We start from the raw sequence: 70,365 nt of genomic DNA, 5'->3' as shown, positions 1-70,365 counted from the left end.
TCAATCGTGAATTTTAAATTGCATATGATGGCAAGGACGAAAGGTAAATGGAAATCGACGTATGGATTGGGTTATTTTGAAAAGTATAACTCGTACGTAGAAGAAGTGATATGTTGCTTTACAAATCAAATCATGTCCTGGAGTGAAAATAATGATTAGTTCTCTTCACCTTATTTTCATTAAACTGAACTTTTCTTTACTTTATTAAAATCATTTTTTGCTAGCTTAAATGAATTTAATTTTATATTTTTTATTTTCTATTATATTTCTTCTTTAAAGTTACTAATTTATACTGATTAAAAATTATTTTGCTGAACTGAAATTTTTTTTATTGAGCTGAGTTTATTTTTACCAAACTGGAATTTTTTTTACTGATAAAATCGGGCCTAAATCCTCTAATTATATACGAAATGCTAAATAACCTAATGATCATTGTTAAAAATATAAAATGTATAATTGTACATTTATCTCATATTTTAGGCTGGCAGAGATAATCATCATCCTCCTAAATTCTACTTTGAATCATTCATATAATGGTTAGATATCATGATGAATCATAAAATAAATATAATACTAGGGAATGAATAATTTAGAGATAAACAAATTTAATGATTATCCTATGTAGTTTTAATAGTATTTGATCCGGCAATTCACCACTATCAATTATGAACTATAGTAATTGTGACAAAGACAATAGATTGTGAGAGTACCTTTTGAAGTACACAAGTAAAATTGTCTCTTCATGCTTAAATCAAGCTCATGAAAACTTCAACAATCAAATCCCAATTCATATAAGTATAAGATCTTCAGTGTGTGGTTCCTACAGGCGTGGGTACCTTGCATGGTACAGACGTTTCAAGGAAAGAACATATTATATAAATGTAGAGAACATATAGTTATAGTGAAATGAACATAATATTAAAATGTACTGAACATATGCCTAAGGTAAAAAGAACATATTTGCACCAAAAAAAAGTGAAAAGAACATATGTACATGTTCTTTGATTATCAGTGTAATGTACTTTTATTTATGATATAATGTTCATTATTTATTGTGAATTGTTCTTTAAATTTTGTCTTAAAATTATGATGGGTATATACAAGTAATGTTCATTAAATAGTAATATCATGTTCTTTATTAATATTACATATGTTCTTTAGATATAAAAAAAACATAAAATTGAATGTTCTTTACAAAACTGCTATATGTTCTTTACAAAATTACTATATGTTCTTTACAAAATAGCTACATGTTCTTTCCGCATTTTTTTGTCTGTACCTAGCAAGGTACAGGCTGCTGCACCTTAAAATTTTCATAAGATCTTAATTAATTTGACTCGTATATGGTAAGTTGGCGTATACATAGTTTTCTAGATTAATTAAAATTAAAATGGGGATAAAATGCATGTGTTTTAACTAATATAAAAAGGGGTAAACTTGTAAAGTGACTTATATCGATTGACCAGGCCATCTTTCTTTTTCTACTTTGTAAATTTTTGTTACCAAGGGCCAACAAGGGTTTTAATTTGATTCTTTTGAACATATAGCTCAAGCCAAGTGATGATCAATTCAATCACTCTTTAATAGAAATTGCGCGTTTTTTCTTATGTTTCACGTTTTGTGCTTTACTCTTTATTTATTTATTATTATTTTTGTATTTTTTAAGGTAAGGAGAATTTTCTTACAAGGAGGTCGGTCCTTCAACCACTAAGTCAACCTTGATTTTTACTCTATATTTAATTTGATAGTTAAAATTTATAGTAGTATTTAATCATACTAGCGTAGATTATACTAATTTATACTCCGTAGTAGAATTTAATCATACTAGCGTAGATTGTGCCCATGAGCATGCATGGATAACGAATAAAAAAGACAATCGTTAAATTTAATTCTCAGAATTATAAATTAAAAATAAGTAACAATACACATCATTGTTACAATTTGTACTTTGTATATAGCAAGAAGTTTCTAGACCCATATTTGTCCACGTGTCTCCAAATGTGCACCATGAAGGAAAATGCTGAAGTTTCTTTCAAGAAAAATAGAAAAAGAGACAAAAATTATATATATAATAGAAATAACTCCTCGAAAGAAAGGGTTCGCTCTCTCGAAAGATAGAAGTTTCCTCCGTCTCGAACGCCGGTTCTCCGTTTTGTTTGAACGCTTTCCTCCGGCATCATGGCTGATGAATTGGCGTTGAAATGTTCTTCTCTTAGACTAGAAGAGGAGGATGGGGATCTGATTGATGTAGGGAATGTTGAAGGTGAGGATCCTCTCGATAATATTGACCTGTTACTTATAGGACGATTATGTACCGAAAGACCGTATAATACTGAAGCTTTCAAGAGAACGATGTTGAAGGTTTCATTGGAGGGATAAGGAGAAGGTGTTGAATGGTCGACCGTGGTGCTGGGAAAACCATCTGCTTTTGTTGAAGGAGGTCGAAGGAAACGAACAACCGGATCAAGTTCAACTGAATTTTTTCTCCGTTCTGGGTAATAGTTATGAATTTACCATTTAATTGTCGATCGAATGCATATATTAAAGCTTTGACTGCAAATTTGGGAGAACTTATGGAAATTGAAGATGCTTGATAGATACAGAAGGGTAAGGGTGTTGATTGACATTAGGAAACCATTAAGAAGATACCAGTGGATGAAGGATAAAAGGGGTGAGCAGGTGAAAATTGAATTTAAATATGAACGTCTTCCATACTTCTGTTTTGCTTGTGGTACTATTGATTGTGTGGCCTTGTATGATGAGGAGAAGGCAACACGTCTAGGGTGGGGGTATGTTTCTAAAAGCATCCCCAAGAAAGGGTCTATTGAAGAATGCTGAAGAAATTGCTCACATTAAGTCTAGCGGAAGACAATTGTTTATTACTGTTTGGGTCCAATTTAGTCAAAATTGGGCCTGAGCACTAAATGATCCAATTAAAAGCCCAAGGTCAAGGTTCAACTCTCCAATTGCTCAAAAGTCAAAAGTCAGCCCACAAAGTAAGCCAATTGGGCTAAAGCCCAACCTCTCCAAGTATGATGAGGTATAAAAGCCCTCATATTAACACATTCAAGGGGAGATCAGATACATTATGACATATGATCATTGATATTCCAATTCGTATGCTCATTCTTGCATTCAGAAATATTCCACAAAAGCCTCAAGCTACAAACTCTCTTGCATAGTGTCTTCCTTTTACACATTATACTGACTTTAGCATCGGAGGGGCCTTCCTCGGAAACACCCCCGAGGCTAGTTTACGTGTGTTCACTGTGCAGGAAACCTTCGGCCCAACACAACTTGGATCGAGTCCAGTCTTCTCCATTTCAACGGACCTTCGGCAAGGTCCCATTGTTTTCAACCGAAACAATTTGGCGCCGTCTGTGGGGAAGACTTTCAAAAATCTTTAAGCCAAATTCCTAACCAAGATCATCTTGCAATTATCTTAGCAGCCATGGCTAAGAACCGCAAGAGCAAAAGCCTCCGTCAAGGAGCGGGCGAAAAGCCTAAAACCCCTACACCATCGCCCTCGCCGGACCGGAACTCTCCCAAGGGTGCCGGCTCGGGGGGAGGATCACACAAGGAGGATTCCCTATCTCCTATAATGCATGACTCTCAATATAGGCCGGACCACTCTCGGTCTAGCAGGGGTCAGTCTGATCATAGGACATATTCAGTGTCCCAAAGCCAACCATCGGCTGCGCGGCCTCATTACCACACTCGGCCGGGGACCCCTTTGACGGGGCCCAGTTCGGAAGAGGTGGCAAGAGCGCTGGCAGTACTCATGGAGGCAATGAGGGCACAGAATATGCCACCGCCTCGTGATCGAACTCCTCCGCATACCCGGCATCAGCGGAGGAAGTTAGACCATGACGGTGGGAAGCTTCCTTCCTTCCGGGAACTGGAAGAGTGGGAGGAGGATTCTTGGAAAAATGAAAAACAGAGGAAAAAGAACTCTCAATTATTTAAAGGATCCTCATCCTCAAGACCAGCAGCGCATAAGAGCAGCAGCTCAGCTTCTCGGCCAGAATCTACTCGCCGGGAACCTGAGACTGCTCGCAGAAGCGTCCTTGACCGACTCGGCGGCCAGGAACCGAGCGTGCGTAGTCGCCTCTCGTTCCCTGTAGCCGAGGCCCAGACTTCCCAGCCAGGGACGAAAACCACTCCTACCTCTCTAAGAGGGCGGAGCGCGGTCCCTTCGGCCAGGAACAAGGGCAAGGCCATTATGCTACCCGCTAGTTCACCATTCGAGCAATGGATACTGGAAGAGCGCGTACCCACGGTTAAAATACCGTCGCATATCACATATGACGGGACCACGGATCCGAAGGACCACGTGGCCTCGTATGAGACTCATATGCATCTTTGCCCCAGATCCGAGGCGACTTGGTGCAAATATTTCCCAACCACTCTCAAGGGGGTCGCGCAAGCGTGGATCTCCAAGGGAGTAAGGCAAGGCTCCATAACAGGTTGGGATGATCTGTCCTCCAAGTTCAGGAGCAAGTTTTCCACGGCAAACCGCCGAGAGAAGACTACCGCAGAGCTCATGAGTCTGCAACAGGGGGAAACCGAAAGCCTCCGAGACTACCTGACCCGTTTCAGTAACGAGTCATCAAGCGTCTCCCAGCTGGACCAGGGGCTAGCTGTTTTTGCAATGCAGAATGGCCTTCAGCCAGGAAAATTCCTAGACTTCATGGTCATGCATACCCCGCAGACCTTGGAGGAAGCTCTTAGTGCTTCGGATAAGTTCATGCGAGCCGAAGAATGGCATAAAGCAAAAACCCAACCTCAATCCGGGGGAGGGAAACAGAGGCAAATACCCTTGTCTGAAGGCCAAGGCCATAAGGCAAAGGGAAAATCAAAGGTTCCGGAGCCATCTCCGGCCAACGACCTAAAGAAGGGCAGGTTTGCCTCATACACAGGCAGATACGAGTCCTACACTCCGCTCTCTCTTCCACGCGCCAAAATTTACAGTGTGACGAAGGAGGAGCAGAGTTACCGAAAGCCGAGACCACTCCCAGAGTGGTATCAGCGAAAAAATAAAAATCAGTGGTGTGAGTTCCACGAGTCTTCGGGCCACAACACTGAGGAGTGTATCCAGCTGAAGGACCAGATAGAGGACATGGTCCGGAAGGGATACTTGAAAAAATACATCGCGGATCACCGCGAGAAAAAAGAATCCGAAAGGTTAGCAAAGGACCCTCGGCAGGACCTTGATTTCCCTCGGAAAAACAGTAAAAAACCGGAGGGGAAATTCCCTCCGATCAATGTTATCTCGGGAGGAATATACTCTCGGAGGGAGCACAAGCGTCACCTTAGAGCTTTGACTCACCAGGTGAACAACGCTGACATTCAATCTCCCCAGTCGCCGGTGCCGAACATGACGTTCACAGCCGCCGACTGCCGGGGGATTACGTTTCCTCACGAGGATCCGTTGGTGATCATCGCCACGGTGGCCAACCACGACGTCAGTAAGGTCCTTGTTGACGGTGGCAGCGGAGCAAACATTCTGTTCCGAAAGGCCTACAACCAAATTAAGCTGAAGCCCAAGCACCTTACGCCGGTACCCTATCCGGTATCCGGGTTCAATGGGGCTTCAACTTATCCAGATGGGAAGGTGACACTTCCTGTCACCATCGGTTGCGATGAGGCAGCCCGGAACGTCATGATTGAGTTTTTGGTCATCGACGCTCCTTCAGTGTACAACGTGATTTTGGGGAGACCCATAATTCACGAGATCCAAGGGGTCGTCTCAACTTATCATCAGCTGATGATTTACGTCTCAGACGCCGGCTTCCCCGAAAGGATACAGGGCAACCAAAAGGACGCCCGAAGGTGCAACTACCTCAAGCCATCCAATAGTCGCCCAGATGACGACAAGGATGAGGAGGAGAAAGAAAAAGAAAGAGAGCCAAGCGCAAAAAAGCCGAAAGGCCTAAGTGCTTCGGCCCAAGGATCCGTGCCCAGAGAAAAAGGTCCCGAAAGGGAAAAGGTTGACTCTTCATCTGAGCCGAAAGACTCAGAGAGCCAGCCGAAGAACACAAAGACTGGGACACCTGCTGACATTGGCAGCAGACCAGATTCTGAAGAGTCCAGTCCATCGGCAATGGACATGGACCAACAGACTGAAACAGCAGAGTTGGCCGAAGGAGATGCTGAGAAATGTGTAACAATCGGGATGGACCTTGATCCTAACACCCGTTGTGAACTTATTCAGCTCCTGCGGGATAACAGAGATGTGTTTGCTTTCTCGGCAGCTGATATGCCCGGGATAAGTTCAGACCTCATCTCCCATAACCGAAGGGTCCATGCAAGGCCTCTCAAAATTGGGGATCTTGTCCTTCGGAATGCTGCTGCAGTTCAGAAAGGCCGAATCCATGGGAAGCTCTCAGCTACATGGGAGGGACCTTATGAAATTTATGATGAGCTTCAGCCAGGGACATACCGACTTCGGCAGTTGGATGGAACTGAGTTGAAGAATCACTGGAATGCTGATGTACTGAAAAAATACCATGTGTAAACCCTTCGGGGCAGAACAATCTTTGTAAGTACATTTTGAACTAATGACAGGCCTTGGAGCCGCCATTTATATAAAATTTACAACTTTTTATCCTTTCAAAATTTTCTTTGTTCTATCTACTCTTTGAGGGTTTTTTATTCAGCCTCGTCTGAAGCCTTCGCCTTCGGGTAACTGGGTTTCAGATTGCTGACAAAACCTGTCTTTTTAAAGAACACCGGTCTTTCAGCTGAAGTCAAACTTCAGTAAGACTTGTTCTCCAAAGACATGAGTCCATGGACAATTCTGGGATATTGCCTTAACTGAGCCTTGTATCCCAGAGAGCCATTATCCGAAACATTGCCTTAAGTTGGCCCTGTGTTTCGGGTATCCATTTTTCAAAGATAGACAGAAAATCAAGGATAACAGCAACAGTTGAAAATTTTTAAATCAGCCTCGTCTGAAACCTTCGCCTTCGGGTAACTGGGTTTCAGATGGCTTACAAAACTCAGTCTTTTTAAAGAACACTGGTCTTTCAGCTGAAGTCAAACTTCAGTAAGACTTGTTCTCCAAAGACATGAGTCCATGGACAATTCTGGGATATTGCCTTAACTGAGCCTTGTATCCCAGAGAGCCATTATCCGAAACATTGCCTTAAGTTGGCCCTGTGTTTCGGGTATCCATTTTTCAAAGATAGACAGAAAATCAAGGATAACAGCCTTTTTAAATCAGCCTCGTCTGAAACCTTCGCCTTCGGGTAACTGGGTTTCAGATGGCTTACAAAACTCAGTCTTTTTAAAGAACACTGGTCTTTCAGCTGAAATCAAACATCAGTAAGACCTGTTCTCCAAAGACATGAGTCCATGGACAATCCTGGGATATTGCCTTAACTGAGCCTTGTATCCCAGAGAGCCATTATCCGAAACATTGCCTTAAGTTGGCCCTGTGTTTCGGATATGCGTCTTCTTTAAGAACGCTGGTCTTTCAGCTGAAGTCAAATTTCAGTAAGACTTGTTCTAAAGAGGTTAGTCCCAGAAAGCTAATATCCCAAGCATTGCCTTCAGTTGGCCCTGTGTTTCGGATATCCAACTTTCAGACAGTCAATCTTCAGTAAGACTTGTATCCCAGAAGCATTGCCTTCAGTTGGCCCTGTGTTTCGGATATCCATTTTGAAGAAGTTCAGAAATTGCTTATTCAACTAAAGTCATACTTCAATTTCTGTGGGGGCAAGAAGCACGCAGTGCAGCTATGTTCGGCAGAGTTGAAGAAAAGAAACAGTAAAGCATTCAAAAATAAAGCAACTGAAGAAAAAAAATTGAGCTACAAGTTCAATAATTCAGTATCGGCAGCCGCCCACAAGCGGAAAATAACAGCTGCCGAAATACGTACATAAGCAAAAAAATAAAACTGCTGTACGACAAGGCAAGCTGAAGCAAAAAACAAGGCAAAAAACTCAGAAAGCGGCAAGTCTAAAGTTAAGCACATGATGAACCGCAAGATTCTGAAGACGACTGCCCGAGTTCCTATGCTTCAGCCGGCGGATCAGACTGATCAGCGTTGAGTCCCATGGTGGCCTCAGCCCCAGCAGCAGAAGAGGCGGGCTTTGCACTTTGCCGAGCCTCCCTTTCCCTCTGCTCAGCTTCCAACTCCAGTCTTTCAGCTTCCTCTTCGGCTTCCTCAGCCTTAAGAATTTCAGCTTCAGCTGGAGTTGCAAACTTCATGTGAGGGTCTTCGGGATTCTGGACCCACTCAGCACATTTAGACCAGTCCAGCTTCGGCTCAGCATGAAGGCAGACTCTTCGGCATACTCGGAATCCGTTTCTGAAACCCATCTCATATTCCTCTTGGGTATAAACACGGACCTTGAGTAAAGCCTCAGCATCAGCCAGCTTCTTCTGGGTCTCCTCCAAGTCTTCCTTGGATTTCTTCAGCTCATCAGCGACTTTGGAGGAGGAACCCTTCAGCTCATTCAGCTCTTGCTGAATTTGGAAAGCCTTTGTCTGAGCTTGGGCCACTTCAACTTTCTGGATCAGCAGTTGATCCTCAGCCTCTTGGAATTTAGCTCTTTGGGCTTCAGCAGCAGCAGCAGCCTCTGAGAGTTGGACGTCTTTGGCCAGGAGCAACTCTTCAGCAGCCATTCGGCTGGCTTCAAGAGCCTCTAGACGCTGCTGCACTTCAGCTTGTGCAGCAGTTCCTTCTTGAATTCGGCTCTCAACGGCAGCCTTGAATTTGGAGACGTCCACTCCCATATGCTCCTGGAGGAATTTTTCCCCTTCCATCAGTGGGGGAAAAACCTCCATCTCCATAGCATCGCAGAAGGTTTTCAGAGCTTCGGCAGCTTTTTTACCGTACTCCTCAACCTCCTGCTGCTTCTCTTCAGCTGCTGCTTGCTTCAGCTTAGCAAGCTTAACTTCCTCTTCAGCCACCTTCCTTTCGTGCACAGCAGCGTCTACCCTATCTTGTAGGGTATCTATCAGCTCTACAGTGAGAGTCTGATTGTGCACGAACTGAAAACAGGAAGACAAAAAAAATATAAGTAAAAAAAAAAAAAAAAAAAAAAAAAAAAAGAAGAAAAGAAAAAAGTTGTCTGAAAGCTCACCGAGGTTTTCAGCAAAGCCTCGTCTTCTTCAGCTGCTCTAGCTGCAGCTTCGGCTTCAGCAGCTCTGGAGGACCCTTCTCCTCCTTCGCAAGCCTCAAGTACCCGTGCAACCTCTTCGGCTGTGCGGGCAGCTTCAGCTTCTTCGTTCAGCAGCTGAAACCAAGGGTCTCTCTTCTTCCACCAAGGCTTCTGCCTCTGATACAGAGCAACAGCCTCAATCTGGAAGTGGGAAGAATCCAGATGAACTTCCCTATGCCTCGGCTCAGTGATAGACGGGGCCCGTTCAGTTACAACTCGCTCTCGGTTAACACCAAGACGAGCGTAGTTAATACCAACGTTGGTCTCGTCCCGCTCTGAAAAAAGGAAAGGGAAAAAGTTTAGCTCAGATATGTCGGCACAGCATAAAAAAAGCAAAGCGAGAGAAGAAAAAGAGGTAGTTAAAAAGCCTCGGCCCCAGCCGAAGAAGCTTACCATCCTTAAACTTTCGGCTGAGGCCAACAGCTGCTAGCATGTTCTCTTGGAAAACGTAATGCGTATCGGGGAGCCAAGTCTCCGGGATATGCTGCATTCGACCACTTCCCCCCGGGTTCGGCAGCTTGCCGAAGATATGTTGCTGATCCAGGTTCGGATCCGCCCCGTTATCTGCGGGGGGACCTAGACTTCCCATTTCGGGATCAGGCTCAGCTAAGTACCGGGGAGCGCTGAAGACGCAAGGGTGGCCCGGATCTGTGGGTGCCCTAACCCAAATCCATTGACCTCTCCAGTCCTTGTCTGAAGAGTCATTTGGCCACATGGTCAAGTATTGGGGCCGGGACTCAATCCGATACCACCCAGAACCATGGCTTCCGTGCCCACTTTGAATATTTGGCACTAGCCGATGGAGCTTTCTGAAGCAGTGCAGGTTCGGCACGTACTTGAAGAACTTGCAGACCCATAAGTATGTCATCACCCTTCGGATGCTGGTGGGGGTTAGCTGACATAGGGAAATGTTGTAATGGATCAGCAAGTCTCGGACGAAAACGTCCAAAGGGAACCTCAGCCCATACTGAAGCTGTCTCGTGTACACCCCCACATACCCCGGGGGTGGACGATGGATTCTATCGGATGCTGAGGGCATTCGGCACCAATATCCATCAGCTTCAAAAATGCCGTAATGCAACTCAATTTGCTCAGCAAATCGATATTGATCGGCGTTCTCTACCCACCATGAGTAGGGGCGGTTCTTTATCATGGCCGAAGCGACTTCGGCATTCTCCCACTCTGAAAACCCAGGGAGGATATCCCAAAGGACAGCGGGAATTTCATCGTCCCGTCCAGAAGCACTCGGCTCATCCGTTCTTTGAGGAGGAGCCGAGGAAAGGGGAGTCGCCCTAATCCCTTCAGCAGGGTCAGACTCCGGCCTTTGACCATTCCAGGTCCCAATCCTATTCCTAGGATCGGGAATCGGCCTTGCTCTTCTTGGAGCACGGGCTCTACCTCTAACTCCTCTTGCCATGGATTATTTCGAAGAGAAAAGTCGAAAGAAAAGGGGAAGGAGTTCGAATTCGAAGAAAAATAAACTGAAATCAAAGGAATTTACCTTAATCTGAAGCGAAAGTTGCCGATTTACGAGTTCGTAGTGGCAAGTCTCAGTTTCTAAGCTCAATGCTCGGGGGAATTTGCGAAGTTTTGATGCGGGTTCTTGGTTTCTCTCTCGAAGAATTCTGGGTTTGTGTTGGTGAATAAGTGAGGAGAATGACGCGCCTCTGTTTATATCTCCAGGTACGGGATACGAAGAGTCTGTGCTTTAATTTCTCTTAAGTACCCACTAAGTAACCATTAAACACATGTCTTGTGATTAAACTGCCCATTATCCGTCCAACTTCCGCAAATCATTAACCGTTGTTATCTCATTAATTACGGTTTAAATTCAAATTTTTGGATCAATTAAATCATTTACTTCCCTCCTTTTCTGAGTTAAATCAAACCCGACCCGTCATTCTTCCAAATCGGGTCTGGGGGGCAAGTTGTTTGGGTCCAATTTAGTCAAAATTGGGCCTGAGCACTAAATGATCCAATTAAAAGCCCAAGGTCAAGGTTCAACTCTCCAATTGCTCAAAAGTCAAAAGTCAGCCCACAAAGTAAGCCAATTGGGCTAAAGCCCAACCTCTCCAAGTATGATGAGGTATAAAAGCCCTCATATTAACACATTCAAGGGGAGATCAGATACATTATGACATATGATCATTGATATTCCAATTCGTATGCTCATTCTTGCATTCAGAAATATTCCACAAAAGCCTCAAGCTACAAACTCTCTTGCATAGTGTCTTCCTTTTACACATTATACTGACTTTAGCATCGGAGGGGCCTTCCTCGGAAACACCCCCGAGGCTAGTTTACGTGTGTTCACTGTGCAGGAAACCTTCGGCCCAACACAACTTGGATCGAGTCCAGTCTTCTCCATTTCAACGGACCTTCGGCAAGGTCCCATTGTTTTCAACCGAAACAATTACCAAGGACAATGATGCTAACTTGGTACAAACAAACTCTAGCATTAATGTTGAAAAAGGGGATTCCCATGATAATCAGAAGCAAAGGATCAAAGTGAGGATAATATTGCAAGGGAGATGCAAGCTGTACCCATGCCACATTGTGCAACGAGGACGTTAATTGAGACACCCTTGGTCTTTTCTTGTGGTATCTCTACTACCAAGACTCAACCCAGAAAGGCTAAAAAATTTGCAAAGAAACAGATGGTGGGTCAAGCTGACATGGAGACTGATGAGGGCTTTGAAGTAGGGAATATGGAAAAACGGAAGAGTGGGGATAGTAGGGATGTTATGGTGGAGCTAGGTGAGGAGGGGGAGACTAAGAAGGTAAAATTTTGTGATGATGTTTCGGGTGTTTTGCAAAACTCCCAAGTAGCGGTGATTCGTAATGACCAACACCGCGAAGAGCAATGAAAATATTCAGCTGGAACTGTAACGGGCTTGGCAACCCGTTAACAGTTAAAGCTCTCTAAGACTGGTGTTGGAGAGATAGGCCGAGTATTGTTTTCATTTCGGAGACAAAAATTAATGCGCAGAGACTTGAGTTAATTAGGAATAGGTGTGGTTATACTAATGGTTTGTGTTTGAGTAGTAACGGGAGGTCGGGTGGTATGGGGTTTTGGTGGAAGGATGTTGAGGTGAGTATGTGTTCTTATTCGAACCACCATTTTGAGGCGAATGTGTGCGATAGAGAAGGAAGTCCGAGTTGGAAGGCTGTAGGGGTGTATGGGTGGCCCGTAATAAATTTCGTACTTGGGATCTTTTGAGGGAGATGAAAAATAGTAGTAACATTCCTATCTTGAGCTTTGGTGACTTTAATGAAATCCTCAACATGACTGAAAAGAGGGGTGGTGTAATGCGGGGGGAGAGACAAATGGATGCCTTTAGGGAGATAATGGATGAATGCGGGTTTCGTGGCCTGGGCTATAAAGGTAGTTGTTTTACTTGGCAGCGTGGACTATCTATGGAGACTTTGGTGCAGGAAAGGCTCGATAGGTTTATAGCTATGGACAGTTGGTGCTCTTTGTTCCCACGGTTCGAGGTCATCCACTTCCCCATATGCCATTCTGACCATGCCGCAATCCTTTTAAAATGTGGGGATGAGTTTGATCGAGAAAGAAAGGAGAAAATTTTCAGGTTCGAGAAGTTATGGCTTTCGAATGAGGAGTGTGCAAAGGTGGTTTTGGAGTGCTGGGCTACGGGGGTGGGTGAGCCTATGCATGCTAGGATTGCCAATGTAGTAGGAGGGCTGTCTACCTGGGCGGCTAGGACATTTGGTGTGTTTAAGAAGAAAATAAAAAATGCAGAAGGGCGCCTAAAGGAGATACAGGGAGGAAGACTTGATGCGGTGCTGCTTGAGCAGTGTAATGCAATCAGACAGGAAATTGATGAGCTCCGCAGGATGGAAGAATCGTATTGGTATGCTAGAGCAAGAACAAACGAGCTAAGAGATGGTGACAAAAATACGAAGTACTTTCATCACAAGGCAAGTCAAAGAAAGAAGCGTAATGCCATTATGGGTTTATTTGATGAAAATGGCGATTGGCAAATTCGAAGGCTGACCTCGATTCTATTATTGCCAATTATTTTGATGGGCTATTTGCTACTGACCATCCAAGTAATTTTGATGAAGCTTTAGGTGGCATTGAACCTATTGTCACGGAGGAGATGCGTAGAGAACTGGAGACCGAACCTACAAAGGAGGAAATTCATGAAGCTTTATTTCAAATGCATCCGACTAAAGCTCCGGGGCCGGGTGGGATGCATGCATTATTTTTCCAGAAATTTTGGGGTACTCTTGGAGGGGATATAATAAATTATGTGAAGTCATGGTGGCGTGGTCTTGTGGACTTGAAAGAGGTGAACCGTACTTGTATTGTCTTGATCCCAAAATGTGATAAGCCAAAGCGGATGATGGAGTTTAGACCTATTAGCTTGTGCAACGTGTTGTACAAAATTATTTCAAAAACTTTGGCAAATAAAATGAAGACAATGCTTGGATCAATTATCTCGGAAAATCAGAGTGCTTTTGTTCCCAATAGACTTATTATAGATAACGCTCTTATTGCTTTCGAGATTTTTCATGGGATGAAGAGGAAAGGGGAAGGGAAAGATGGTACGATAGCGCTTAAACTGGATATGAGTAAAGCCTATGATAGGGTTGAGTGGGTTTTTCTGGAAAAGGTAATGCAAAAATTGGGGTTTCCGCAAAGTTGGATTGGTCGGATTATGCACTGTTTGAACAGTGCGTCTTTCTCCTTTAAGTACAATGGTGGAATTTCGGGATCGTTGATCCCATCTAGAGGGTTTCGGCAAGGTGATCCAATTTCCCCTTATTTATTCTTAATTTGTGCAGAAGCTTTTTCTTCACTTATTTCGAAAGCTGCTAGGGATAAGATGATTCATGGGGCACGTGTGTGTCGAGGTGCCCCTAGGATATCTCATTTATTTTTTGCCGATGATAGTATACTGTTTGCAAAGGCTACATTGCAAGAATGCTCTAAAATTGCTGAAATTATCAGTATATATGAAAGAGCTTCCGGTAAGAAAGTGAATTTAAGCAAGACTGAAGTAGCTTTTAGCAAATGTGTTACTATGGACAGAAGGGAGGCGATCGTGGAGACTCTTGGGGTGAATGTGGTTGATAGGCACGAGAAGTATCTGGGGTTACCGACTATTCATTGGGAGATCAAAAAAAGCTATTTTTGCAGGGTTGAAAGCTCGAATTTGGAAGAAGTTGCAGGGTTGGAAGGAAAAACTGTTATCTCGTCCGGGTAAAGAAGTTCTTATCAAAGCGGTGGCTCAAGCAATTCCTACATATATGATGAGTATCTTCCGTATTCCCGATGGATTGATTGATGAGATTCATGCTATTCTAGCTCGTTTTTGGTGGGGGTCGACAAATACGGGACGTAAGATGCATTGGCAAAAATGGGAATATCTCTGCCTTCCAAAATCTATGGGAGGTATGGGTTTTCGTGATTTGCGATGTTTTAACCAAGCAATGTTAGCTAAGCAAGGGTGGAGGCTTAGTAGCAATACGAACTCACTGTTGCATTGTGTTTTAAAAGCGAGGTACTACAAGAATTCGGATTTCATGTAGGCATCCTTGGGATACGATCCGAGTTATAGTTGGAGGAGTATATGGGGTTCGAAGGCTATATTGCTTGATGGCATGAAGTGGAGAGTTGGAAACGGGTCTTCAATTCGTGTATGGGATGATGCGTGGTTGATTGGCGAAGGTACTCATCTGGTTCCTAACCCCCTTCCGAGCAGGACATGAATTTAAAAGTCAGTGACCTGATTGATTATGATAAAGGTTGCTGGAATATGGAGATGGTCGATGCTACTTTTAGTGAGAATGATAAGAGGGTTGTCCTTGACATCCCCCTATCGAATTCCTGGCCGTGTGATGGTGTTTATACGGTTAAAAGTGGCTATTGGCTTGGAAGACTTGGCTGTTTGAGAGCGTGGGAATTGTTTCACGGCACTAGTGACAAGTACTGTTGGAGTGTGGTCTGGAAAATTAATGGACCTCCTAAATTGAGCCATTTCCTATGGCGTGCGAGTAAGGGACAGATGGCGTTGATGGAGGTGCTTCACAAAAGACATATGCGAGACGATATGATTTGTACAATCTGTGGCGCCCCTGAAGAGACAATTCTGCATTCCTTTTTCCACTGTAAGTATGCAAGGGATATTTGGGCTAGTAGTGATTTTGTTGAGCTCTTGAGTGATGCCCCTGTTACCTCTTTTGCTGATGTATTGGTCTGGTTCTCGAAGAAAATTAACAAGGACAAGCTTAGAGAGTTTGCTGCTCTTACGTGGGCATCTTGGTACTGCAGGAATTTACACATTTTCGAGAGTAATGATGATATCAACCCTGTAATGATTGCTGCTGGATTTGTGAAATTATGTTCTGATTTTTGCTCGTACCAAACTCGGGTAGGGGAAGTGGTGAGGAGTGAACAGATTTTATCTGCTGCTAGGTGGATGTACCCTCCTACGGGGGTGGTAAAAATAAATGTGGACGCTCACATTTCTGGCCATTCTTTCGTGCAGCTGGGAGTTGTTATTCGGTTGATAAGGGTGGCTTGCTGGTTGCTGCGGTGAAGAGAGTGGAAGCCAACTGGGCTCCGGATCTAGCAGAGGCAGGAGCAGCAAAGTACGGGTGGAGCTGGCTTTGAGGTTGGGCTATAGTAGGATCATTCTTGAGTGTGATGCTAGCAATACCGTTCGAGCTATAAATCAGAAACATGAGGGGGCTGCTCCTATTTTCCTATTCTATGAGGACATTATTCGATTGAGTGGTAGCTTCCTTTATTTCTTTTGTAATCATGTGAAGAGAGCGGGTAATGTGGTTGCTCATACCGTGGCTAGATGGGATACTAACACGTATGAGGAACGAATTTGTATGAACTCTTTCCCCAAAAACCTCCATGTTTTGGCAGAACTTGATTTAATATAATTTTGCCGATCGGCTTTCCTCAAAAAAAAAAAAAAAAAAATAGAAAAAGAGACATTCTGAAATTGAAAGCAAATTTATAATGCTTAGTTTTTTTATTATTTATATTTTGGGAGCGTATAACGTATAAGTATGGAGGGAAAGATAACATAGATTCGTAGGAGTATATATTATAAAGTCATTTATACCAAGTCTTTTAATTCTTTTAGTTTAATGAACAATCATTGACATGTAAACAATAAAATAGGCATATAAGATTAAGTAAAAAAAATAATGAATGCATGTTTTAGGAAAGAATCAACCAATAACTAAGAAAATGGGTGAAAGACACCTATGCTAATGAATGACTAATTAAAATGAGTACTACTATAATTTTTATAAATTACTCCAATTAGCTAGCTAGCTAGCTAGTAGCAGGCTTTACCTTAATAATTAATAATTTCTCTCTCCTATGTATTCACTAAATTGAGGATTCGGCCTAGACTAACTTGGCATTTGGTAGTTGACCTAATTAAGCTTATTTAAAGAGTTAATTTAAATTCTATACATAAAATCTACGCATTTTCTCCTGAGATATGTTGCCCCTTTGAATAAATAAAGTAAAATTATAGTAAGAAGTTTGAAATAATCTTGAATTGGGTTTCATAATAAGAAGGGTGTCCGAGTTATAAAAACATGTGCATGTGTGGTTTCACATGCCAACTTGAATGGGTCGTCTAGCCGTCTTCGTCCGTCCAGCCGATCGGATATGTTTTTATCCAATTGCTTGCTTGAGTCTTCAACTAGCTAACCTTATTTCGGAAGATTGTGACTTGTGTGAGTTTGATCATTTTACGTTGTCCTTCTCGATCTCGATCCCCGGCCTAATGGTCTTGTGGCCCTTGTGGGTTGTGTCGGTTGTACCTTATAACCTCATTTCTCGAGCATGGTCAAGGCTTACTAAATTATATCTTGTGTCGTGTTGAGTTGTGTCTCTAACAATATTTATTTTGGCTCATAGTTTGAGCATGTCAGGTTGTGATCAAACAAATTATTGAATTTAATGCGCGTTCCATTTAATTACTGAGTTTGCCCCCTTAAATCTATATACTACCTCCGCTAATGCAACAAATGAGTATTATTTGTGAGACATAATAAATATTGATTTGTTACACATAATAATTAATTGTGGTAGTATAACAAAACAATTTAATTACTACAGTACATATTAAAGGTTAACTTTTCATATGGATATGTTTACATAACCTTGAATTCACTTGTATGAAACAAATTAAAAGGGAGTATCTACTAGTTGTCCATGGAAGAGTTATCCATAAAGGAGTGTGAATAAAGATAATAATTCCATTTAGAGCTAATGGACAAATAAGAAATTCAATATCAAGATATTTCTTTGACATGTATTATTTGCCTTGGTGAATTTAAATACAGAGTAGCTTTAAGTGTTTTGAAAAGGGAAAAAAATACGAAGTATATGACATGTACATCTTCAAAAATGAGGTAGTCAGAAGAATGATGATTGGCTGGCAACATTCGTACCAGATTTTACTTATTAAAACTAGACAATATTCCTATCAAGTAGCCCATTTGAATGATAATTTGCAATCATCTCATAACAATGCATTTTCATGTATAGGACGATGACCAATCATATTTCACTAACACTAGTACACTACACTTAAGGGTATGTTCACACTTTGAAATGAGATGAATTGAACATATTAGAGCTGATCGAACTCAACTGAACTGAATTGAGGTAAAATGAATATATTATGAGAGAAGGAAATTAGGAACTGAACTGAACTAAAATTAAGCTGAATTGAACGGGCCCACAACAAAAATTTATAACAATAATAAAAGTTATACATACAACATTTAAGCCAGGAGAAAAATATATCAAGTGTCGTCCAAGTCATCATATCTACATAATATCATAAACGTTAATTAAATATTTCAATTGCCCAAATAATCAATTAAATTAAAAAGCATGAATTCTAAAATTAATTAGATAAGTGAATTATTGAAGATCTAATGAAATGGAGGAAATTATTTGCATTTGCTTATTAACAGCTTATTTGCATTTATGTTCAAGCAAGCTTCGGAATTTAAAAGCCAGAATTATAGTAATAATTGTTTAATGTGGATTGGAGACCAGTTCAAACTATATAAATCATATAGAAAAATAATTTTTATGCATGATGATCTTTACTTAATTAAATAATTTCAATCAATCACATTGTGTACATTAAATATTTGTGTGATGTATCGTGGTGTACCTATAAGTCCATGGATAGCAACCCAATGCAATTTTTTTTATAACCCTTAAATTATAAGGATTTTAACCCATATTTAATAAACCCTTAAATTAAAAGGATATAATTAAAGAAGTGTATACATTTTACACATACTGTATGATACATGCATGCATGCAATGTTATCACAAGAGTACAATTTTAACTGTATAAGACATGCTTTACTTTATGGAACGAAGATATTTTGTTTTTGTAGTTATCCTAGTTAGAGTTATTTATTCATTACATCACCCAAAAGTTAGCTATACCCCAACAATTTTAGCTCAAGAGCGTCTTATAAAACTTAATTAAGCTCAATTTATGTATTTTAAAAGGCGAGGGTTCAACATAGATATTGACTCGATCCAAAGGAATAATAGATATTGTACATAATAACTTAAATATTATAATCTTAATTCTAAATATAATTTTATTTTGGAAAATTTGTTAGAAAGGTACTTATATATTCACTTTTTTGTGAAAAAGGACCTTATATGTTCAAAGTGGTGAAAAAAGGTCTTATAAGTCACTTTTGTTGTGAGGAGGGAACTTGACATCGGAGTATGGCCATTAATTTTACTTTTCTGGTGTTGACCATCACTCACATGGCACGTGATGTTTTAAAAAGACCCTTTCGTTCATTTTTTCCCCCAAGTTTTCACATTTTCTCTCTTACTATCCCCAAATTTTCTCTCAAAATCCCTTCTCTTTCCTTAAAATCAAGAGAAAAAAAGAAGGAAAATACATTTTTAAATCATCACGTGCATATTGCATGATGGTCAATGCCGGAAAAGTGAAGTCGGTGGTCATATTCCGATGTCAAGGTCCCTCCTCACAACAAAAGTAACTTATAGACCTTTTTCACCACTTTGAGCATATAAGGCCCTTTTTCACAAAAAGGTAAACATATAAGTACCTTTTAGACAAATTTTCCTTTTATTTTTGTAAAATTATTCACAATATCTCAAGTCAATTTATTTTTAGTATTTACGGAGTACATAATAAGGGTATATAAGAAACTCAAAAGATCGAAAAATATTTGGCACCTATAAATTAAATAAATCTTAGAGATCTAGCTTAATCTCCTTTGTTATTAGGTTACACCATCAGAGCTAAAAATATTTCTCATTTACAAAAACCAAATTAAATCTCAACCCTTATCGAAGTATACAACAAAAGAGTTACATAGACCAAACATCTAAAACGAACATAGATCCAAACAAAACACCTACCTAATACTATTGAATGCATTGCACCAAATAGGAAAAACAAAAATAAAGTAATTTTCTAACCTTTTTTGTTTTTTTTTTTTATTTGATGTTACATTTGTTAATCATCCAATTGACATCAAACACTTAAGTACTTAACCACCATAATAGAATATATAGGCATAAGTCATACATCGTATGTCTACTTAAGTTAGTGTGGTAATTCAATCATGATTGTTAGTGGACCAACTAAACCAAAAGCTTAAGCTGATGGTTGAGGCCCAGGAATATGTTTTATACTCTATCACTCCCCCTCACATGAAAGCTGATGGTTGAATGTGGATGCAACACAGGCCCACTCATACTTGGTGCGAATTAATTCCACTTTGAAGGAGGGGCGGATGAGATTCGAACCCGTGACCTTTGTGTCACGCTGGCTCCGATACCATGTTAAAGGACCAACTCAACCAAAAGCTTAAGCTGATGGTTGAAGCCCAGGAATATGTTTTATACACTATCAATGATGAAACATTTGTATTAGAAAAAACTATAATTAGCTCAATAATATAATATAAATAGTACATGTGCAAATATAAAATAAAAATATATTTATGTGATAATGAAATCACTAAGATCTCTTCCCATGTGAGATAATAATCATGGTTTTTTTTTTTTTTTTTTTTCATACTCCTATTTCAAGCATTTTCTCCAAAAGTACACACAACACACCATAGTTTGATAGCTATACATTCATGCATGATTCAATATTTATTGAATATTTATTGATTGGAACATGTTATAGATAAAGACATTTCTTATATTTATTTGGGAAATTTTCTTTCTTTTAAATTTTTTCCTTGATATTGAGTGTTGTGTAAGGGTTTCTAATCAAGTGCATCGATTTAAAATAAAAGCATGTCCTTTTCTCCTACATAAATTGATAGCCTACAAATTTTATATATTGTCCTTTAATAAATCTTTGGTATTGGGGTTGGTCCATCCACCAATTAGTGCTAAGGATTGACATATGATATAAGATATCATATAATATAACATTCTTTTACTTAAAAAGAAGATTAATCCTATTGACTTTTACTTTCAATATATAAGGCTACTGGCTTATAAGTTCTTTATTCCTGTAATTGAAATTATTTACATAGTAAAATAATATTATTATAAGTTCTTTATTCCTGTAATTGAAATTATTTGTGAATTGTGATAAGTTTTATGCGCTTACAACGTATCTACTTACAAGATAGAGGAGGGTAGCTAATTCAATATGCACTTGTAAAATAATTTTATTATATTGCTTTTACAATATACTTGTATTTCATTGGTTATTATATTAAAATACATTAATGACTAGTCATATCTTTACATCCATCTTTGGTTTAAGCCACACAAAAGTTAATACAATTGTCAACTCTATACTAATGTACTCCCCCATTTTCCTAATTTTTGTTTGATTTTCATTTAGAACTATTTTTCTAAATTATATATACTCAGTTTTTCATTAATTATTTCTTATATGTCGACCTATTATTCATATTATATCATTTTTTCATCACATTTTGTATGGCCCAAATATATTTAATAATTCTCTTAATTACGTACTCTCTATCTCTCTCTTCATAAAACAAAAATATTTTGGTCCTGACCCCTTATGAGTTCAATATCCTTGGTTTTGTTGTTATAAACCTAAAATAATTGAGTAGACTGAACTCAAAAAAACGGAGACATAGAGTACGTACTATGTTTCTATTTGCATGAATAAACTTTTTCACAATAAGTGATTATCTGATATAATTAGAATACGATTCCATATTTTGAGTGTCAACCTAAAACTCTTTGTCTCTACCAAATCAAATAATTGAAGTAAGCATAAATGAAAAAAAAAAATATTCCTTTGGTAATTATATTAGGAAGAATTATGATATTGGTCCATTATGTCCATACTATATATCATAGGATAGGTCCAAAGCAATGGATCAAGCAACGGATCCCCACAGTTGGTATATCCTCGTGCCCTTTTTTTCATAATTGCTTTCATCGTTTACTTCATGCGAGACAATGTCCACCATTTGCTTTTTTTAACTCAATAAAATCCGAAGCATACCTTGAATTACATTATTTAATTGTCATTATTTATCAATCATTTTCCTGTTAAATTTTATATTGTAATCATAACACCAAAAATTATGATTGTATCAACGAATGAAGTAGTCTAAGCAAGAAATTAGCACGAAAATAATATTAAATTACTCGTAACATTTTTAAGAATATAATATTGTACAATTGTCAACATATAATTGTTTATAATAATTTAGGATCAGCCGATCAGCAGTCCCAATAGATACGAGAAGCAAACACAACGTTGATAAAAAACTTAATTATGATATATTCGGAGTATCATTCATGGACTAATTCTAATAAAATTTCATATAATATAGATTAAGACATTCTTTAGTGTCTTTTAAATGACAATAAAATTATCACGTATTGCTTGATTTAAAAGAGGTTCATACAACTTATACAAGCTCAACAACATATTAAAAGTTAGTTGAAGTTGAAATATAAGTGACTTTTAATTTGCTCCAATATTAATACTTTTTTAAAAATTATATTATCAACCTTAAATTCTCAACTAATTTGGTTGAACCAATTAGTTGATTGCTGATCGATAACAACTTCCATCAATGAAAGGAATGATTTTTTTTGGATAAAAGATCAATTGATGATAGAAAGATAAATAAAAGAATATAGATCACAATTAGGGATAAATTCTATCTGAAATTAGCTTAGGGAGGGATAATATCAATTGTAGTTATCTTTGTTGATTGAAAAAAAAAACACACACAAACACAGCTTGTTGCTTATTTAACATAGTCCAAAACGTTTGCCATGTACATCAACTATAAAATCAATGAAAGATTTACATACTTGTTTTCCTAATATTAGTAATATACATCAACTTTATAATACTTGTACGTAAATTATCAAGAAAATGGTAGTTCATTCAAGGTTCAATTATAAGTGGGAAATATTCTATGAACTCCAAAGAATTACCTCATACGTTCATACTTGGTGTATCATCACTTGTACTTATTGTATACTATAAACATATTTTGACCTTGATACGTGGAATATAAATCCCTCAAAAATTTAAATCTGCATCTTATTTGTGCATTATATGTACATTTCAATGATTTCGTGGATGTTCAACATAGCATGTTTTAATTAAGCTATTCCTTGTTAAAAAAAAAAAAATAAAATAAAAAAATTAAGCTATTCAAAATTTCCCACACCACCGTCCCTTACCATGACTAGTTTAAGCCTTTAAGGTAATTATAACAAAGGCTTAAAATTAAATCCAAGAACGAAGGATCTTTATAACAAAAAATGACATAGTAAGCCTGAAAAGGCATTGCACACCCAAAATACCATGCACCTTTCTTACATTCATCAAGCACTACTTCACTTTTTAGAAGTTTAACTAGCTAAAATGATAGATTACATTACATGCTAACTAGGTATGGGGAGCCCTTGGTATTAGGGACCGCGACATAATTTCTTTTTTATTTTTTATTTTTTATTTTTTATTTTTTATTTTTATTGTTATTATTACTCGTATTATTATCTAACTTTTCTCGTGGACTAATTATTTTGATCTAACTTTTTTTATTCTTTTGAAAATAGTTTACGCCATATCATTTTTACACAAATATGTAAGCACCGATAACATTCTATCCTAATTTTCAAATTGTTTTTGTCTCTAGTAAGTTGACATCCATTCACTAAGATACTTCTTGTTAAGATTTTCACAAGCTCTCCTACTATTCCCACTTCCAATCTTTTTTATTTATAAAAATTCCCACCATACAATTTACATTCCAACTCAGCATACAACTAGAGACAAAATATTGGCAAAAGAAAATCACAATAAAATCATTATTTACAAATTATAGAAAATAATTTTTTTAGAAGGAATGAAATTCCTATATACCATAATGCACAGCTGGCAGTCCACTTAATCAACGGCCAAAATTTCATGCCAGCATAGATGCTGATGTAGATTTATTTTATTCTTTTTCATATATTCCGTATAATTTTATTTTTGGTAACCTTATTTTTTTTAATTTATTTTTATTTCCTCAACTTCAATGATTGGACCCCCCTTTTTCTTCCTCAATAAAAACCCAAACATCCCCCATAATTATCTCCCCCTCCTCTTCTACCTCCCTCTTTCTCTCTCTAGTTTCTCTCTCTAAAAATTCTCCAAACACCCTACTTTGTAAGTGGAGAAATTTGTGGTGGAGGAAATTAATCTCCAATTTCAAGCAAAAAAAAATAATAATAAAAATTACATCTTTATTTATTTAAAGAAAAAAATTGGTAAAATTTATGTGACTCTGTTTTATGATTTCTCTCTCCAATCATCCCCAAGAAAGTAATCTACTGAATTGATTGAAATTGAAGAGAGATCTCAATTCTCTGACAGATTTCCAGAAAAAAATTTAAATAAAGATCAAAACTTTATTCCAAAAAACTATTGTTTTTATAATGTTTTCAAAGTTTGAGTTTTTTTTATGTGATGAAGAGAAAGTTGAAGGAGAGTGGGAGAAAGAAAGATAGCTCATTTTAATCCATTTTCCCCCTTTTTTACACACTTTTCACGCCAAACCCAAAAAATTCCGCCACTTTTTTTTTCAGAAATTCTAACAACTTTGACAAATTTGATCAACTTTTTCTCGTGCAGGTAAATTGCTCTGTCTTTTTCTCAATTTCTGTTTTGCTAGTAGAATATAATAATCGAACAAAAAATGTAAACCCATTTTCAAATGTATTAAAAATTTCATTAATTTTTTTTTTTTTTTTTTTTTTTTTTTTTTTTTTTTTAATTTGGAATGTAATCAAAATTTGCTGTCATTTGAAGGAAATCCTCTGTTTTACCTTCAAATCGAACAAAAAATGTAAACCCATTCACGTTTCTCATCTGGGTTTTCTTAAAATTTAATTTTTTTTAATAAGAACATTAAATACACATCTGTAAAAAAAAAAACCCTGTTTTTAATTTCTGATAAAATTATAGATCTTGATTATAATTTAATTATTAATAAATTTATTTGTAAAGTTCTGACTTTTGATCTGATAAAAATTAAAATTTTACAGGGTTTGTTAGAAAGATGTCAGCAGTGATGAGCGAACCAATGGCAGTAACAACAACCCAACAAGAATCGTCAGCCCAAAATGAAGTACAATTCATCAAATGTGAATGTTGCGGTTTAACCGAGGAATGTACCCTTGCTTACATTGAGAGGATCCGACAAGGGTATATGGGTAAATGGGTTTGCGGTCTTTGCTCAGAAGCTGTCGAAACCGAGGTTGATCGCTCCGAGAAGCATATTAGCACCGAGGAGGCTCTCAATCGTCTCTTGAATGTTTGTAGGAGCTTCCGATCATCGTCCCCGCCTGCTGGCGGAGATCCGACGATCCACCTTATTAGTGCCATGCGCCATATCTTGCGCCGTAGCCTTGATTGCCCGCGGGGGGGTCTTAGGTCCACCCCCGCGAGTCCTACTAGGGAAGCCCTTGACCAACGAAGGGCTATTCTCTCTAGGTCCGAGAGTTGCTTCGCGGACCTTTGAGAGATATGATAATAATAATAATTATTAGGTGGTTCAAGATCAACGTAAATTGATGGTGGATGTTATAACATGGAATGATGGTGATGTTTGGGAAGTGAAATTAATGTGTGTGTGACATTGGAAATGTTGGGTGATTTTCGTGTCAAATTGTACAAAATTGAGAATGCTAATGGAAGAAAATTTCGACTAAGAAACAATTAAAGAGCAGATATAAAAATGGTAAAGATGATGAAAAGAGGGATTTAGAAGTTATCGTTTGCTTAGGGAGAAATGGTACATTTGCCTTAACTAGCATTAGCGTTACACCCTCCCCCAAGTAGTCTAGTTTGGTTTATGCAATTTTGTGTACATATCTATAAATATTTTAAGTATGTAATAAAATGAATTCTGGTTCTAGAACTTGCTCTGCATTTGGAGAAATTTGGCTCCTTCATCAATTGGAAGTTGGATTTTAAATGTTATTTATTTTTCTCCATGGAACATCGTCTTGTTTATTAGGGTTTAGTTGGTGCCGAGCAATGGAAATTTGTTGTTAAAGGAATAGTACGTTTGTCGATAATTAATTTTCCATAATTTAGTGACACGTGTTCAGAGTTTAATTCAACGAAATTAAATGGTTGATATGGTAGCGGTTAGTTTTTAATTGTTTGATATTTCTAATAGTTGTTAGCTATTGTACTAACTATCGATAAAAACCGTTGTGGTATAATGTAGCTATATACGTCATTTAACAATTAGCCAATTAGGGTATCTAAAAATATGTCTTTGAGAAAAACACAAAGAGCTAATTAATGTTAGTAAATATAGTCCTAAAATAAATAAATATAAAAAAAAATTACTCATCACTACTTGGTGTCAATGGTTAAAAAAAATTTTGAATCAGGGTCTGTTCTGATCCGTTGAAATTCAGTTCAGTTCAGTTCAGCTCTTAATTTATGTCTAATGATATTGCTAGTGATATAAAGCTAAATTTAATTCTTTTAAACTCTTATTACAACGACAACAACAACAAAAACAATAATAATAATAATAATAATAATAATAATATTATTATTATTAACAATAATAATAATAATAATAATAATAATAATAATAATTGAAATAATAATACTAATAATAATAATCAATAAATAATAATAATCATCAATAAATAATAATAATAAATAGTATATGTGTTTAAAATGTTTAGAGGTTTCAAGTTTTTAATATATTTTCCATACATTTTATAATTATAATTATATAGTATATTTTTCGTAAATATTTTAATATGTACATTTGTATATACACATATGTATAGTAATAAATAATCAATAAATAATCAAAGATCACTAATCCGTAGTTAAAAATCACTAATTAATAAGTTCAGTTCAGTTCAACTCAGTTCAGTTCAGTTCAGTTCAGTTCTGTTCAGTACAGTTCAGCTCATTTCAGTCAATCGGAACAGACCCTCAATAGTGATCCTGAAATTACTCCTATATTATATCATCCTCATTCCTCACTAGTCCTATAGAAAGTTAATAATTCATAAAAGAAAAGCAAAACTATTATAAAAAGCGAGAGGAGAGGAGGGATAACTATTCGGATTGAAATACCCTAAAAAAGGAAAGATTATCAACGTGTAAATCTTTCCTGCTTTCAAGGGGTTTAACCTATTAAAATGCGTCAAATCAAATTCATGACAATACTAATCCAATAGGTCACATTTTACATTACCGCTTTAGAAAAACATCATTATCGCTATCTTATACGAGTACGAATATAGGTTAATCACCTAATCAAATTACTAACGTGATCCAACGTTCTCCATCACTTCTCCAACCATGCTCAACCAAGCTACAACTGACAAGTCAAACTACAAATTTTCGTGTGCCCAAGTGGTCAGAGTTTTCCTCCCGATTTTCGAAAATCTCGGAATCTCATCCTGCCCTTGAAAAAAAAAAACAAACTGATTGCTTGTCAACAGAGTTGTTCTAAGAATTTTTGTAATTTGAACCAAAACACTCTCACAAAAAATGAACCATACTTGATAAATAAATAAATATAAAAAAGCTATTCAAAAATAAAAAAATAAAAAAATAAAAACAATAAAATATCAGGTAAACCTAAGAAATCACCTTCTCTGATTTTCGCCGCCAATATCTTTTTCTCTCCTCTCCGTTCCCTCTCTCCGTCCGTTTCGACGGTGGCTAAAACAGAGTCCACGCGCCAGACGCGCCGGTATTATGTGCCGGGTTCATTGAATAAGTCAAAACAAAAGGCGTTCGTGTTCTGGTATCTGTTATGGATTACAACTGATAGTGCAGAGGCTGGGGTTTGGTTAAAGTTGGGATAACCAAGATTATGGAAAGATGAATATTGAAGTGATTTATGAGAATAGAGAGTTTTTTGGGAATGGAATTAAGTGGAATAAGCAGGATGTTTGAATGAGTCACTGTAACGAGGTTTCGAAACCTCCTGATGATGGGTTTAAAGTTGTTCCTGTTAGTCAGCAGGTGAGAATCCACTAGCTAGAGGGTTTTATGTCCTGCAGTATCAACCTAATGAGGTAAACGCAAAATCGGAAAATATTCTCATTATCCGGATTTAGTTGTCACGTTACTAATCACTCTGAATATACTATACAAGTGGTGACACGAGGTGACTTAAAGCTTTATTACTTGTAGTTGTGCTTTAAATGAAAATGATGTACTATGTAGTTGTTGTTTTTACCCTCCTTTTTACATGTAAAGGTGATTTTTTTCTCCCTAGATTTGTTGCTCTGCAATGAGATGCTCTGTCCAATAGTATGATTGAAAAATCTTTACTAGTACTACGTTGTTGTTTCTGTTAGTTGTATAGTAAGTCAGTAACATCTAAGGGTAGTTACATCAGTTAAGTTGATCTTACAGTAATATGTAAACAGTAAAAGTATATGATTGACATTCTTCCAAACTAAGAATGTAATTTTTAGGAGCAAAAATAATGATGTTTAAAGGCTAATCAATTGTATGGTGGAACTGTGACGCTGATACCAATTACAAGTAATAATTAATTTTAGTACCGTAGCTGTGAATGAAATAATATAATCTCAACTGGTTGATCAATGGGACATTGTTTATACTACCACAGTTAACTTTTAGTTGCAACTTTGTTCATTGTATTTTTGTTGACAACGGCTTGTTAAGGTCAGGCTTTCGTCACAAAGATGGGTTGTGTTGTGTCTAATGAGAGGGACTTTTACTTTATAGTTTATACCTCTTAGGATGGATGTTGAGCAATTAGGTTTTGATGATTATAAACTAATGATGATTATCTATCTAACGTGTATGTTAAGTTGTGCATAGAAAAAGCAAATTATGCTTGGAACAGGATACAAGGAACCTGAGTAATGACAGGTATATATGTAAGGAACTTGAGCAATATAGGATAAGCAATAGAGGAACAAGAACAACGATAAGTGTTATGGTTGATAAGCATGATGATGGCTAAGGGACCATGAAGGTAACTATGTAAACATGTGTTTACATATGTTAGCTTCATAAGGTAAGTATCCTATACATATATAGGTTATGTATGTGTAGGAGTCTTTTAATTTAGTTTAGTTTTCTTTATTGTTTTTATAAATAAAAAACTAACCTTCTGTTTTACTTTGTTATTCTCAGAAGTTTGCTCAGTTCGTCATCATCAAAAAGGGACAACTTGTTGATCCTTATGAGGTTTTGATGATGATGTTAAGAATTGAGCAAACTTCCATTTAATAAGGATTTTCTAGTGTTGTGATGTTTGCAGGTTCAGTAAGCGTTGAGGGCTGAAGTAGGAATTGAAACAGAGGAACTTTAGAGGATCCATGAGGATACAAGTAAATTTAGAAGAAGAGTTCCAGAAATGGAACTTCCAGAAGTTTCTTAACAGGAACTTCAAAACGGGTTGTAACGACCTGGTTTCGGTGTAATGCTGGGGAAAACCCTAAGATCCAGAATATATCAAGACTACAGGATTCCAGAACAAGAGTTTCAGAGAAGCAACATGAAGACAGAGAAATAGAAGTATATTGCTCTAGGATTCATGTAAGTATGTTGGACATAAAAGTCGGTCTGGAACAAGTCTATATAGAACCAAGGTGAATTCCAAACAGTCAATGAAATTAGAGTAACTGACTTGTCAGGAACTCAGAGACTGTCAGAGTTCAGGAACCTAATAGGAACTTAAGTATGAACGTCGTTAAAAGTCGGTTTTAATGATATATATATTTACCTTATACGTGCATATCTTTTAGGGATTTGGTTTTACTGAATAAAGATATTTATCTTCTAATAAATCCCTTTTGGAAAAAGATAAGATTGTTTAAAAAGTATTTTAAACAAAAAGATAAGTTTTGAATAAAATCTGATTTTATGCTAAGTTTATCTTATTATTATTGACAGTTTTTATTCTTAACAAAAAGGTATATTTTCGGAAAACTGATTTTTAGAAAATATCTTTTAAACTTATCTTTTCAGAAAATCTATCTTTTTCAAGATGAAATGAATAATTCGAGTGTACTATAAATATGCTCATATGCATTCATTCAAAGTAGAGGCTGACGAAGTGTAGTGGTCGTGCTTAATGGTTTTATCCTTCACCACGAAGCTAAGTCAGTCCTCCTGGTCAAAGTTCCTATCAGGTTTTTGGTTACAATACGTCTAGTGAGTTCCAGACAGATCTTGAGTGTTCAACATATTAGTTTTATCTCTCTATTCATAGATATGTATTTAGGGATATTCGATGAGATCTTGTAATGGGAAAAAGGGTTTTGAGTGTTTTGTATTTTGGGGTGAGATTGTGAATTATCTTAAATTCACGCTTGTGTATGAGTTTGAAATCTCGTAAAATTCGAGTGGTAGTTAGTCACCCTGAGTGGGTGTGTCTTGGATTGCACAGTGAGTGAAAGGAACCTGAGAGGTGTCTTGGGTCACCTAGGAAGTGTCCTGGGTAAAGGGAGAAAAAGGGTCCTGAGAGGTGTCTTAGGTCTGGTAGGAGGTGTCCTATCATATAGTCAAGTGTCCGTGGTGGAACTTTCAAAGCAAAGGTCAGTGTAATAGGTTGTACTAGGAGAGTTGCCTATTATAGTGGAATTTGTTTATAAGTCCCAATAGGGCCGAGGTTTTACTTCCAGTTAGGCACTGGATGGTTTCCTCGTAAAACTTGTTGTGTGCTTTAAGTTCCTTTACGTTTTGTTTTTAATTTCCGCATAAGTTCCGCGAAAAGTAGGCACTAGGAACATACTACAATTCACCCCCCCTCTTGTAGTATATCATCCGAAATAACAATTGGTATCAGAGCAGGTGCTCTTGATAAACCGGGCAACCCCGAGGAGCAAGTTCCAGGCTAGGATGGATACCTACAAGGAATGCAGCGAATGGAACTCAACCCTAGAACGTTCCCAATACCACGTGAAGACCAAAGTCTGCTTGTGAAGCAGATTTGATTCAAAGATGAACATCTTTGAGGTAAGTGTCTCGTCTTTGAAGTCTTGATTATATATGTGTACAAGTTCCTTGTAGTATTTCTAGTTAAATTTTGGATTTTGTTTTGAAAGTTTGCAAATCAATTTTGTGTAACCTCAAATCTGATTTATAGAGTGAAAAGTATTTGTCAAATTTACAAATTGATTTATTTTTAAAGAATCGGTTTACTGGAAATAGTTCAAGGAACGTATTATGTAGAATTATGCATATTTGGTCTCTTGGAACCTAGATTACCCCTGTATGGAAACTTAATTCTTTGGGCAAGGTAATGAACGTATATTTTGAATATTTGCCAAAGAATGACCTTATCATGTGTATGTGTTTTTCTGAATATTTATTATGTAGACACATGGTGTTTATTGTTAGTAAAGATAGTTGGTTTAACCGTAGTTGTTTTAATTATGGATTATTGATGTCTATTACTAACATGAAGGTACCTAATATAAATTGGGTAACCAAAGCCAAAAGATGACCGATTTTGCAGGCTAAGTGAGTGGAGACAACTTATTAATAATGATGATCTTTGGTTGTTTGTATATAAGCAATTATGTGCAAATTCCTCTCACTAGAAAGCCTTTATAAGAGGTTTGTAGTAGGTGAAGCGACAGTGGATAAGTGTGTAAGTCGCCTATACATCTCTCTGTAAATATTGGTCATGTGCTTTTAGTATGTATTAATCCTTCACAAAGTCCTATTGAAATTCAATTCCCTAATATTATGAAGGTTATTTGTGAATGGATGAAAAGAGAAGTTGTTTGGATGTTTATAATGTATATCATGACAAACTAACTTCTCTTCTAGCTTTGTGCAAGTTATTAATGATTGTTTTGTAGGTTTGTCCATTGAGACAAATTGGTGCGCAAAAGTTTGTTCCATTAGGAGCTCAGTGCTTAAATTGGTTGGAACTTGGTAAACTTGGAATGATAAAACGAATTAGGGATACAGGAATAACAAAGCTTCTATATCAAGGTGCTATAGGAGTTAGCGTATACGTTCCTGTAAAGATTCTTGTTCAAGTTCCAGTTAAGTTCTTATTATTCAAAGTTCCTTGGAACAAAGCATTAATTCCTGTAGCAGACTCTTATGAAGGATGATGAGCTAAGATGATTATATTTGACTTCGTGTTAGAAATTCATCATTTCGTTGATGGAACGACATCTAAAAGGGAGTATTCTTACAGGAACTTTATGTTTTAACACTTTTATGCTTTAGGTTTTATCTACCTCTTTTGACTAACCTACTGACATTTTAAAGGCACAAAGGAATCTCTTGGGTTGTGAACTTTCATGTTATATCTTTTGAATGATAATATGAGGGACTTTGACAAGGTGTTGAAGAATTTGAGATTTAATCAACACGTTCCTCTACCCAAGATACAATGGTCTAAAGGACCAGAAGGACATGTTCCAACTTTATGTCAAAAGGAACATGGAAGAGTCGAAGGTTTATAATAGGAGGGAACTCGCATTATCTCGACAGCGAGGTTCCAAAAGAGATGATGATAGCCAAATCAAGGTATCTCTTTCTATAAACCTACAATGGAAGAACTTTGACTTATAATACTAACACGAAAGGTAAAATTTCTACAGAACAGGAAGTTAGTAAGTCAAGTTCCTATCCCATTGTGAATATCTTTCTTGTCGAGTTTTTAATGCACATTCTGGTTTTCAATTGCTTGTAACTCTAGTTGTTTCATGGCTTCAATAAGACATCATCAATAAAGAGTGGAAATGTCACATATGAAGGGAATCAAAAAGGGAACACATCATTTGTGGATCTCAAGGTGATTCCTAACAACAACCTGACATTTCTAGGTTTTATTGAAGATGAGATACTTCTATGCTTCAAACTGTGAACATGTAAACCTTTTCATGCTTGATAAACCTAGTAGGAACTCGATAATAGGTATATGTATATGTAAGTTCCAAACAGGTTAAGATCGAGAAGCATGAGAATCAAACACATGTTACATTCTCTTTCAACATCAGGTATATGGTAAGCAACACTAATCCATTGGATCTTAGTGATATGAATATGTTTACCATGTGATATGTAGAGACTAATTGAAAGATATGTCTTGTTTATAAGTAATGAAAGCAAATGAATACTTGGTTAATTTTCTTAACAGAAGAGATGATGAACTGTTTGTTGAAAGTCTTTTCTATCACAGGGTATGTGGCTAAGCGTTCATCATTTATGAAGGTATAGATCTAAAAATGGAACCTAGTTCCAGTAATTGTTGATGTTTGTTGCAGGAACACAGGATTGACAACAAGTTTCCAACTTTGAATCATGAAAGACACGGAGAAAACAAAGTTATATGCTAATGGTCTTTGCAGGTTCTTTGGAATAGTTTTCAATGTCTCTTGCTACATCATCAACACTGAAGCAATAGATCTTTGATGAACAAGACACCCTATGTTCCACTTAGGGATGTTTGATGATATAAGTTCCAAGGCGATTTATCCATAAACGCCTAGACTAGCAAAACATAAAGAGTCTACACTATCATGGTTAATGTGCAATAAATGAACATATTTTGAGACTGACAGGTTTGTTCCCATCAAACAGGTTATAAAAGATGAACTCATGTGTTCTTGAAGAACTAACGGAGTTCCTAATAAAGAAATATGTCACTAAGGATAACAGCAAGGGCTAGCTACATATGTTGAGGAACTTTGAGATGTTAAGTTCAAACTCATGCAACAAAGGTCAATGAACTCAATACAAGAAAGCAAGTTCCAACAAAGTTCCAGAGCTAAGATAATATTTGTTCCGACCAGCAATATCTCAACAAACTATGGAACTAAAGTGTTTTTCATGCATATATATAACCAAAGGGAAAACCTCAACAACCAAGGATCTGAGAAGAGCCCGAGATATCAATCGAAAAGGATGGACTTTATAACTCATAGTTGTATAAAAGATAAGTCTGTTTTTAAGGTTGATGTAAACATGTAATTGGTTGTTATCAGGTTAGATGTGCAGCAGGAACTTAATAAGCTTAAAAAGAAGAAGATGCATGTCACATCCTGAACCTATTCTAGAACACCTAAAAAGGGTCGGAGATTAAAAAAGGTGTTCTGGCAAAAGCTTGTTGAGTAAGGCACGTGAATGGAACAAGGCCAGGTTGGTTCTTAAAAGAAACAACCAATACAAAGGTATGTATTGTCTTTAAGGAACTTGTTGCGTGTGTAGCTAGACTTGAAGCAAATTGAATAATATTTGTTCTTGCTGTTTATATGGGATTAGAGTTGTACCACATGGATGTCATGTATGTCTTGATATGAATTTTTGTAGACGTCTATGTGGAACATACTCTAGGATAGAATCCTATCCAAGTTCCTTCTTGAAAATTGAGTTTTAAAAGTATCAATTTTTGTTTTCAAGATTAACTGAGTTATTATTAGTACTTGTTTACATTGATATATCTCTGGTACTACTAACGAGCCATTGTGAATTGGTTTTTGCTAATTTATGATAAGAAAATATATTTGTAAGATTAACCACTGACAATGGAACTTGAGTTAGAAGTGGAAGTTCATATTAGATTCGAGATCATCAAGGAACATAACAACCACTTCAAGAACTCCAAGGTAAGCCATCATACTCAACCAATGCTTTAAAGTTATATTTTTACTGGTAAGAGACTACATAAGATATAAGTTCCTTTTCACATGTCGGCATTAGATGAATTGAATTGATATTTTTTTGGTATGAATGCAATATGTGAATTTGTGAATTGATTCTCTTATGGTCTTGTCTTGATTTGTCATATTCTTGTTTATTGCTTAATGGAACAAGACTTGATGAAACATAACACGAGTATAAAGTATTTTTTCCCATAAGTTATGTCAAGTTGGGGTTCCTATGCATGTTAAACATAAAGTAAAGAATGTGCGCTTATTGTTTATGTGTCACACTTAGTTCTTGTGTTGTAAAAGACATACTCACTTGCCTAATAGTATTAGAGGTCTCTTAATAGAACTATGGGTGCTGTCAAACACGAAGTTCCTAAGTTGCCAAAGGAACAATGGAAGAAACTTTGGTGGAACAAGACAGGTAAGTTCCCAGACCGTTTGTAACTCACTTGTTTAAATTTCAGAGGGAACTAACCTATCTTTTAGTCAACTTTCAAGCATCCACACCATATATCTTCGATCGCAACATTATTCTACAACTCTAAGTTGTGTGTCTGTGTTGCATATACTCTAATTGTCTTATATTTAGAAAATTGAAGATTCTTATTCACCCAATTCAATTTCCTCTTTCCGTTCACACACTTTTACTTCTTATTCTTAATTCCCATGTGCTCTAAGTTTGTTGATCATCTTTTTATGATTTTTAATGATTTGATGAAACATAAAAAATGGTGATTATATGTTGAGGAGGAAGTTGAAGATAAAGGAAGAAGAATGGTAAGGGACTCAGGGGGAATAAGGTAGGAACCAAGAAATCAAAATGGTTCAGATCTGGTTGTGGAACTCAAGTGTATGAGTGAGTAATATCTTCATTGATTTAAAATGTGTTATTCCAGGAAAGCATGCAAAATTTGTATAATGACACCCTTTAAAAAAAAAAAAAAAATAAAAAAAAAAAAGAGAAAGAAAAGGAAAAAGGGTGATCAAATATTTAATTTCCTGGGTATCTATATATGAAGAATGTTGACTATGTTGATGTCGTGTACTCGTATACTTGGTGAGCTAGTGAAGGAACAATAATAAACGACGAAGGAACTTGATTATGATGAAACTGAAATCTATTTAAGTTCCAGTATGGAGAATGTTCCTCAAAGAAGTTGGTGGTTAAGGTAAGGGAACTTGGTTATCAATTGGCAAGATGAATATGTGTTGTGTTCAATAGGAGATTCAAGAGTTTGAGATAAAGTACAATGTGGCGGTTCTCATCTCAAAAGGTTTAAACGAAGAGCACAAATTCCACTTCACGTTCCCTCTACTTATTTTGTTCCATATGCTTCTTTATATATCCTTTAAGCTTGCGCTTTAATTGGTCTATTCATGCAATCCATTTCTAACTTTTTAGCTCTGATCTTTACTTGAATTTTAACTTCTTATTTGTCAAGTTCAATTAAGGGTTTTGAAGTTGGGCCTTTGGATTGTGAGTTGGAAGTTAGTGTGGAAATGGTATCCGTGTTTGAAAAGTGAGTACCTTGAGGCTTTTAGGAACAACAAGTGTTTAACTAGTATATACTTACTTATTATATGGTGGTAGGTGTGACATATGACTTTAAGTGCATATAATTTACGAAAAACAAACGTGTGGAACAATACCCTTTTTGATAATGACAAAAGGGGGAAGAATATGTATGATGCTTATGGTATGCAGTAATTAAGTCTAAAGTTATTACATCATGATTGTTGAAAGTATTTATATATTGATAAATGATGTGTATTGCTAAGTTCCTAACTATTAAGTTCTTGTGTATGTTCTTAACTTGTTTAAATGTTATTTCCTTGAAAAACTAAGGGGGAATAAATGTACAACGATTATCCTTTAATATGTGATGAGCATCAATAGTTTGTCATCATCAAAAAGGGGGAAATTGTTGAGCAATTAGGTTTTGATGATTATAAACTAATGATGATTATCTATCTAACGTGTATGTTAAGTTGTGCATAGAAAAAGCAAATTATGCTTGGAACAGGATACAAGGAACCTGAGTAATGACAGGTATATATGTAAGGAACTTGAGCAATATAGGATAAGCAATAGAGGAACAAGAACAACGATAAGTGTTATGGTTGATAAGCATGATGATGGCTAAGGGACCATGAAGGTAACTATGTAAACATGTGTTTACATATGTTAGCTTCATAAGGTAAGTATCCTATACATATATAGGTTATGTATGTGTAGGAGTCTTTTAATTTAGTTTAGTTTTCTTTATTGTTTTTATAAATAAAAAACTAACCTTCTGTTTTACTTTGTTATTCTCAGAAGTTTGCTCAGTTCGTCATCATCAAAAAGGGACAACTTGTTGATCCTTATGAGGTTTTGATGATGATGTTAAGAATCGAGCAAACTTCCATTTAATAAGGATTTTCTAGTGTTGTGATGTTTGCAGGTTCAGTAAGCGTTGAGGGCTGAAGTAGGAATTGAAACAGAGGAACTTTAGAGGATCCATGAGGATACAAGTAAATTTAGAAGAAGAGTTCCAGAAATGGAACTTCCAGAAGTTTCTTAACAGGAACTTCAAAACGGGTTGTAACGACCTGGTTTCGGTGTAATGCTGGGGAAAACCCTAAGATCCAGAATATATCAAGACTACAGGATTCCAGAACAAGAGTTTCAGAGAAGCAACATGAAGACAGAGAAATAGAAGTATATTGCTCTAGGATTCATGTAAGTATGTTGGACATAAAAGTCGGTCTGGAACAAGTCTATATAGAACCAAGGTGAATTCCAAACAGTCAATGAAATTAGAGTAACTGACTTGTCAGGAACTCAGAGACTGTCAGAGTTCAGGAACCTAATAGGAACTTAAGTATGAACGTCGTTAAAAGTCGGTTTTAATGATATATATATTTACCTTATACGTGCATATCTTTTAGGGATTTGGTTTTACTGAATAAAGATATTTATCTTCTAATAAATCCCTTTTGGAAAAAGATAAGATTGTTTAAAAAGTATTTTAAACAAAAAGATAAGTTTTGAATAAAATCTGATTTTATGCTAAGTTTATCTTATTATTATTGACAGTTTTTATTCTTAACAAAAAGGTATATTTTCGGAAAACTGATTTTTAGAAAATATCTTTTAAACTTATCTTTTCAGAAAATCTATCTTTTTCAAGATGAAATGAATAATTCGAGTGTACTATAAATATGCTCATATGCATTCATTCAAAGTAGAGGCTGACGAAGTGTAGTGGTCGTGCTTAATGGTTTTATCCTTCACCACGAAGCTAAGTCAGTCCTCCTGGTCAAAGTTCCTATCAGGTTTTTGGTTACAATACGTCTAGTGAGTTCCAGACAGATCTTGAGTGTTCAACATATTAGTTTTATCTCTCTATTCATAGATATGTATTTAGGGATATTCGATGAGATCTTGTAATGGGAAAAAGGGTTTTGAGTGTTTTGTATTTTGGGGTGAGATTGTGAATTATCTTAAATTCACGCTTGTGTATGAGTTTGAAATCTCGTAAAATTCGAGTGGTAGTTAGTCACCCTGAGTGGGTGTGTCTTGGATTGCACAGTGAGTGAAAGGAACCTGAGAGGTGTCTTGGGTCACCTAGGAAGTGTCCTGGGTAAAGGGAGAAAAAGGGTCCTGAGAGGTGTCTTAGGTCTGGTAGGAGGTGTCCTATCATATAGTCAAGTGTCCGTGGTGGAACTTTCAAAGCAAAGGTCAGTGTAATAGGTTGTACTAGGAGAGTTGCCTATTATAGTGGAATTTGTTTATAAGTCCCAATAGGGCCGAGGTTTTACTTCCAGTTAGGCACTGGATGGTTTCCTCGTAAAACTTGTTGTGTGCTTTAAGTTCCTTTACGTTTTGTTTTTAATTTCCGCATAAGTTCCGCGAAAAGTAGGCACTAGGAACATACTACAATTCACCCCCCCTCTTGTAGTATATCATCCGAAATAACAATGGAAGAAATCATTCTCACACTATTAAGAGCCATCATATTGTTGGTGTACTTCTGAAAGACATGAAGCTTATCGAGCCTCTCAAGCTTTTATTGAAGGACGATGTTTGAATTTAATTTAAACCCCTTGAGGCCTTGATATGAAGAATTTGTGCTCTCTTCCAATTGATCTCATAGCTTTTCCGTGGTACGTGCATCAGGGAAGATCTTAGATATCCCTGAGGGTTTTTTTAGAGCGTGCCATCCATTGTCAGGATCAGGACTTGCTGTTTGTGTTCTTGTTGATGTTACAGAAGGAAATTATTTGGAAATCCTTTGACAGGTAACTAGATATTTCCATCTATTGGATTAAATAAATGTCTATGTTCCTGGTTGATATAATAAGGTGTTTTCTTCAGGTTGACGAGATATTTATTCAATCAATCAAAAGATGCCGGACTCTGTGATGAAATATGGCAAGCTTTCGCTGTTTTCATGGGAATTTTGTCAGTAGGAATACAAGGTGATCTTAGAACTCATTCTCATGTCGCGGGCCTTGGAGCTGTTACAAGTAAAGATGGGATGACAGTAGATTGGTGAGTATCATACATCTATTACTAATTGTGTAGATTCTGTTCTTTGTGTTGGTGAATGTATAAGAAAACTGATTTTTTGAAAAAAAAAACTCCCTTGATCAAGAAGATTTCCAACTTTTGATGTTGTAAATTTGGGGTTAGATTCTGCCAGTTTATGATAGATTTATTTCCATTGATCATATTTTGGTAAAAGACATTCTGGTTGTTTTCAATGCTAAAAGCTAAAACTCGAATTCAGTGGCATATGTTGAGCCTAACTTTACTATATTGTGTGCCAAGATTTAATCAGCTTACAGTTGAAGTTTGATCAATATCTCGATCACACTATATATCATCAATTTGTACTATATGTCTTTACTCTGTAGATTCAAGTGATTAATTGATTTCTTCTGACTGTTATGAATGTTTCCTGTACTATTTTCAGGTCTCGCTTTCAAAATCACTAACAATGTTACAGAGTTGCTCTGGACATAACATCGAAGACTCCTTCAACAAAAGAGTGGTAATAAGCTTAATATTTAACCCTTCTTAACGAACGAACCATCTCATTGACTCCTCATTTAATCACCGGCTCAAGAACAATTAAGAAGTATAATTAAAGATTTATTCAAGTCACGTGATTTCTTTTCATAACCATTCATTCTTGCATACTACTCGCATTATCATACTTTGATATTTTATCTTATGTAACCAGAGAGGTCTAACTACTATTGTCGCGACAATGATATTTATTTGTTCTTTATTGAGAGTTGAGACAATAGAAGGGACATCAACACAAAAATTTGATAGCATTATGGAGAATGTGGACATAGGGACATAGGAACAAACATTGTGGTAGCCACTTTGCTCTGCTAATATTAGAAAGATGTTCCTGTAAATTACTAGCTAGTGACTTTGGCTGGAAGCATGTCTTTAAGTCTTGCATGTACTATTATATTATAAGTTGTAAGATGTGACATAACTTATATGGTTTGGTAACACTTTAATTGGCATTTTCTATGTGGTGGTTCAAGCTTTTTATGAGCATATAATAATTTATAATTGTAAACAAAACAATATCTAATCTTTGGTTTATTTTTAATATGAAAAATATCTGTGGTCTCTCTGTTTTAAATATGTATAGTGAATCAATTAATGATGATGAGGTCACAAAAGATAGTGTATGTGTGGAGAGATTAGAAACATTGCATTTGAGCCTTAGTTTCACTAATAAAATTTCTTGACATTTGCAAAGGTGCTTTTGGAGGTCAGATATTTTATGTTCCTCGTCAAAATGCAACAATGTATACTTCTTTGTTCTTTCTCACTTTCAAGTGTTTGTTCTTGTCCTTCACCAAAAAAAAAAAAAATGTGTTTGTTCTTGTCAACAACGGACAAAATTGAGGATTCAAGTCCAATCAAAGTCTTTCTTCTTATCTTAAAAAGTAAACAATTACAAATAACGTCACATTTGACTGTTAGGTTAGGAAACAGGTTAAAATATGAAAAATTTGACATCCATACTACTACTCCGTAATACATCATCATGCTAGTACTAACATATGTAAATCAGTACATGTAACGTGAAGTATAATTTTCGGACGGATCAAAAAGATTGTAATTTATTGTTAAGGAATGATAATTAATATGGAGTAATTAAGAAAATTAGTTGAATCAATACATCAAATAATAATATCTTAGATGTAGGCTTCTTGACGTTTCATCCTATATTGAAGCCAGTGGATAAATTTATGCAATACTAATCAAATGTGAAATATGGCCTTTGAATGCACTGAAATTTTGAAGAGCAAATGAAAATATTTCTTTTTTATTTCCTTATATTTAAAATATTAAGGTGCCGGCTAAATTTGTTGATTTCCTTTTGAAATTATCAAAACAAAATTAGAAAATTACTGATAATTTCACAAGTAATGCATTTTCATTTGCCCTAGGTAAAAGTGAAAAAAGCTCAAAATGCCAGTAAAAAAATGAATGAAATAGAAGCTTGATATATGTTTATTGATTATATACTTCAAAAAAGATATATTGTAACTTAAACTTATCTGAAATGAACTTGTTAAATCTAATTGAACTTGATCAAACTATTACTAAAAGTACTTATTGTCTAAGTAGTATCATTTATATAACGATGAATTTGAACAATTTTTTCATTTAAAATATCAATCAACACTATATTATTCAATAGTTTTATGCTACTCATACATAATTTTAACAATGGATAGTAATATAGGAAATGAGAGAGTATCAAACAACGCAAAAGACGACAAGTGTAATCATTTTGTATCAATCACCATGGTCCATACATATTTCAACTTTGGCCAAAAATTGGTTGTTTGTTCTACCCTAAGGAAACGTAGTCAAGTAAAACTCAGGTGGTGGGGATGAAAATTAAGGTGAATAGGTACCTGGAGCATGTGTTTCCTACATAGTTTGTAGATAGTGAAGCAATTATCAGATGTTTCAAGTCATTTAATACAGAAATTGTGAGTCCCAGATGTTGTCTTGGTTAGAGACATAAAAAAGCCAGTGGTATTGTGATCAATACTTGTGATTCAAGACAATTCAACTCTTAGCTCTAGATATTGGTCCATTTACCACATATGTGTGTTAGCTTGTCGATCTCTAAGACAATTTCAACATGTTTATGTTCAATTACCTTCAAAAGCATCACTACTTCTGTTTCATCTTACTGTTCGTTTGGATTTTATCTCAAATGATGCATAGTGAGAAAACAGACAAATTTGCAGGCTAACATGTGGTTAAATATGAGGAAAATTTGAAAATAACAGTGACTGAATATTAATAGGGGAGCTCTGAGATTGACATGAAAAGTTAATCTCCTCTCACAATATATTGTTGTACTTTTTTTTTAAATAATAAAGTAAAATAGTAAAGCGGCACGAAAACAAATGCATAAAGTAGCGAGAGGGGATTAACTTAGAATGTTAATCTCGGAGGTTAACTAGGGCTCCCTCTATTAATAGTATGTGCTTGTACAAGACTACCAGGAGAAGTTTATAAATTGTAACGTAGATATGATAGAAAACATAACTTGAAGTAGATACTCCAGAGGTTTGTTATTTATATATTTGTGCGGTGTGCCGTCCCATGTCAATGTACATGTTCTCACAGGAAGGCTAAAGAATATACCCTATAGTAGAGCTGCATGCTATGGCATGCTCCATTGCTCCCAATTCCATAGAGCTTAGCTTTGAGTTGTTAATGTTGAGCACTAATCACAATCAATTGATATCTTGAGCCTAGCACCCCAATATAGCTGCTACTAGGCATGTGGAATATTTGACCTATGCCTAATGCTCCAACAAAACACACACATAAGTACAATATGAACGAATTGAAAAAGAGTATTAAGTATTTTATAAAACAAAATACAAATAATATTAAATTAAAATAAAAGGATCACACATTGAAAAAGTGTATTAAGTATTTTATAAAACAAAATACAAATAATATTAGATTAAAATAAAAGGATCACACAACTGATTAAATAGCTAATAATGCATTAATGCTTTCAAAAAAAAAAAAAAAGCTAATAATGCATTAATGCCTAATGCAAGTCATATTACTAAGGGCCTGGTTTCTTCAGCTTAATTTCGTTCAGTTCAGCTCTAATCAATTCAGCTCTAATCAATTCAGCTCCTAATATCCTTCTCTCATTAACAATTTTATTCAGTTTAGTTCAGCTCCAATTAGTTTATTTCACTTCAGTTCAAATGAGTACACTAAATCAGAACAAGCCCTGGCCTAACTCTTATTTACACTAATACATGTTCAACTTTACGTCTCTAATTTCTACTTAAATAGTAAGGAGAACATGCAAGTTGAATTGGTCAATCCAGGATCCGAGGATGACAAGAAACTGGCAAAGATAACATGAACAAAATATAATGTGCTTTGCATTGAGCAGATAATTCCAAGCTCCAAAAGCAACCACTTTTGCGACTAAGACTTGAGCTTTGTTCATTGCTTCTAAGTCAAACGTATCAGACTGAAGATACCATTGATTATAATATAAAAGTAGATACTTTTATAGGCTATATATATAGTCAATAGTCACTTAAGGGAAAAAGGGAGAATTAATGATTTAATGGTCACGAGATTTCTCTTTCAACATATATATACACACTTGTACAAAACAATACAATCCCTAATAACTTTCAAGTTACCCATAGTGGTGCGTTGTAGTCTTGTTATACTTTATCTGTTTTTATTTATTTAATTTAACTATAATATTTTTTATAATTGTTAAATTATTTTATTAAATGTATATTTTTGATCAATTTTATCTTTAATTCTTAATAAGTAAATAGATTATATAACTATATTTTAAATGAGACAATTTTTAAGATCATACTTAAATATATATATTCACCACTAATGACTTAGGCCTTGTTCTATTCATTTTAAAAAAATAATATTAAGCAAAAATAATTTCAGTTTAGTAAAAATAATTTCAGTTCAGTAAAAATAATTTCAGTTCAGTAAAAATAAGTATAGTTCAGTAGAATTTAGTTTTCTTAAAGAAGAATTATAATAGAAAATCAGTAAAAATAATTTCAGTTCAGTAAAAATAATTTCAGTTTAGCAAAATTAAAGTGAAGAGAATAGGGCCTTGGAGAATATACAAATTTTAAAAGTAAAAATAAAGTCAATTCAAGTAGAAAAAAAATGGATCGGAGAAAGTACATATACTTAAACCATTTCCACGTCTCAGTACATAAATTGGTTTTGAGAACATGATTGCATTGAACACGATATTTCCAAAAGTTTAGTGTACAATTCAACTTTATATATAGTGATTCTCCCATTATCCTTTCACGAGTTTTGATTTCCCGTGTCTCTACCACTTTTGAGACAATCCTTAGCTCATTTTTCTTCTAATGATGTTTGTTTTCGACACTTTTCATCAAGTACCTTGAAATTAAAGGATTTTTATTTCACCCATACTTAATGTATAATCCGTTGACAATTATTCAAATCTAATGTTTTTACGTAATATATAATACGGTAATATAAGAAAATGCACACACAAATAAACACACTAATCTACTAGTAAGAACTTTTCACATATTATTTTATATATAATTCACTATATATATATATATATGCCTTGATTAATAGTTCAATACTCCCAAGTCCCAAAAGGCCAAAAAGGCCAAAATTTCTTATGTTAACTTCATTTTAGGGGATAATAACAATGTGAAATTAAAAGTAGTCACTTATAATGGACTTATTCTGATTTTGTCGATTTCCATGAAAATGACTGTTTTTTGGCGAAGAAAACAACAAAATATATAAATCACTTCAAGCCGCAAGTTAAAACAACAACGGTACAAGTTGTTTTCATCTTTGCCTTCACCGGCAAGTAGTTTACCTAATCAATATGATTGATTTAACCACTATTATAATTCAATCATAAGTCTTCAATTCAGCCACAAATCTATGTTTTAATTCATTGATTATTATTAGGTCACTGTTTTTTGCTTAGTCAAATCAAACTAATTAAGACTAGTCTTGTCTAGGGTCACTTAATATTATCAACGTGATTTTATAAATTAGCGCTCATTGCATGGATCGAAGACTATATTCAGAAAATAATACAAAGTATGAGAAAAAAGACTAAAAAATTATTCGTGGTTTGTATAATTATATATACTCCCTTCATCCAAAATTACTAACAACGTCATTGTATTTAAAATCATTACGATTTATGAGGTTCTCATTGTCTCTAACACCAAGTCTTAATAAAAAGTATATGTATATAGAATATTAGAGTAAGATTATTCACGGTCAATCACCCAACTACCCAAGTAATGTAAGCGTAAATAAAAAGAGCTTATCATATAATATCTTAACGGTCGAAATCATTCACAGTATAAGTTTTTTGTTTAAAAGCATTATTGCATGTTGTTATCATTCTTTTGATTATTTGTGTACATTATTTTCTCCCATCATTAAGAGTGATTAGATTAACGATCAATGATTGATACGAATGATACCATGCCAACTTGTATTAAATTGTAAAAACATATCGAATATGACCAAACAAATAAACTAAATTCCCCTTTTTCTTAAGAAAATAATCATTTAAAGAAGCTTTAAAGAAAATAAAAAAAAGTAGTGGAGTTTTTATTCTTTTCGCAACTTGAATTGTGGTACCTCACGTGTCCAAGTCTTATCTTATCTGCTACAAATTACAAATCATTTTAAAATATCTTTATTATTTGCAATTTTAATCGTTAAAGTAACAAGTAACAGCTAGCATTATACATGCTTTGCCAAATAGATTTATACACTTTTTACATCATTTGTTCTTGGCTTATTCATGTTCAAACGTACTCTTGTACAATTGGAATTAAAAGTCATTTAATTTTACAAAGATTATATGTCAATTTCATTGACATAAGCTAGCTTTATGCATCATCTTGTTGATGTATCAAGTTAAAATAGAAATCTTTAATGATTTGTTTACGTAATTAGTAGTAGCAGTGGAATTGATACATGTCACAGGAATGCTTAGTGTAAAATTATATATACACAGAATAAATTATTAATATCATGCCCTCATGGGCATCGTTATGAACTTATGATAAAGACTTTCCTTATAAAATACTACGCGTACTATTTATAACTTTATCGGTCATCACCATTTCAGCCTACCAAATGGGTTATTACTCATTGCTAGCCATATAAATAAACACAAAATAGTAAATATATTTTCTAAAATGAAATTACTCATCGTTAAGTGATTTCAAATTCTTAATATTGTGTATTTGCCTATTTGGGGCTAAGATTAGCATTTTCACGAAAAAAGAAACCTAATACGGAGTAGATTAATTTTTGTAAGTGGCCTGTGGTATCCAATTGGGCTTAGTCTTGCAAATTGTGGACTCTATCCAATCAATTGGTTTGTTCAAAACAGCTTTTAAAAATAGAGTTTCTCATCATGATGATAGTCGTCTATACCAAATAATAAGAGCACTTTAGGGGTGCGGATTTCCTTAACCCTTCCGTTCACTTTTAAGGGACCTTAGCTACTAACTCAGACCAAATTGACTTGTGTGAAGTTTTAGGTTATTAGGGTGCCTTCTCCTAACCCTTATCTACGGAGTAATATGCATCCACGTGTGTTCCTTTCGTGGCTCCTTCCCTATACAATGGGACATATTTTACTCTCAACAGTTTGCTAGACATGTAATCTCATAAGAACTCAAAAGAGTGAAAGTTTGTAGTTAATAGCATTTCAAGATTATTCTAATTTTTCACATTGCTTATAATTGAAAGTGCATAACCTAAACCCGGTTCTGAAATATCAGAGATGGAATTCACACTTCACAGTAAGCAAGTTCAGCAATCAGACGTGTAACGGGAACTAACAATATACAAAGGGAAAGAATGTTTACAGTACAGAAATGGAGGGGTGCAGGCTCAATATTGTACATCAAGGCGCATACATGTATGAAGAAAGCTTTTGAACATAAGAATGAACTACCTCAAATGTTCAGCAAATACCCTGCACCATATACAGCAATTTTATAGAGCTGAACTCAAATTGAAGCAATGAAATGTTGCTGAGTACCCTCGATCCATCTCACTGCAATGGGACTTCTAACACGATGACTTCCATCACTCCATTCAATCGACCCAAAACTTGATGTTCCCAAGATTGGTTCACCAGTTAGATAAGTCCCACTAGTGCTTGTAAAAGTTATCTCATAAGATAGTGTTTGTTTCTCAGCACTGAATTCAAGCTTACTAGGAGAAACACTGACATCTACATTTGGTGGGGGGTTAATAGTAACTTCATAAACTGCATCAGCAGAGCTTCCAACATTTTTCACCACTCTAGTGTATTTTGCTACACTCTTACCAGATTCAAACACAACTGCAAATGAAGGATAATTCAGATTACCGTGGGTAGACAACTTCTTTGCTGCACAATCAATCGTAGCTGGCTCTTTGAGGAAAATGGAAATCTTCTTTGAGTCATACCCAATGGCACATAAAAAGGCAATGTAGTCACTAGTATCGATGTCATAGACTAGCCCAGGGTTCAGTGCCCTGTTTGGGTCGACATGACCTGATCCATGAACAAAAGGTGAGGACTGCGCTCCTGTGGCAAGATCTGTAATGTTCTTTCCAGAGTTGTCAAGGTAGTAAGCTGTGGTCATAAGGGCAGACTTCACAGCTGCAGGACTCCAACTGGGATATGCATTTCGGAGCAGAGCAGCCAACCCACTTACATGAGGGCATGACATAGAAGTTCCTGAGATGATATTGAATTTAACCCTCCTTGGGTCAATCTCTAAGTCTGTGGGTGCAGAAGCCCCGGTCCAACCAGCCAAGATGTTAACACCAGGGGCTATGACATCAGGCTTGAGGATTTCGGGTGTTAGATGGCTGGGTCCTCGGCTAGAGAAAGCTGCCACTCTAGGGGCTGAAGGTGAGGGGCCAATCACAGTCCCTCTGAACCTGATTGTGGCTGTTGGATTAGGGGCCGAAGAAACATAGTCCCTGATTTGGTCCCCAGCAGTTTGACCCACCATAGTAGCAGGGATCAAATGTGAATCAGCTATTAGTTCTTCACCATTTTCAGCTGTGTTTGCCAGAATCATTCCAGCACCTCCAACTTGCTTAACAGCATCACCCTTGGCAACTCGAGCAGTATCTCCTCTGTCACATATAACCATTCTTCCTGCTGCTTTTGAAGAATCAAGTTCACCTGAGAAAATTCACAAAACATAGCCAAGCATTAACACTTAACATTCAACCAAAATCTTGGCTTATAAATTACCTACAGACAATGATTCCCTAATAATATCTATCCGATAAAATACTTATGGGCTTGGCATAATCAGCTGAACTCACTCTATTTTCACTCCTTTCAGACAAATTCAGACAAAATCACATTAAGAAGCTCAGGTAAAACATGGATCATCAACAAAATCACATTAAGAAACTCAAGTAAAACATGGAAGTATGTGAAAAGACAGCATAGATATCATGTTTAGCTTGGTTCTGTAAAAGATCTTGCATTGTTTCATTTAAACAGGGTATACCTAACAATAATGTGAATAATAAGAACCAAACATTCAAACAACATAATAAAAAAACAGCCAGAACTAAATTTGTATGCAAGTGGTTTGTGCCTGTCAAAAAAAAAATAAAAAAAATATAAAAAAAATAAAATGTATGCAAGGAATAACAGGTACCTGCTTTGCAAAGTCTACTGCCACAATCTTCACCTCTAACCAACTCCAAATTGACACTGTCATTCAAACCATCTCCATAATACAAAGACACTCCCTTAAAACTCCTCCCATCACCCAACACTACATCCGCGGGGAAATCCCTATCAATGGTTGATGCTCCAACAGTCAAAATCCACGGTGCAATATTCGTTGCAGTAAAAGGATTAGGCCCAGAATTCCCAGCTGAACAAGACACAACAACCCCACTTTGGGCAGCATGTAGTGCACCAATAGCAATGCTATCATCATCAAAGTTAGGAGCCAACCCTGAAGATCCAACAGAAAGCGAAATCACATGGACTCCATCCTCAATAGCCTGGTCCATGGCAGCCAAAATGTCAGAATCATAGCAACCAGTCTTCCAACAGATCTTGTAGGCAGCAATGCGAGCCTTGATTGCCATTCCTCGAGCCTCCCCTCGAGCATACTCGAATAGTCCTGCATTCGGAACCACTGATCCAGCAGCTGTTGAGGCTGTATGAGTACCATGCCCCTCAGTGTCTCGAGGTGATTTTGACTCTTTTGTCTCATTCATCGGTCCTTTGGACGCCTCATACCTACCCAGTGGTTATAAATATCCTTATCAATGTTCAAGCTATTACTAATATTTCAAATTAATGGAGCATATAACTAAGGAAATGGTATATTTGTCGTAATAACAATAATAAGAAGCTAAAATTTGCATCAAAATAAATAATAAGAAGCTAAAATAGAAAAGTTACTCATTAGCTAAACATAAATAGCACTAATTAATAAATATGATTAAGGATATGGTATATGTTGTCCTTAACATTAAAAACACTAATTAAGCATATGATATTATAATAAGAAGCAAAAATTGATTGTTTTAACAAAATATGAATAACATTGATCAATGTTGATCAGAAACCAAATTACAACCTGATAACATTGCAAGAATAAATTTTACATATAATTTATAATCATATGACAGTATAGTTTTGAATAAATAATCTGCCGAAAATTAAAGAATTAAATTATAAAATCAAGTATAAATTCAAGCACAATAAAATCAAGAAAAAAAAGTCAATGCTTTGATGTTTGATCCAATAAAATTTTCTAACAGTATAAAAAAAAAAACATACCCTTTATAGAAAGCACGAGCACCGATAATTTTCCGATTACAAGAACCGGCGGGAAATTCGGGCCCCACATCGCAGGAACCCTTCCACGTGGAAGGCACGTGATCATACCCATCATCGGAGAAGCTAGGAAGCTCAGGCCAAATACCGGTATCCAACACCCCGATGATGACGTCAGAGGCGTAATCAGAATTGGGCCAGAGCCCCGATTCATCGTGGAGGCCCAAGAAGTGAGGAGTGCGAGTGGTGTGGATCTGGTGGGCCCGATCAGGGGTAATGGATAGGACGGCGGGGTGGCGGCGGAGGTGGGCCGCTTGGGCCTCGGAGAGATGGGCCGCGAAGCCCGTTGAGGAGTGAGAATAGGAGTAGAGTAGGTGTGGTGGGGTGGTGGTGGTGGAGGAGGAGAGAGAGTGGAGGATTGAGGAGTACCAGTCTTTTGGGGAAGAGAAGGTGGTGGGCTTATGGGAATTTGACACGTGGACAATGTAGGTGGATTTTGATTGGGTGAGGGATATGAAGAGAGAGAAACAAAGGAAAAAGACGAGAGAGAAAGTAGCCATGTCGATCTTTTTTTAAAATTATATTTGGTGGATGAAATGAGTGGATTACTTATTATAGTTGTGGAGATTCTGGAAAAGAGGATGGGGGGATTTGGATCTTGAGTTCTTGACAGGTTAGATTCACATTATTTTGAGAGGTAGCTTTGCCTTGTTTAGTTGTTTTATTGTGCTGTTGATTTTTTTGTTTGCTATTTTGAGGGATATCACATGAAGTATTTTGTATAAATTATATGGTAATTGATGAGAATTGATTTAATATATAGGACATAAATCGGAAGTGAAATAAGTGGATTAATGAATTAATTTTTTTTTTGATTTTTAATGTATAAAGTGGGAAAAACACGGAGTATAAAGGAACAAAGGGTGTTAAAGATGGTCAAACATAAATTGATACAGTACAATAAAAATAACTCTCTTTTATTTAATCGTGATCCGGATGCAATTTGAAATCTTCTAAACTTAACTTGACATCTTCTTTTGATGTTGGAGAGGTTATTTTTAACATGCACCCGTATTGGCCTTATTTAGTACTTTTTTTGGGGAAAAAAAAGGTAAATGAGGGTTCATGATCAAACCTCAACCCTCACGATTTTTTTAGGCCAATATTTGCGAATCAGGTACTTGAGAGTATAGGGGAGGGTAAGGGAATCCCTACCTTTAAGTACCTTCACTTGATAGGATTCGAACCCTAGACCTCTGAGCTTTGAAAGATAAGAGTCTTTAATCACCAAGTGAGTCAACACTTTTGATGTAAGATCTAATTAGTACTTGTTTATGTGATTTTTAAATGGAGATGGGGTTTAAACGTGTCTTGCCAAAGTTACAAGTTTTAAGCTAGCGTAGAAAACTTTTGGTTGTAAACTTCCCTATTTTGGAATTTGAAGGTGTAGCATCTTTGAAAGGTGAAAGCCTTAACCATATGAATATGGACATAATAAGAATCACACTAGATAGTTCACGGAAGCTTCGTGCCCAATGTCCAATTACTTAAACTCAAATAATTAAAAACAAATAAATTAAAGGAAATGATTTATATGGAGAAGCGTGAGAGAGACTCCATAATACTGCATACATAATAATTATTGAGTTTGTTCATAAAATTACATAAATGGTCACTACTTCTACTTTTTACTAGCTAAGCCAATAATGTTAGATTGTATTCGTATTATGAAAATAGAGCCAGACCCGTCAATTTTGTAAATCAGGAGTTTTTGTGGGCCACACAGCATACTTGATATTATTTTTGTATTCCTTTGTACTGTTTTTCGTGATAGACAGCTTTCTGCCGTTAGTGTGGACCATTTAACGTGGCAATTAACGTCGTTAACATCAAACCCAAACATTAGACCAATATAACCAAAGAAGGCATTGATATCATACATTTAGATAATAATAATCACAAACTTTATAAACATTTTACTGAACAATAACTCAATAATCAATCAATTGTTGAGTGTAATCATGCAATTGTAAGCCAATAGTCAGCCATGCCAACTTCATAGTTGAAAACCACAATCAAAGAAACGCTTTTCAACAAGTAAAACATCAATGCATGCTTTACAAGTACAGTAAAACCATGATTTCAAACCAAATATGCCAACCAAATGAAATATAGCCGCATTCAGAAGATCAATTCGTCAAATTCCATTTGTAATTTAACATAATCGCAGTAATACAGAAAAAGCAGCAATTAACTTACAGTGCCAAAGCTGTTATGAATTAAATTAGCCAGGTATGACTTAAATTCACCAGGTTGAATTAGACTCGTTTGAGATGAATTCTTCGCACATATAATAGCTGGTATGAATTAAATTCGCAATGTATTACATCTTCTTGACTAATTTGGGTCGGAGAAGGTCCCAATTGCATGAAACGACATCATAGTTTTTCCAGAAATAAACAACAACAAGCGTTTTTTTGGCCGGAGAAGATTATTTTCAGTCGAAAAGAAAATTAAGGGTTTTTCAAATTGGGAAAGTGATGTAAACGGTGTTAACGGTATTTTAATGCTTTGACTAAGGAAGACGTTAGTCAACAATTTCCAGTTAATTTTTACGTCTCCCTGATATTACATATTTACCCCAACTTTTTTTAATGAATTTTACCAAAATACCCCCTGATGTACATTCTTTGTCAATCAGGCTGATCAACTAGTATTTCCCCATGAAAATATGAGAATGAAATAGTAACTCATAGACACTAACACTTTGATCTTCTGCAGCATAATGTACTCGTACATTATATAAAGATTATTTGACTAATTGTCCCATTATTAGTCAAATTATTATGCTAATATCATAACTAAAATTTAAAGTTTGAATCATAGAAAACATTTATTAATCTCGTATTTTTTAAAGTAACCATTTTTTATGAATGATGACGGTCCATATAAAACCAATATTGCATACCGGTAGTCATTTTTTATTTCATCATGAAGAGGAAACTAAAGAAAGAAAGTTCCAATAATACTTATTGAACGGAGAACAAAACTTATTACATTGAAGCAACGAAGTCATCTTGAACTCTTCTAGGCTTCCAATAAACTGCAATAGGACTCGTTACACGATGACTTCCGTCCCACCATTCAATCGATCCGAAACTCTCGACTCCATTAGTCGGTATTGTAGATCCGCCAAGAATGCTAGTGAACGTTACGGAGTAGGACAATGTTTTCTGTTTAGCATTGAACACAAGTCTTGTACTAGAAACACTAACTCGAACATAATTTGGTGCATTCACAGTCGCTTGATATACTGCTTTTACTGACCTCCCTACATTTTTTACCACTCTTTTGTACGTAACCACGTCGTTGGTAGATTTGAAAACAACCGAGAAGGATGGGTAGTTCAATTCACCGGGACTCGAGAAATTCTTAGCACGACAATCTATCAGGGACCGATCTTGCACGAATTGAGCAATCTTTCTAGAACTATATCCAATAGAACATAGAAACGCTATGTAATCGGTAGAATCAATATCATAAACTAGGCCAGGATTGAGAGCATCCTTAGGGTTAATTAGTCCAGACCCTTGAACAAACAACGAGAACTCGTTCTTCAACGAGAGATCAGTGATTTTTTTACCTGTATTGTCGATGTTATAAGTCGTAGTCATGATTGCAGACTTGATAGCAGACGGGCTCCATCTAGGATAAGCATTTCTTAGCAAAGCAGCTAAGCCGCTAACATGTGGACAAGCCATGGAAGTACCGGATATAATGTTGTACATCACCCTCCTCTTGTCGTAACTTAGCTTACTAGGCGCCAACGAGCCTGTCCAGCCCGCGAGGATGTTAACCCCGGGAGCTATGACATCGGGTTTTAAGATTTCGAGTGTGATAGGGTTAGGGCCCCGAGATGAAAACGCTGCCACCTTCGGTGCTGATGGTGAGGGACCTATTACGGTCCCTCGGAACATGATTCTAGCTTTAGGATACGCGGTGTTAGACATGTATGTTTTGATGATGTTTCCAGTAGTATAAGTCACCGTAGTTGCTGGGATGATGTATGGTAAAGCTTTCAATTCATCACCTTTGATAGCTTTGTTTATCAAAATCATTCCTAAACCACCAGCCTTTTCAACTGCGTAACTCTTAGCCACTGGTGAAGTTTCTCCAGCCATGCAAACCACCATTTTCCCGTGTACTTTGGATCTATCAAGGTCACCCTTCACATTTAACAAAAATATAGTTAGTCATCGCTAATGTCACTCTGTCACACATTCTGTTTAGATTTTTGCCTACCAAAATAAAGATATACTTCCTCTGTTCTTTTTTACTTGATGTGTTTCTTTTATCACGCTTGCCAATGCAAAACTTAAACGATCAATAACTTTAATTCTTGATAAGTAAAACTTATAAAAGTTATATATTATGATACTACTTGTTGTTTTTCTTTAATTATTATTCATAAAATACGGTCAAGGGAGGAGTGGTGAAGAGTGTAAAAGTCAAAGCGGGTCAAGTTAAAAAGAACGGGGGAAGTAGTTGTCTAGTATAGAGTAATTAAGACTAACAAACCTCGACAACACTTACACTGTCACACATCCTGCATAGATTGTTATCTTAATGGATGGACTATATACATACTACCTCCATTAATTATTAATTGCAACAAAGTGGTATTAGTTGTGAGACATAAAATTAAATATTCTTTTATTACAATTAATAATTAATGGAGGAAGTACGTTTTTTAGGCAATACTTTGTGTATCATTTTAACTAAGGCCCTGTTTGGTTTGATGTAAAATGTTTTCATAGAAAATGAATTTTCCATTTTTTTCCCATTTTCCTTTGTTTGGTTTGTTAAGGAGTGGAAAACAATTTTTCAAGGGTGGAAAATTCCATTCTTAATGATGGAAAACATTTTCCTTCTAAAAACAAGGGAAGCCACATTTTCCTCTCTCCTCCTTACCTCTTTTTTTACTTCCCTCTCATTCATCCTTACATTTCCACTCTTATTTTTTATTTTTCTTGGACTTTTCTTGTATGCAACCAAACAAAGGAAAACTAATTTGCAATTGTGTTTTTCCTTGAAAATATGTTTTCCATGAAAACTAATTTTCCATTGAAAATGTTTTACATTAAACCAAACGGGGCCTAAAATCTTCAATTCTTTTCCTTAAAAATTATATTTTATACTTGATTCTTTTTTCCATTAATAAATCTCACATTTTATTTAAAATAAATAAATAAACATCTCATTTATATTTTATTTACACATTTTTTTTAGAAATGAGAATTAAAAAAAATCATATTATATAATAAATTTGGTTAATTACAAAAATATTACGGAATAGAGTAGTAAAATGAGACTTTTATTGAGAGACGGATGAGGTATATCAACAAACACATTATTTTGATGACAAAACAAAAGAAAGATATTGATAATGCAGGGAAAAGTTTTACACTGATGAAATATACCTTCTTTGCAAACACTACTGCCGCAAGCTTGACCAGTAACCAGCATCAAAGTCGAAGTAGTAGAATTCTTTTTGTAATTAAACAACGAAGATCCAGTTAAAACCTTGCCATTTCCAAGCACTAAATCTGCCGGGAATTCTCTATAGATAGTAGAAGCTCCAACGGTGATAACCCACGGTGCAACATTTTTAACAGTAAAAGATTCCGGGCCTGTATTACCAGCCGAGGCCGAGACAACCACCACCTTCATCATAGCTCCAAATGCACCAGAAGCTACGGTGTCCATGGTGTAATCAGTGTAACTTCCGCCGAGTGACATAGATAGGACATGAACTCCGTCTTGTATTGCTTGGTCCATGGCAGCAAGTATGTCTGCCGATGACCCTAAGGATGTTGTTCCCCAATAGACCTTGTAGACAGCGATTCGAGCCTTGGGTGCTACGCCATTAGCCCGCCCTGATGCATACCCGTAGAATCCAATGTCATCTACTACTGATCCTCCCGCTACTGAGGCGCAGTGAGTTCCATGCCCTGTCGAGTCCCTTGGTGACTTTATCATGGTCAATGGCCCATTGTTTGCTTCGTACCTGCGAGTGCAGCAATCGGTGATTAGATTTATGATATACACAATAAGGGTTTGATCGATGAATTGAGCTGAACTGAACTAAACTAAATATTTTATGAGAGAAGAAAATTAAGAACTGAATATTTTATGAAAGAGAGAAATTAAGAACTGAAGTGAAGTGAAATGAACTGAAAATAATCTGAAGAAAATTGACCCTAAGCCTATACTAGTACAATTTGCTGATCATATATCATTGTCATGTATCTAGCATAACTAATCCTTCCTCCATTTAGATGCGTATTTATACTTTGTACATTTTGACTTTTTATATATAGTTTATAAACTTATTTTCGCCTTTTATATCTTTGATTATATAATATATATTAGTAATAAAAAAAAATATGTCCTTCATAAATAAATTTTGTGTATCAAATTAACAATATTTTTTATCAAATATGGGACCCATAGTTGTTGAGTAATTTAGAGAAAAAGCATGCTAACTAGACAAAATTGTTGATTGTTTTTTTTTTTGATAAACAAAATATATAAAGTAGGGCTTCCTCTATTAGCAACTAAAATAATTAGTGTATATTACTTAGTAGTAAATATAAAAAATATAAATTGTGCATAAAATTTATTGGATGCATTTATTAAGAAACAAAGATACATTATACATAGAGAGTGAGGGATAGCTCAAGTGGTTAGAGCTTCGATCCCCTCCCGATCCTAGGTGATCCTAGGATCGATTCTCATCACCCGCCCTTGTGACTCTCTAAACACCAAAAAAAAAAAGATACATTATACATAGAAGTACATACTCCCTAATAAAAAGTGATATTCACAATGACAAGTCAAAATTTTGCAATATTGCTAGTACCAATTGACATGTAAGTAGTCCTGCGCTCTACTGTGGCAATATTTATGAAAAATATATGTTAATTTTTTTTTTATTTTATATTTTTTTAAAAGGAAAAATTTAATATTGGATTGAGGTACTAATTAATCAGTAATCACTGTTGCAATCTCCTCCCTGTCCACCAGGTTCTCCGTGTATTATATACTCAGATTACTCAAAATTAATACGAAGTACGCAGTATTATAAAATCATTGAATATGGGTCAGATCGCAAAATCTAATTGTCCCCTATAAAAAAAAAAAAAAAAAAAAAAAGTCACGATTCTTCCACTATGCCATAAATTAAGGTTCGATCTATACATTATTTTATGAGTTGGAAAACAGTTTTATACTTTTATTACATGATTTTAGGGAATTATAGGGTGAAAATCACCTGTTGTCGTGCAAATAGTTTGACTTATCTTAACATGCATGATAGTTGCACATCTTAGTATTGTAAAATAATTCAAAAATCATTAAATCAGATCCTTCTAATTTTAAAATTTATGGTATTTATTTTTCAAACGACTACTGTAGAATTTTCAAATATGCTACCATATATTCGATTTGCATCATATGACTTATATATACAATCTCTGTCTTTTTAGTGTTATATTTTGATTGGTGTAAAAATAAGGTAATAAATAAATTGACTTTAATGTCAAAAGATGTACTCCCTCCGTGTTTTTTTTAAGTGTTATACACTTACACTTCTCATTTTTAGCGGTGTTTTTTTAAGTGTTACACATCATTTTTTGGCAAAAAACTACATTAAAATATTATATGTATCTTCTCTCATGGTCCCCACCCAAATCCACTTATACTTTTTTATTATATTTTTCTTTGTCATATTCATTACTTTTTAATAAACTATTAACCCCACTATATTTCTTTTGCAATTTTTTAATACTCCAACTACCACACTTACCTCTTATTTTATTTAAATCAATTAATTGCCTAAAACTATGTGTCGATTAAACTGTAACATTTAAAAAAAACACGGAGAGAGTAAGTGAGATAACTAGGGTATTACAAAATTATGAATAATAAGGTTAATATTTTATTAAAAAGTTTGGAATGTATCAAAGAAAGATAGATATAATTTAGGAAAAATTGCCCTAAATAATCCGACATTTTCCTCATCCGCTCAAAATAATCCCACCTATTGATTATTTTTTTAATAATCCGACCTTTATACCTCTTCCACTTTAAGTGGTCCCAGCCGGTCACCTAACTTGTAATTACAAGTTACTAGACACGTGTCAGTATAGGATTGGTCAAAAAAATAAAAAATAAAAAAAAACCAGAAAAAAAATAAAAAAAATCCCAAAACCAAAATCCGGCAGCCCCAGCCACCGGCTTTCCGGCCACCATCTCCTTCCCCACCCTGAATCCGACCACCAAATACCTTCCCCTTCTTGATTCCGGCCAATCCCTTCAAGTTTTCGGCCGGCCCGACTCGTGCAGCAACCCGCAAACCACCAAGTAGCAGCGAAACTGCTACTCCTTCGCAAACCGCCGGCGAACATCAATAGAGAAGCCGCTTTGACGCCCACAAATTAGGCCCAAATTCGGTCACGCTGAACTCCTTGACCCACAAATCCGGCCTCAGCTCGCCGAACTCCTTGACCCACGAATCTGGTCTCAGATCACTAACCTCCCCCACCCCGATTCCGGCGTCACTAACCTCCCTCATCCCTCGTCCCCTAATTTTGGCTTTGCCGACCTCCCCCATCTCCTGATTCTGCCCAGCCAACCTCCCCCGTCCCTTGATTCCCCGATGTCGAATCCCCCTACCTGATTCATCCCGTTTTCTGGGATTTATCGATTTAGTTTGGTGGGTTTTCGAATGGTTAAGTTAATTGGTTATTTGGGTTAGGTTGGCTGGGAGGGTGGGTGGGTGGGATTCCAGCCAGTGCGATCTCCGTGGCGGTGGTTTCAGGTCTAGGGGTAGGGTTTGGGTTTGGGTGGTGGTGGGGATGGTGGTGGCTTAGGTGGTGGTGTTTTTTTTTGTTTAAATTTTTTTTACTATTTTTTTTTACCAATCAGGTAGCTACACGTGTCAATTAAACTTAAAAAAATAAAAATTAACTACTCAACCGGTTTCTGGTAAAATGGGACCATTAAAAAAGATAAAGGGGTAAAGGTGGGATTATTTAAAAATAATCCAAATGTGGGATTATTCTGGGCAATTTTTCCTATAATTTAATAAAATTGTAATAAAGAAGTGTTTACGTACCCCTTGTAGAAGAAACGAGCACCAATGATTTTGTTATTACAAGAAGTGGCCGGAAAATCAGAACCCACCTCGCAGACACCTCTCCAATTAGCAGGCACTTTACGAAGGCCCGTATCATGAAAGCTGGGGTTTTCAGGCCATATTCCGGTGTCTACGACACCAATGATAACATCTGACCCCCAGTCTGTGTCGGGCCATACGCCCGACTCGTCTGAGAGGCCTAAGAATGTAGTTGTTTCTGTAGTTGCCGGCTCAACCATCCGGTCGGGTATGACAGACAGCACGGATGGATGGCGGCGGAGCTTTGCGGCTTGAGATGCCGAGATAACAACTGCAAAACCAGTGGCTGAGTGAGAGTATGTGTAGAGGATGTCATGTTGTGTTTGTTCGGTTGAGGTGGTTGTGGTGGTGGTGGAGAGGGAGTGGAGGATGGAGGAGTACCAGTCGTGGGCGGAGGCGAAGGCGTTTGGCATGTGGGAATGTGACATGTGGACTATGAAGGTGGACTTTAGGGATAAACAAGGACATAGAAAGAAGAATAGGATGAAAAATGGAAGGAGAGTTGAGGGTTCGGAGAGGGTTGCCATTTTTTGGGTGTGAAATGAATACGTACGTTATGGTTATGCATGGGTTTCCTTGACTCCTTATGTACGAAATTAAATACTATATATAATAATTGGAGCAATTTGAATCTAGATATACTGTATAATAAAATATGATCCCTTGATCTCAATTTATTCAAAATGACAAGAATACCTATTCTAATATGGAATGATCTTTGACTTTTTACGAGTTTACTTCACAAAATCAAAAGAGGTTTCATCTCAAAATTATATGACAATAAGAGGTTTATTTCTTAGCTTTATAAAGTGTTTAACTCACTCAACTTTTATCAATGTACACTCTTACCTGTGTTATTCGGTAAGATATAATTCGACATAATACTAATACAAAGTAAGCACTCTTAATAAGAATAAGTTGAGAATAACACCAATGGAGATTATCAAATGTTTTCTTAATACAAATATTTCTTGTTTAGCTTATAAACTAATAGAATATGCTAATCCGAGTTCAGAAAATCGAGATAAATTCACAGAAGCGGAGGATCAAAAATCTGATATAGTCTAGTGAAAAAGTAAATTAAAGGTGGGTAGAATTACTTTGATCATCACACACAACTTTCAAATTGAAAGGATAAGTAATCTAGGTATGTAGTGCGTGTACTAAAAAAAATTAAAGAAAGTTGAATATACTATCTTCGGTCCAAATTACTTGCAACTTTAGAATATTTTATATCTCATAAATAATACCCCTAAGTTGCGAGTAATTTGGACTGGAGGTAGTATATGAACTCATGGGTCATGCGCAAGCACAATGACCCAATTGCCCATATTAAACTCGTGATTAAAGAGTCCAACGTGCGAGCTGACACGTGCACGTGTTGATTTATTGATGAGTTTCACAGCTCACCTTAACTGATTTTAATTTTTAATTACTACTCCGATACTCCTCGATCTCAATTTACTTGTTTTATTTGGTAACAAAAAATTATTTTAATAACTAGATAAAAAAACTAATAAAGATAATAAACGATCAATTTAGATTGTAAAATAAATGTTGTCCTCCTAGATAGGAGCAAATTGGCTATGATATTTTATCGTGCAATAAAATAAACTTAAAGTTAGATTTCATGAGTTGGAAGATATTTGCAAGTCCTACCTTAGTTTCCATGCGAATGACATGTTCTTACATGATAGTTTCAAACTTTCAATACATTCTTCCTTAATCTTTGAACTCATGCATGTATGTTACCTGATTTTTTTAATTTTTATTTCAAATATAATTCTAAATTCACTTTACTTGTCTTTTATAAATTTATCTTATCTAAAGCTATAAATCTGAGTAATGATTTGCTTAGAGCCATAGGGTGTGAGGTTTCTCTTCAAATGAAGAAAATTTTTGGAAAAAAATAAAAATAAAATCTTAATGGTTAATGATGAATAATCACCAAAAATCCGATGTGGAGTAGAGCGAAATATAGAGAAAAAGTGAAGAGCTAATTTTTTCGCTTCATGACCACTGAGAGTGCACTTAATTATAGCTGTCTAGCTACCATCAGTACAGGGTCTTATGATAAGGTGTTCAAAATCAACTTTGTACAGGCTAGACCCAAAGCAGACAATGTTGCATGGTTAGTGTGCGGTCCAAAGAGTGGGATCGGATGACCCGAGCCCAATAATCACTGCGTTTGTAACGCTAATAAAAACATTATAGAGATTTATAGCCATGGTATGCATGTATTATTGGCACTTTTGGAGGAATAATTACAAAGAAACAAATTACATGCAGTACGAACAGCCACCCTTATAGGGAGGCTAATACGTCTTAGAAATAGATGCTCATTATTGAGATATTACTATTCAAGTTCCATCATAAAAACTTGCCAAATAGCTTGTTATATTGAAGCTAAGAAGTCTTCTTGAGCACCACTATATGGCCAATAAGCTGCAATAGGGCTTCTCACGCGATGACTTCCATCACTCCACTCAATTGATCCGAAGTTATCCAATCCATTACTTGGTATAGTAAATCCGCCAATGCGAGCTGTCAAAAGTTGACTAGATCCAAAATACCGACTCAAACCCGATTATTAACTAAACCATCTACACTTGAAATGGTGACCCAAACCCGACCTGACCCGAGTTGACCCGAGTATGTGAGACTCGACCCCGAACATGAACTGACCCGGAGATGACCCGACCCGAATCTAACCCGTAAATTATTGACCTGAATCGAACCCGACTTGAACCGAAATTGACCCAAACCCGTTTTAACCCGTTAAAACCCAAATTCAACCCAACTTGTTACTAACCTGACCTGAATTCAACCTGACCCGTTCCTAACCCGACCTGATGAATTTAACCCAACCTGTTACAAACCCGACCGGAATCAACCCGACTTGTTATTAACCTGACCCAAATTTAACCCGACTTGTTATTGACCCGGCCCGAATTTACCAGTTTACAACTTGCACCGATTTCATTAATTCAAGCCTACCACGAACATTTATGACAACATATAATGATCATATATGGTTCCAAACGACATTATATGACCTCGAGATGTATCCCCTAAAATCTTAATTCTTTTCGACACCATGCCCCGAAACATTCGAAAGTTCTCAAAAACCGTGGATATTAATCTTTAATTTTCGAATTTTTTAAAAAAAAAATTTCGCCTAGAAATAAAAATTGGCGAAATGTTTACAATTGCCCCTAATATCCTCCGGGTTTCCAATTGGCTGGGTGGAACCATCAAATTTGCCTTTAAACGACCATTTTACCGGTTTACAACTTGCACCGATTTCATTAATTTAAGGCTACCACGAATATTTATGACAACATATAATAATCATATATGGTTCAAAACGACATTATATGACCCCGAGATGTATCTCATAGAATTTCAAAACTTTTCGACACCTGGCCCCGAAACCTCAAAAATTCTGAAAAAGCATGGATATTAGCCTTCAATTTTGGAATTTTATGACTCTTTTTCGCCCGAAAATAAATATTGCCGAAATGTTTACCGTGGTACCTAATACCCTCCGGTAGCCCAATTGGATGGGTGGAAATATCCAATTTGCCTTTAAACGGCCAATTTACCGTTTTATAACTTACACTGATTTCATTAACTCAAGCCTACCACGGACATTTATGACAACATATAATGGTCATTTATGATTCCAAACGACAATACATGACCCTGAGATATATTCCCTAAAATTTCAAGTATTTTCAACAATGGGTCTAGAAACCTCCAAAATTTCTAAAAAAACGTGGATAATTAGCCTTGAATTTTGGAATTTTTTGACTTTTTTTTCAACCGAAAATAAAACTTGTCGAAAAATTTACCATGGTCCCTAATACCCTATGGGAGTCCAATTGTTTGTGTGGAACCATCTAATTTGTCTTTAAACGACTAATTTACTGTTTTACAACTTGTATTGATTTCATTAACTCAATCCTACCACGAACAATTATGACAACATATAATGGTCATTTATGGTTACAAACGGCATTATATGACCCCGAGATTTATCCCCTAAAATCTTAATTCTTTTTGGCACCGGGCCAAGATATATTCGAAATTTCTCAAAAAGCGTTGATATTAGCCTTCAATTTTGGAATTTTTTGACTTTTTTCGCCCGAAAATAAAAATTGCCGTAATGTTTACCATGGTCCTTAATACCCTCCGGGAATCCAATTGGGTGGGTGGAACCATCCAATTTGCCTTTAAACGACCAATTTTTGTCGGTTTACAACTTGTAACGATTTCATTAACACGAGCCTACCACGAACATTTATGACAACATATAATGATTATTTATGGTTTAAAACAGTATTATATGATCCCGAGATATATCCCCTAAAATCTCAAAACTTTTCGAAACCGGGCCCCGACATCACAAAAATTTCTCAAAAAGCGTGGATATTAGCCTTTAATTTTGGAATTTGATTACCTTTTTTACCCGAAATAAAAATTGCCGAAATTTTTATAATGGTCCCTAATACCCTGCGGTATTCCAATTGGATGTGTGGAAACTAGGGATGTTCGCGGTGCGGTTTGGATCATAAACCGCACCAAACCGCAAAATGGCGGTTTGTAATTTTTTCAAACCTCACCAAACCGTACTTTTAAATAAACGGCACCAAACCGAACCGCAAGATGCGGTTTGGTGCAGTGCGGTTTGCGGTTTAACCGTATTTTATTAAAATTGTAATTATTTTTTTTGAAACAAAACTTTCATTTTATATTATAATTATTAGTTGATAATTTAAATATTAAACTCTTTTTATTAACCTTTATTTAACTAATAGTAAAAAAATTAGCTCATATATTTTAGTTCTTTAATATAATTTTAATGAAATTATAGTATAAAAATCGCAAACCGCATTAAAGTGCGGTTTGCGGTGCGGTTTGGTCTCAATTATTTTGGAAACCGCACCAAACCGCAAACCACGGTTTGATCATTTTAAAAAACCGCACCGCAATTTTCAAACCGCAAACTGCACCAAACCGCAAAATTTCGTTTTGATTTGTGGTTTGGTGCTGTCTAAACCGCACTCTGTACAACCCTAGTGGAAACATCCAATTTGCCTTTAAACGACCAATTTATCGGTTTACAACTTGCATTGATTTCATTAACTCAAGATTACCGTACCACGAACATTTATGACAACAAATAATTATCATAGATGGTTACAAACGACAATATTTGACCCCGAGATATATTCCCTAAAATTTTAAGTCTTTTCGACACCGGGTCTAGAAACCTCCAAAATTTCTAAAAAAAAACATGGATATTAGCCTTGAATTTTGGAATTTTTTAACTTTTTTTCGCTTGGAAATAAAAATTGCTGAAATGCTTACCATAGTCCTTAGTACCCTCCGGTAGTCCAATTGTTTGGGTGGAACCATTCAATTTGCCTTTAAACGACCAATTTACCGTTTTACAACTTGCACTGATTTCATTAACTCAAGCCTACCACGAACATTTATGAAAACAGATTTCAAACGGCATTATATGACCCCAAGATGTATCCCCTTAAATCTCATTTCTTTTCGACACCAGGCCCCGAAACCTTTGAAATTTCTTAATTAGCGTGGATATTAGCCTTCAATTTTGTAACTTTTTAACTTTTTTTTTGCCCGGAAATAAAAATTGTTGAAATGTTTACCATAGTCCCTAATATTCCCCGTGAGTCCAATTGGGTGGATGGAACCATCCAATTTTTCTTTAAACGACCAATTTATCTGTTTACAACTTTCACCGATTTCATTAACTCGATCACACCACGAACATTTATGAAAAAAAAATAATGATCACATCTGGTTCTAAACGACATTATATGACCCCGAGTTGTATTCCCTAGTATTTCGAGATTTTTAGACACCGGGACCCGAAAACTCCAAAATTCTCAAAAAGGTGGGTATTAGTGTTCCATTTTTGAATTTCTTGATTTTTTTCGCCTGAAAATAAAAATTCTTGAAATGTTTATCATGGTCTATATTACCTTTCGGGATTCCAATTAGGTGGGTGGAACCATCCAATTTGCAATTAAAGGCCAATAAACCGGTTTATTACTTGCACCGATTTCATTAACTCAAGCCTGCCACGAATATTTATGATAACATAAAATGATTATATATGATTCCAAACGGCATTATATAACCCCGAAATGTATCTCTTAAAATTTTAAGGCTTTTCGACACCGGGCCTAGAATTTTCTAAAATTTCTCAACAAGCGTGGATCTTAGCCTTCAATTTTGAATTTTTTGACTTTTTTACTGATAACTTGCTATTTTATGCGGTTTTAGGGCGTATTTGAACCTAGTTTACCTGAAAAAATTTGTGTTTTGGTTCACTTTTACCCTATTATTATGCAATTTTTGTGTATCCTATGCTTCACGGGTTGTTAGTGTTTTTGTTGAGATTTTAGGTCCAAAGACGACCAAATGAAGCCCATGGTTACCAAACCGAGGTTAGAAGCAAGGAAATGATGGAAAGAATCCAAGTACAAGAGCATCGTAGAAGAAAACACGAAGAAAAGGGCCCAGAAGACCCTGCACGGCCGTGCAAGATGTTGCACGTCCGTGCAGGAGTGCAGACTTGAAGCCATCTTTCTGCCAAGGCCTGCACGGACGTGCCAAATATTGCACGTCCGTGCAGATGATGCAGCACGGACGTGCTTCCGTGATTATGAGGCAGCACGGCCGTGCAAGATGTTGCACGTCCGTGCAGGAGTGCAGACCTGAAGCCATCCTTCTGCCAAGGCCTACACGGACGTGCCAAATATTGCACGTCCGTGCAGATGATGCAGCACGGACGTGCCAAAGGTGCACGCCCGTGCTGCAGCAGGTCGTCTTAAACTGAGTTTCTGCCTTGGTCTGCACGGACGTGCCAACTTCAGCACGTCCGTGCAGACCTACAGTTTACCCGTTTCTTGTTTTCACCGTCCTCTTATTTTAGGGGGTAATATAAATAGCCCCTTTGGACCATTTTAGGGGGGTTCCCAATTTTTCCAGATTTTCATACTCCTCTTAGTTTGAAACACAAAAATCCTCAAATTAGCATAGATTTTAGTTCTTGTTTTGAAGGTTTTTCAATCCAATCATTGTAGAAGACAAGTTCCACCATTGTTAGTCAATTATTGAAGCTTCTAGTAATTTTTTCTTACTCTTTCTTTCTCTCTTCTATCTTTAATTCTTGCTTTTTATTAATTGTTTGGTTGTTCTTTGCATGTTTAATTGTTAGATTCTACTTAATTCTTAGTTTTAATTTGTTCATGAATTCCTTGAAATCTTTAATTGCTTTAACCTCCATGGATTGTGAGTAGTCTAATTTCTAGGGTTTGGGTGAACCCTCAATGTAATCACCAACACTTGTTGCATGAACTAATTTGTTAATTGTGGGGTGTTAATTAGTTGAGTTTAAGAGGTTTCATTGTTAATTCTTGTAATTGGCCATTGCTTGAATTATTTATCTAGCTTCCTCAACGAAGGATCGAGAGATGAACTTGAGGAAGCTCCCTTATGCTTGATTGACTTGATTTGCCATGAGAATAGGAATTTCTAGTCAAGGGAATTTGCATGTTATCGTGAGGATGTTTTAACACTTGTTTCTTGCCCATAATCACGAGAGTAGGTTATGGTTTTGATGTCAAGTAATCCCTCTAGCTTGAGAGAGTAGTTGGGTGCATTTGATAACTTCCCCTAATTTATCCCCTAAATCACCATTTCTATGCATGCTACTTGTGGTCCGTGATGAAGTTTAGTGGTGTAACCCATGCCCTAGGCCTTCTTAATATTGTTAATCACCTCTTAGAATTAGTTGATTTGAATTAGAATAGTGTGACGTAATACCAACTTAAAACCCCCCACTTAATCTAGCTTGTTTAAACAATAACATTTGGTGGTTGATTCAACGCCTCTCATGGGTTCGACCCTTTCTTGCCCTTGCTACTAGTTGAGTAGGATCGAGTTAGGTCTTATTTCTTGATAGGTTGACGACGTCCTATCAAGTTTTGGCGCCGTCGCCGGGGAGGCAAAGTCACATTGAATAAGTTATTGTTGAATGAGTCTAGATTTGTGTATATGTATATAATCTTCTTATTTTGTTTTTGTTTAAGCGTGTTTACTTTGTTATAGTCATTGCTAACGTTTTCCTTAGCTTTGTTTGACTGTGCATGACACGGAGGAGTAAGCAATCACCGCTTATCCCCGTAGATCCGGAGTTAAATAGAACTCTGAGGAACGTAAGAAGGCTCCTACAAGGCACGCCGGAATTTTCTCTAGCTTATACGGATTCCGAGTCGGAGGATAATCTTGACAACGAGCAAGAGATGGCCAACCCACCGCCTCCTCCACTTCTACAAGACTATGACCACCCCGATGCATTCCAACTTCGGAGTGGCATACTTCTCCCCACCACCAATGCAAACAACTATGAGTTCTCTCCTCAACTCATAAGGATGATCCAAAGTGAACAATTCGGGGGGAGTGCAAATGAGTGCCCTCTAGCTCATTTAGACAACTTCCTTGAGTTGTGCACTACCATCAAGCAAAACAACCTCACGGAGGAATTCATTTGGATGCATATGTTTCGGTTCTCTCTTAGGGACAAGGCTAAGTGTTGGTTGAGGTCCGTGAAAGAAGGATCCTTAACAACATGGGAAGAGGTTACCAAAGCATTTCTTGGGAAGTTTTGTCCGCCCGAAAAGACCGCGGAATTGAGAAGGAAGATTACAAGCTTCACTCAAGAGGATGATGAAACCTTAGGTGAAGCATGGGAAAGATTCAAGGATCTAAAAAGGAAGTGTCCACACCATGGGTTGCCTTTATGGATGATTATTCAAAGCTTCTACGACGGTCTCACTCCTACCTCAAGGGTCAATCTTGACAACGGAGCCGGTGGTAGTCTTAAAAAGCTACCGGTGGAAGAAGCCGAGAATATGATTGAAGAAGTTGCAAGGCATTACGCCTATAGATATGATAGAAGAGAAAGTCAACCGAAGAAGAAAGGTATGCATGAGTTGAGTGCAATAGATCTCATTGCCTCAAAGTTTGATATGCTAGCTCACAAGCTAGACCAAGCAACCTCCTCAAGCGGTACCTCCTCTTCACAACCACAACCACAAGTCATGTCTTGTGAGACTTGTGGGGGTAATGATCACATGGCTTCATATTGCAATGCTACTAATGAGCAAGTTGCGGCCATGAACCAAAGAAATGAGCAACCTTTCAATCAAGGTTGGAGGCAACAAAACCAAGGGTGGAGACAACCCAATCAAAACCAACAATCCAACTACAACAACCCTCCTCAAAACATCTACAACCAGAATCAACAAAATCACCAAGCCCCATACCGCCATCCAAACCAACAAAGACAGCAATTCAACCAACAACCTCCTCCACCCCAAAAGACTTCCCTTGAGGCCGCTCTTGAGTCTTTCATAAATCAACAAGGGAAGAGCAATGCAGAAATGAGCTCCAACATCCAACAACTTCAAGCGCACAACAAAATAATTGAGAATCAACTAGCTCAAATTGCACAACAAGTTGGGAGTTCTACCTCCAATGCTAGTGGTCAATTTCCAAGCTCAACGGTTGTGAACCCAAAGGAGCATGTCAAGGCTATCACATTGAGGTCCGGGAGAGGGTATGAAGGTCCGGTAATGAGTGAAGATGTGCCACAAAAGAGAGATGAGGGTGTGGAGGTGAGAAGTGAGAATGATGTTGAAAATGAGGTGGTAGAAGTTGAGAGAAAAGAAAAAGAAAAGAGTGTTGAGGGAGACACAAAGAAAGGAGAGGGAGTTGAAGTTGAAGTGGAGAAACCCCCAATGAGAGTCTACAAGCCACCTATTCCTTTCCCTCATAGGTTGGTAGAGAAAAAATTGAATGAGAAGTTTTCAAAGTTCCTTGAGGTCATGAGAGGGCTCCAAGTGAACATTCCCTTTCTTCATGCTATGTCACAAATGCCTACATATGCGAAATTTTTAAAAGAACTCTTGTCCAACAAAAGTAGGCTTGAAGAGTGTGCAACCATCTCCCTTCCAATGGAGGTGAGCGCAATCATTCAAAACAAGCTTCCCCGAAAGCTTGGTGACCCGGGTAGCTATGCAATTCCAGTGAAGATTGGAGATATGGAAGCCATGGATGCTCTTTGTGATCTTGGGGCAAGTGTAAGCTTGATGCCCTTCTCAATTGCGAAAAATTTAAAAGTTGGTGAGATGAAGCCAACAAGAATCTCAATACAATTAGCCGATCGTTCGGTTAGGTTACCAATGGGAATACTTGAAGATGTACTGGTACAAGTGGGAAGAGTTTTTGTACCTTGTGACTTTGTGGTGATGGAAATGGAGGAGGACAACAAGGTTCCTCTCATTTTGGGAAGGCCGTTCTTGAACACGGCGGGAGTGGTAATTGATATGAAACAAGGCAAGCTAACATTGAATGTGGGAGATGAGAAAATTTCTTTCTCATTCTCGCAAGCCATGAGGAAGCCTATGTATGAGGATATCAATAGAATCGATACTCTTGACCGAGAAGTGGAGGAATTGAAGATGATGAACAATAGCAAAGATACTCTACAAGCGATCCTCACGGAAAGTTTGTACAATGATGATGATGAAGCTAAGGGGTACAAGTTGTTGCTAGACCAACCCCTACATGGCAAGGCAAGGGAGTTTGAAGCACTTAAGGTGGAGGTAAAAGAGGAGAGGTCTACGCCTCCTCCTAAGGTTGAACTTAAACCCCTTCCCCCTTCACTTAAATACGTTTTTCTTGATGATAATGAGACTTATCCCGTTATTGTCAATACCAACCTTGATGACACTTCCCTTGAGAAACTCCTAGTTGTGTTGAGGGAGTATAGGAGTGTCATTGGGTATGCCATTGATGACATTAAGGGGATAAGTCCCACGATATGCATGCACAAGATTTTGCTTGATAATGATCATGACTCCTCAATTGAGCACCAAAGAAGGCTCAACCCCAACATGAAAGAAGTTGTTAAAAAAGAGGTTTTGAAACTTCTTGAAGCGGGCATAATCTACCCTATCTCCGATAGCAAGTGGGTTAGCCCGGTTCAAGTTGTTCCAAAAAAAGGGGGCATGACCATTATCAAGAACGATAAGGGTGAGACCATTTCTACAAGGTCGGTCACCGGGTGGAGAATGTGCATAGACTATCGAAAATTGAACAAATCCACTCGGAAGGACCACTTCCCTCTCCCCTTTATCGATCAAATCTTGGAAAGGTTGACATCACATAGTCACTATTGCTTCTTGGATGGGTATTCGGGATTCCTCCAAATCCCTATCCTACCCGAGGATCAAGAGAAGACTACATTCACATGCCCTTTTGGCACCTTTGCTTATCGAAGGATGCCATTTGGATTATGTAATGCACCTTCTACATTTCAAAGGTGTATGATGTCTATCTTTTCCGACATGCTTGAATCATCAATCGAGGTATTTATGGATGACTTTTCTGTTTGCGGTTCATCTTTTGACACTTGCCTAAGTAATTTGATTAAAGTGTTAAAAAGATGTCAAGAGGTGAACCTTGTGCTTAATTGGGAAAAATGTCATTTCATGGTTGAAGAGGGTATTGTGTTGGGACATGTTGTTTCTAGTAGGGGAATTGAGGTTGATCGTGCCAAAATTGAGGTTATTGAGCGCCTCCCTCCCCCACTAATGTGAAGGGTATAAGGAGTTTTCTTGGACACGCGGGTTTTTACCGCCGGTTCATTAAAGATTTTTCCAAAATCGCTAAGCCGCTCACTCAATTGTTGGTAAAGGATGCCCCTTTTGTGTTTTCTAATGATTGTTTGCTAGCCTTTGATAGGTTGAAGGAAGC

General features: G+C 36.5%; 4 protein-coding genes and 1 long non-coding RNA gene across 5 annotated transcripts; 3 read left to right on the top strand and 2 right to left on the bottom strand.

Moving 5' to 3' along the window:
- Window positions 1-12,497: 12,497 nt before the first annotated feature.
- On the top strand, window positions 12,498-15,736 carry LOC110684510. Its single transcript, XM_021860965.1, has 5 exons — window positions 12,498-13,109; window positions 13,181-14,383; window positions 14,503-14,589; window positions 14,727-14,865; window positions 14,943-15,736. The coding sequence occupies exons 1-5, from the start codon at window positions 12,498-12,500 to the stop codon at window positions 15,734-15,736; spliced, it is 2,835 nt and encodes a 944-aa protein (XP_021716657.1).
- Window positions 15,737-23,792: 8,056 nt separating this feature from the next.
- LOC110684403 lies at window positions 23,793-25,690 on the top strand. Its single transcript, XR_002503761.1, has 2 exons — window positions 23,793-24,340; window positions 24,754-25,690. It is a non-coding gene; the product is annotated as an uncharacterized LOC110684403 (long non-coding RNA).
- Window positions 25,691-38,325: 12,635 nt separating this feature from the next.
- LOC110684402 (GMP synthase [glutamine-hydrolyzing]-like) lies at window positions 38,326-40,007 on the top strand. Its single transcript, XM_021860856.1, has 3 exons — window positions 38,326-38,640; window positions 38,717-38,893; window positions 39,318-40,007. The coding sequence occupies exons 1-3, from the start codon at window positions 38,603-38,605 to the stop codon at window positions 39,337-39,339; spliced, it is 237 nt and encodes a 78-aa protein (XP_021716548.1). The 5' UTR covers window positions 38,326-38,602; the 3' UTR covers window positions 39,340-40,007.
- Window positions 40,008-46,185: 6,178 nt separating this feature from the next.
- On the bottom strand, window positions 46,186-50,075 carry LOC110684401 (subtilisin-like protease SBT1.4). The gene is made up of 3 exons (XM_021860855.1): window positions 49,269-50,075; window positions 48,127-48,722; window positions 46,186-47,636 (listed from the first exon to the last, which is right to left on the bottom strand). Exons 1-3 carry the CDS (start codon window positions 49,823-49,825, stop codon window positions 46,462-46,464), a joined length of 2,328 nt encoding a protein of 775 aa, XP_021716547.1. The 5' UTR covers window positions 49,826-50,075; the 3' UTR covers window positions 46,186-46,461.
- A 2,243-nt stretch (window positions 50,076-52,318) lies between these two features.
- Window positions 52,319-59,071, bottom strand: LOC110684509 (subtilisin-like protease SBT1.4). Its single transcript, XM_021860964.1, has 3 exons — window positions 58,444-59,071; window positions 54,751-55,332; window positions 52,319-53,495 (listed from the first exon to the last, which is right to left on the bottom strand). Exons 1-3 carry the CDS (start codon window positions 59,028-59,030, stop codon window positions 52,319-52,321), a joined length of 2,346 nt encoding a protein of 781 aa, XP_021716656.1. The 5' UTR covers window positions 59,031-59,071.
- Between the last annotated feature and the right edge of the window lie 11,294 nt (window positions 59,072-70,365).

This window comes from Chenopodium quinoa, unplaced genomic scaffold (genome assembly GCF_001683475.1).
Source record: "Chenopodium quinoa cultivar QQ74 unplaced genomic scaffold, ASM168347v1, whole genome shotgun sequence".
Taxonomy (NCBI): domain Eukaryota; kingdom Viridiplantae; phylum Streptophyta; class Magnoliopsida; order Caryophyllales; family Amaranthaceae; genus Chenopodium; species Chenopodium quinoa.
This window is presented reverse-complemented; position numbering and strand designations above follow the sequence as displayed.

Excerpts from the sequence above, each read along its gene's own strand:
- LOC110684402 (XM_021860856.1), top strand. The coding sequence starts at position 38,603 with ATGTTACAGAAGGAAATTATTTGGAAATCCTTTGACAG. Across the intron at positions 38,641-38,716 it reads ATTTGGAAATCCTTTGACAG|GTTGACGAGATATTTATTCA; the intron begins GTAACTAGATAT and ends TGTTTTCTTCAG. Across the intron at positions 38,894-39,317 it reads GATGGGATGACAGTAGATTG|GTCTCGCTTTCAAAATCACT; the intron begins GTGAGTATCATA and ends TACTATTTTCAG.
- LOC110684510 (XM_021860965.1), top strand. The coding sequence starts at position 12,498 with ATGGATGCCTTTAGGGAGATAATGGATGAATGCGGGTTTCGTGGCCTG. Across the intron at positions 14,384-14,502 it reads CAGGGTTGGAAGGAAAAACT|CTCGTTTTTGGTGGGGGTCG; the intron begins GTTATCTCGTCC and ends ATGCTATTCTAG. Across the intron at positions 14,866-14,942 it reads TGCGTGGTTGATTGGCGAAG|GTTGCTGGAATATGGAGATG; the intron begins GTACTCATCTGG and ends ATTATGATAAAG.
- LOC110684401 (XM_021860855.1), bottom strand. The coding sequence starts at position 49,825 with ATGGCTACTTTCTCTCTCGTCTTTTTCCTTTGTTTCTCTCTCTTCATA. Across the intron at positions 48,723-49,268 it reads GCTCGTGCTTTCTATAAAGG|GTATGAGGCGTCCAAAGGAC; the intron begins GTATGTTTTTTT and ends ACCACTGGGTAG. Across the intron at positions 47,637-48,126 it reads CAGTAGACTTTGCAAAGCAG|GTGAACTTGATTCTTCAAAA; the intron begins GTACCTGTTATT and ends GAATTTTCTCAG.
- LOC110684509 (XM_021860964.1), bottom strand. The coding sequence starts at position 59,030 with ATGGCAACCCTCTCCGAACCCTCAACTCTCCTTCCATTTTTCATCCTA. Across the intron at positions 55,333-58,443 it reads GCTCGTTTCTTCTACAAGGG|GTACGAAGCAAACAATGGGC; the intron begins GTACGTAAACAC and ends CTGCACTCGCAG. Across the intron at positions 53,496-54,750 it reads TGCGGCAGTAGTGTTTGCAA|GAAGGGTGACCTTGATAGAT; the intron begins AGAAGGTATATT and ends TTTGTTAAATGT.